General features: G+C 37.7%; 1 pseudogene; it reads right to left on the reverse strand.

The window, feature by feature from the left end:
• Positions 1 to 10230: 10230 nt before the first annotated feature.
• On the reverse strand, positions 10231 to 30755 carry LOC101616841 (annotated as a pseudogene).
• Positions 30756 to 72089: the final 41334 nt, after the last annotated feature.

Raw genomic sequence — 72089 nt, forward strand, 5'->3', positions numbered from 1 at the left:
ACTCAGGAGTAAACCACTAAGACATGTACCTCTGGTGGACGAATTACATCCCAAACACAATAAACTAAAAAAATGACAAAAAAGGGCTGAACTGAACTTCAATATTCCACATTTATATCATCACAAACCTCTTTCATGGGCTGGGATTAAAAACTTGAATTTAATGTTTAAAATTGGAAATTACCATCAGAATATTATAACATTAAAATGTTCATAGATTTGTTTTTATTATCTTTGATGATTGACAACCTTTAACTTCTCTCAAGTTCACTTTCTGGTATGTCATTCATTGCTTCATAGAGTCACAGAGCTAAAGGAGACCCAGAATCTATTATTTTTACTTAGGAGAACACAAAGGCCCAAATACATGCACAATTTTACCCTAGGAAAAATAAGTAATTATTGGAAAAATTTCAGTAGAATTCAGCCATTACCATTCCCATTCCCAGTCCCATTACCATGTTCTTTCTAATGTATCTTTAGCTGCAAGTTAGTCAGCAACATTTATTGAGAGTATATTCACTGAGGCGACACAAACTTACATCACCTTCCATAACTTTTGAGTCATTTTTAATTCAGTTAAAGAGAAATGAAGATACCAAATACTTAACAAAACATCATCAACCACAAGAGTGTTGACAAATTGTAGAGGAAAGAGAGCAAAGCAAGCTGTGGTGGTCACAGAGACAAAGGAGGGAAGCAATGCCTGAACTGAACATGCGTGTTGACAGAACTCTCACGGAAGAAGGCCGTGGGGACTATCATAGGGGACATGGGCCCTGAATTTCACAAATATGCTAGAGTGACTCAAACTCTTGTCTCCTCCTTCAGATAGGGCACAAATGACAGACCAAAGAACAACTATACCAAAACCATGTTTGGTGAACTATTGAGTTTATTGGTGTTACTTACAAAGGAGGGTGAGGGGGTGCTTATGACATAAAAAAATTAAAATTTCTACAACACTTAGAGGACCCCTAGATGACTCAAATATGGTCTCATCCCATCCTGGGTAGTGACCTCCCCATAGCTGCTTTGACTCAAAAGAAATCCCACCTCAGCACAGGGGAGGACTCACAGAAGCTGCATCTCTGGAGCACATGTCACCACTGGCAGGCAGCTTCACAGGAGAGTCTCTCTTCAAGCAGGTCAAGCCCATGTACGTAGCCTTAGCGTGGGATCTTGGCAGCCTTTTCCAGTCACATTGACTTCTGCCGTCTCACCCCCACACCAGGAAGGGATGTTTCAGTTTCTAGGGGGAGTGACTGTGTGTCCTTTGAAATTCAGGCCTCTCAGACTTAGTCCCTGAACCCCCAGAAACTTCTTTCTCTCTTCAATTGGGACGAATCTGCTACACAACACCCTCATACTGAAAGGTTTTGCTTCCTGGTGACAGAAGAGGGAAGAGCAAGGAGGCAAACACTTTGTATAGTCTAACTGGGTTGAGGGAGTAGAGGTCTTCCCAAAGATACAGTGACACATCAGTGCTGATGTACTTAGTCTCACCGATGTGTTGACTGTCTGTAGAAAAGCTTAGCCAACAATCTCTGATGTTGCAGAGTAGGTTCAAACTCAAATATTGCTAGTCTGGTACAGCTCCCTTGTTGACTGTCATGCATTAGTAAGAGGCGCATCTGGCTGGAGTCTGGGTGAATGTGAAAGAACCGTCAAAAGGCAGTAATCCAGGGACATGAGCTTGGATGTGAATGAACCCTTCAGAATGCAGTAATCCAAGGGGCGAGCTGTGGGACTTTTTATTGCTTTCCTCAAGGCCTGAATTAGAATGTATTTCAGACTTTCTTTTTCTCAAGTTTTCCTTTAGAGAAAGAAAAGTAGATAGAGCTGGGGGATACAGAAGATTATACAGATATTTTTTGGACACTGAGAGCCAAGGCTATGGCTTGGAAGGTAATTGTTTCTACATGGAAGAAAATGGAGAAATTAAGTTCATTAGAAACTTCTAGGGGCTGAGGACATTGCTCACTGGTTGAAAGCACTTGATTACAATGTCTTGATTACAATGTTCAATTCTCCAGGCACCTAAATTAAATGAGCATTTGTTTTCATCAAGAAGAGACACTGGCTCATCCATGCACATATATGCGTGCACATGCACACACACACACACACACACACACAAACAAACAAATAAATAGTAACAATGAAGCCTTCTCAATATATATGCTTATGACTTTTAATTCTTACTATGGGTTAGAGGTAGGGTCTTTTTTTCTGTGGTAGGGTCTCACTCACTCTAGTCCAGGCTAACCTGGAATTCAATATGTAGTTTAATGCTGGTCCAAAAATTACAGAGATCCTCCTACATCTGCCTCCTGAGTACTGGGGTTATACTCGTGTGCTGCCATGTCCAGCTGAGAAAGAGAGAGAGAATGGGCATACTAGGGCCTCTAGATGCTACAAACAAGTCCAGATGCATGCAGCACATTGTGCTTTACTTAAGTAATGGGGCATTGATCTGGGTTATTAGGCTTTGTAGGCAAGTACCTTAACCATTGAGCCATCTATTGAACCCTAGAGGACCTTCTTTTTAAGATGGCAGTGAATACTAATCAATTTGGGAAACAGAGGTAGGAGGATCAATGTGAGTTCAAGGTCAACCTGAGACTACATAGTTAATTCCAGGTCAGCCTGGACTAGAATGAGAACATAGGTCAAAAAAAAAAAAAAAAAAAGACTCATCAAGATGTCAAGGACAAAGCCCAGTGTTGAGGGCTGGACATGTCATCTGTATCTCCCCATCCAAAACTTAGGGAACATTACAGAAGAGGAGGTGGAAAAATTGTTAGAGCCACAGGGAGGGAAGTTGTACTTTGGGACATTGTTCTCTCAACATCAACCAACTGGTGAGTTCATGACCCCACAGTAGCTGCTGGTACCCATGAGACTTACACTGTTCTTGAGTCCATCAGTATTTTATATGGCGGACGGAGGGAGCAAAAAAGGAATGATGCAACAAAACAGAAGAGGGACTGCCTAGAAAGAGAGTGTTCTCAGTAGACTGGGCAGGGGAAGCGACAAAAAAGAGGTTAACAAGATAGGAACACAGTAGAGTATGTTTATATGTTAAAGTTTTCAATAAAATAAAAGTAAAAGTAAATATATGCAATTAAAATTAATGTAAGATAATGATAGTATGGTAATACATTAAAGGCATGGAAAGAGAGAAGAGGAGAGGAGAGGAAGAGGGGATGGGAGAGGAGGAAAGGTAAAAGGAGAGAGGAATAAAGGAAGAGGAGAGGATGGGAAAATAGCTTTGTGGCTAGATTTGAAAATGACTGAAATTAGATTTTTCAGTCTCAGAAGTAAGAAAATCATGGGGTTTTAAAGAAACCCTGCCTTCCACAGGGTCACATAATTCCTTTCACATCTAACACTGCATAGTCATGGATGCATAGTGCTGTGAAAACTTGGCATTGCATGGGTCATTATGCCAAATTCATCAAACTATAGCACAAATTCACTTCTGGTTATAAGTGCAAGTTTAAAAAATATATGTATTTATTTGAGAGAGAGAGAGAAAGAGGGAGAGAGATAATGGGCACACCAGGGCCTCTAGCCACTACAAACAAACTCTAGATGCATGTGCCCCCTTGTGAATCTGGCTTATGTGGGTCCTGGACAGTTGTACCAGGATCATTTGGCTTTGCAGGCAAGTGCCTTAACCACTAAGCCATCTCTCCAGCCCAAAAGCAAGTTTTATATTGCATGTAATATAAAATGTAGGCTTGCCACTAGGATGTGTGAAAACTGAATCACCCTTCAAAGGATGCTATGTAAACATGTGACAGAGGGGATTAGGGATCTTTATATACTCACTTAGGGGAGAGGAATTTGAAGAGAGAAAAATGACAAAACAGCTTTGTGGTTTGTGGCAGATAAGGGTGATTATGACACAAGATAACAGGGATGGTGAGAGTGAGGAGTGCATGGGAGAAAGACTTCTCAGGGTGCTGAAATGATGGCAATAGAATGGGAAACAACAGGATTATTGAATATTTGAATTCCATGAATGAAATTTAATTTTATTAGAATATCACAATGGACTTGAATCAGGCAAGAGATAATATAGTCCAGCAATATAACTATTTCATTAAAATCACAACTTTTAAAAAATATATATTTTTGTATTTATTTGACAGAGAGAAAGAAGGAGAAAAAGAGGGTAAGAGAGAGAGAGAGAGAGAGAGAGAGAGAGAGAGAGAGAGAGAGAGAGAATGGGCGTGTCAGGGCTCCAGGCACTGCAAACAAACTCCAGGCACATGTGCTCCCTTGAGCATCTGGCTTACATGGGTCCTGGGGAAACGAACCTTGGTCCTTAGGATTTTCAGACAAATGCCTTAACGGCTAAGCCATCCCTCCAGCCTGAAATCACAACTGAAAGACAGTGAAGTATTCTCCCATGGATTCATGTGTTCATTGTTTAAGATTTCTGTTTTCTGACTTTCAGCTTGTTAACTGTGAAAAAAAGGGAAAAATGTGGAAAAGAGAAAGAGAGTAATGATTATTTTCCTCCTCTCATGCAATTTTTTCTCACCTAACATTATATATAACCTATCAATTGCCAATTAGCTGGGAAGATGGAAAAGAGCTGAGAACACGGCCCTCAGCCACAAAAGAGAATGCAGCACGATACCGTTCAATCCTATGGTGAAAGAGAAAATTGAAAGCCTGATTCCTTGAAACATTGGGAGATGATTATTCCTGGCTCTTCATCTGAACCTTGAGGCCAGTATTTCTCACAATTTGTAGGAAACCAGTGTAATTGTCCATGGAGACAAATCATTATTGCACTTTCCATTTTCAACTTCTGACTCTTCCAATTCAGAGACTATCTATCAGGTTGTCTATGGTGACATGGTGTTGCTAGGCAACAGTGGTCACCCAAGCTACTACTGGGCATGAGGAGCTAGGGTTGAGCAAAAACATAACTATCCTCTACCCGCCACTCTCTCCATAGCAGGAATCATGCAGAACAAGCCTGTTATTTTTTTGATGGATGTTAGATTTTGATGTGAATTATTCTGAGACCTCACCTAAAGATTCTCAGGTCTCAAAGGGTTCCAATCCACAAAACAGGTCAAAAACCATGTGACTAGAGATAATAAAGTTATACGACTTCACAATGTAAATGTGGAAAGTCAGAGCAGCTATCAATAAGATGCCATGCATAAGTCCAATGCTGAGATGTGGCCAATCTGAAAACACCTCTGTGAAGGGGATTCTTATCTTCCTGCCTCAGAAAGCATATGCTAGGCTCACTGAAAGTCCTGCTTCCAGGTGCAGTCCTCGGTGGTTTCTTTCTCTGCTGGTGTCTACCCGGGACACCTGTCTGTTTCAAGCACCACTGGTAGTGTGCACCATCTCCGAACACTTCTCTATGTGACTGCTGTACCAGCTTCGACAATATTGCGTCATTATTTCTTATCCTACAAGAATTTTACCAGTCTCAATGAGATCTTTGAAATTTCCTTCTCTCTGATATCTTCATATTAAAAACATTGCAGTAATTCACAAAGTTACATGTATCATCTGTACAAATATTCGAAGTACATTTTATCATTTTCTATTTTTTTGCTGAAGTTCAGTTGCAAATAGTCAGTTTCAAGCAGTCCTCAACTGATGGTACAGTGTCATTATGGGCTGGTTCTATTTGAGGCCATCAAATTTTCCCACTTCTCTTTCTCATTTTAGCCTCATCACTCATGGGAACCCAGTCTAACGTTTAAGGCTTTGGTGTGCATATATTCTTGACATATATCAAGGATGTGTGTATTTCTTTATCAATGGGCAAGTTTGTTTTAGAAAAATTATAATGAATTATATTTATTGCTTTATTTATTACTATTTCAGTTATTATTTTTAATGAGTTATCTAGGATGTGTGACAAAATGTTGAAAAGGAATGAAATATTTGCCTGTCCTTAGTGAGTGAGGTAGCAACTAGGCTTTCACTATTAAGAATAGTGAGGTTTGGGTTTTTTAAATTTTTATTTTATATAAAATATAACAAGTTATCCTACTCCATATGCTTGCCCAGGCCCCTGCCACCCTGGGGGCCTCCCCTTGGTTCATGGTATCCAATGTGGGCCAGGAAAGCCTCAGTTAATCCCTGTGGGATAGTGGAGAACTGCGTATAAGGGTATTTCTACCTACTCAGTGGGTCTCACAATTTTTCTGCCCCCTCTTCTGCAATGTTCCCTGAGCCATGGTAAGATTGTTGGCAGTTTCTCTAGCCTCTGGATTTCAGTTTTGATAGGCTTTGATTGATCTCCATTTCAGTCACCATCACCCTGTAGCCGGTTTTCAGGCTAACAGTAAGAGCAGTGTTCATGGAGGCTCTTCCTCTGCAGTTTCTTCTGGTTCCTGGCAGATGTGGTAGAGGTGGGAAGTCTCACGGGGGAGGTCAGCAATCTTGTTTCATTCAACTTTTCTTCTTTTGCCTAAATCCATTAAGGTTAAACATTATAGTAAATGATTTTTATAAAGTCCACCAATCTTTCATACCTGGATTAATCTTCTTTAGTAGACTATATGATTCTTTATGTCCACTGTTTATGTTTCATTTGATAGTATTTTATTAAGAATATTTGCATCTATGTTCCAGAGAGACATTGTCTGTAGCTTTCTTTTCTTATATTGTTGTCTGGTATTGGACCTGACATAATGCTGGCCTCACTGAATGAGTGTTATGTAGCTCCTCTGTTGCTTAGTTCATGTTAGACTATGAAGTACTGCCTTTGTTTCATTGTTCTCCTGGGATGATTATGAAGTGCTTCCTCTGTTTCTTACTTCTTACTGGATGGGTGTGATGTACCTCCTCTGTTTCTGAAAAATTCTAGAGAGTTGCCATAATTTCTTAATTTCTTCCATAGATGTTTTGTAGAATCCAACCAAACCTTGTGTTTTCAGTCCTTGAAGACTATAGATATTGATCTCTTTTGGATAGTCTTTTCATTTTTGCATGAGTTTGAGAAACCATATATTTCATGAAATTGCTTTATCTCACTTAGATTATCAATTTTATGGATGTGGGATTTTAAAAATATCATTCCTTTATTACCTTGGTATTGATCATGATAGCCATAGCGATAGGTCCACTTCGTGTCTAATATTTTTGTGTCCCTTTTTTTTTCTTAGCCTAACAAGTGGCTTTTCAGTTTTATTAATCATTCCAAAGGATCGGTTTCACTGATTTTTGCTATTTTCTTTTGTGTGTATATGTGTGTGCATGTATGCTTACATATGTGCAAGTATCCATGTGTGTGCATGTGCATATATAGGCAAGGGAACAACCTTGGGGGATGCTCCTAAGAATACCAGCCATTGTTTTAGAGAATGGGTAACTCATCATCAATGAGCCCAACAATTAGAGTGGACTAGACGGTGAGACCCAGAAATCCTCCCGTCTCTGCCACACCACTGAGCTACAGGGACAAGTGAACCATATCATAATGGGTTTTTATTTATTTTCTTTTAATTTTTTTAAAGATTGCCTTCATTTATGTAATTTATTTAAGTGAGAGAGAGAGAGAGAGAGAGAGATGGAGACAGAGGAGAAGAAGGAGAAGAAAGAGAGAAAGAGAGAGATTGAGCATGCCAGGGCCTCCAGCCACTGCAAACGAACTCCAGATGCATGCACCACCTTGTGCATCTGGCTTACATGGGTCCTGGGGAACTGAACCTTGGTCCTTTGACTTTTTAGGCAAGTGCCTTAACCACTAAGCCATCTTTCTAGCCCAAGTTTTTATTTTTCACTTTTACATTGGTTCTAGGGATAGAACTCAAGTTCTGGCTCTTGCAAGACAAGAACATTATTTACCAACCTATCTCTCCAGCCTTTCTTTTTTTTGTTGTTTGTTTCTAATTAAACACTTCATATCATTCCATTTTCTCTTCTTTGTTTGCATAGGAATTATATTTTTAGCATTTGAAAAAGAGTTATGGTTACCCTAGATTCTGAAGTACCTAATTACACTAATCTTAATCTTTCAAATGCCATGGAACTCCTTCATGGGTAGTAGGAACACCTCATAATAATAATAATAATGAAATAATTCTAATTGCTCTCTTTCATCTCTTATATTATTTTTTCAGTTTTCATTTTTATTTATTTGCAAGCAGCAGCAGAGAGAAAGAGAGAGAGAGAGAGAGGGAGAGAGAGAAAGAGAGAAAATGGACAGATCAAGACCTCCAGCTGCTGCCAATGAACTCAGGATGCCTGTGCACTCAGTGCATCTTGCTTTATGTGGGTACTTGGAAATCCAATCCAGGAGTCTGGCTTTACAGGCAAATGTCTTACCTGCTAGGCCATTTCTCCAGCCCTCATCCCTTACACTATTTCTATGTATTTTATTATATATGAGCACACATAACTGAATACATCCCTGTTATTGCTGTTTTAACAAACTGCTGATATAGATTGGTGAAGAATATGAAAACATAAGTTTTTATTCCAACTCACTGCATTTTTAACACTTTTCCTTTCTATGTACAGCTATGTTTATGACCAATATCATCTTCCTTAATTACAGAGAATTTGGTTTGGTGTTTGTGGTTGTTGTTTTGTTTTATTTTCCAAGTAGGGTCTTGTCCTAGCCTGGATGACCTGGAATTCACTATTTAGTCTCAGGATGACCTTGAACTCATAGCAGTCCTCCTACTTTTGTCTCTGGAGTTCTGGGTTTAATGGCATGAGCCATTGGTTTTTTACATATCTTAAATACAGATTCACTGATAACAAATTCATTTTTCATTTTTTATCTGAGAAACTCTTCACTCCCATTAATTTTGAAGGGTATAGACTTCTAAGCTGATGCTTTATTCTTCTCAATATTTTAAATATTTCTTCTCATTCACTTAGTGCCTAATAGTTTCTGGAAAGTAGTGAGTGATTTATATCTTTGCTCCTCTACAGGTAGGGTTATTTTTACCTCTACTGTCCTCCTTCATTTTTTTCATAATATTTTTTATTATTTATTTCCTGGCAAATATATTAGAAAGAGAGAGAGATCATTTATTTTCTTGAGATGGATCCTTACTATGGTACCAAGGCAGGTCTTATACTCCTGAAATCAATCCAGGTAGGTGGGATTGCAGGTATATGCCACAATTCCCAATCTAATGCTGACCCTACCTTAATTTTACCTTTGTCACAAAAATTTAAAAAAAAAATTAGAAGAGTTTGATAGACACAAAACTGCTGTACATTATGTATTTTTCCAATATAATAGTAGGACAATATAGATGGGAATGATAACATAGCCTTATATTTATGTAATACTGTAGAAATTTGTATAATTTGTTATACTTCCTTCTTTCACTTTCACAACAAAATTCTGGCTTGAATGGAATTGTTACCATTTCCCAAATTCCTCACCAAGGGTCTGAGGCTTTGCTGTTACTCTTTCTTGACGTAGATCTCACAGACGAATAAAAGGAAGTGTCAGAATTGGAACTCTGGTCTCTCCTCCTTCAGTATGCTGTTCCAATGTCCTAAGATAGGCTTTCATCTCATTTCATAATTTTCACTGACACATATCATGGCAAGGTTGAGTATATCTGAATCTACTCTAGATTACAAAAGTACCAATACTTGTGGGTGAGGATGGTAACTATGCAACACATTTTAATGATTCATTTATAAAATAATATGTGTGACTATTTAGAATATTGAGTTGGGATAACCAGAGCATTAGTAATCTTTTTTGTCAATATTATTCTAATATTTCCAAGTATTCATTGCCTTTAAATCCTTTTTTTCTATGGTCTGGCTTATATTATTATAAGTTCTCTGGATTTTAACAGTGCCTGGCCAAGTTGGCACTTATAAAAGCTTTCCTTTGCAGACAAAGTTGGCAAGAAAATGTGGTGAAGCCGATGCCAGAGGCACTGTTTCATTTGTGAGCCTCAAGATTAGAAACATACGATCCCTGACAACAAGCAGACTAAAAGCAAAGTCTAGAAATATGTGCAACACGCCTTTGATGCTCCAACCTGTCATGTGGGAAGATTGGAAAGACTTGATTTGTCTTGACTTTATTTCAAAAAAATCTTCTTACCAAGATGAAATTGAAAGAATTTAGGAACACTTCAAAATATTTAAACTATTAAAGGATAAAGTAAGATGACAAACATCTATTTCTTTCTTTTTCTTTTCACAAACACACAGGTCTTCTTTGTTAGCTGTGTAGAAAACTCAACTGTATAAAACTTATAGACCAATGTGGCCGTTTTTGAAACTAGCTAGCCGGATCAGGGTAGCACTCAGGATGGTAACACACAGAGCCACCAACCACACTAAAGAGGAATGTGCAGTCAGCCCCACTGGAACCTACAGGGTCAGATTCTTAACTATTGGTTTGTTCTTCATGTTGTCCACTGGCAGACCTCCTTACTCTTCAAAGTACAAGCCACTTGTGACTGCGCCCAGCATTTCAAAATTGGGAACTCTTGGTCACAGCACATCAATAACTCTGGGTTGCTAACCACAATGAGGGTGTCGCCATCCTTCCTACGTGGCCGGGGAAAGTGATAGCGCACAGGCAAAAAGGCTTGGAAACAATCAATGCGCTGTGTGTCTTGTCTGGCATAAATAAGGACTTCAGATGCCTTGGACAAATAAATAGTTAGGGGCTTCTGCATTAAAACTTTCTAACACCATCACTGCCTTTAATCCCTGCACTCAGGAGGCAGAGGTAGGAGGGCCACTGTGAGTTTGAGGCCAGCCTGAGACTACAGTGTGAATTTACAGGTCAGCCTGGGCAAGGACGAGACTTCTGTTAAGTTTTTTCTCTTGTAATGAAATCAACTCATAAGGATCCACAAAATGTCCTTGTTGGGATGTAATATTGAATTAAGAGTTAGCAGGTCTGCTTCCAGCCACTGCAAACGAACTCCAGATGCGTGCGCCCCCTTGTGCATCTGGCTAACGTGGGACCTGGGGAACCGAGCCTCGAACTGGGGTCCTTAGGCTTCACAGGCAAGCGCTTAACCGCTAAGCCATCTCTCCAGCCCAAAATTTCCCCTTTTATTAAAAAGCCTCTATACATTTCTAGCCCTGAAACATGTATTTTTCAGCAATTACCTTCACATTTTTGTGAAAGAGATTTTTAAAATTGTGTGTGTGTGTGTGTGTGTGTGTGTGTGTGTGTGTGTGTGTTCCACATTGCTTGGACAAACATCCAATAAAATATAGTTTACGGTAGGAATAGCTTTATTTCAGGCTTACAGAGTCCAGGGAAATACCATCAGTGGCAGAAGAGTTACTCCCATTAATAGATCCAAGCAGGGAAACTCCACTCACAGGCTTTGGGCTAGAATCAAGGCCTGGCCCCAAACATACCTTAAGGCTGAACCCCAAGACCCCCACCCCCAGTGCCTTCTCCTCAAGCAGACTGCTAGACAGTTAAACAGGAAACTTCACCTTAATTATAAATATCTGAGGCTATCAGGGACATACATTCACTACCATCATAAGCGGACATTTGTCACAACATGCACGTGAAGGTCAGTGGACAACATTTGGGCCTGTCCTTGCCTGTACACTTCAGTTGAAGCAGGTTTCTTACTCTGGATTCTTGCTCTGCTATTTTTTGTTAACCTTGCCACAAGTTTTCAGGAAATTGACCTGTCTCCATTTCTACGTCACCACCAGCATTAGCATGCTAGAGTTACAGAAGCCCACTATGGGTTTCAACTTTTTAAAAATATTTTATTTAGTTAGTTATTTTTATTATTTATTTAACAGATGAAGAGGGATAAAGAGAGAGAATGGATGCACCAGGGCCTCCAGCCACTACAAACAAACTCCAGACGTGCATCTGGCTAACATGGGTTCTGGGGAATTGAACCTGGGTCCTTTGGCTTTGCAGGCAAATGCCTTAACCACTAAGCTATATCTCCAGCCCTGGTTTTCAACTTTTTACTTAGTGTTTGTGAATGGAACTTGGGTCCTACACTTTGAGTAATTTGTCCATTGAGTCATCTCCCTGGCTTGACAAAGAAATGTTTATATTGCTCAAAACATGCTATGCATCGTAGATGAGTAAAGCTTAAGTAGCTGGTCACTCGTGTGTGTGTGTGTGTGTGTGTGTGTGTGTGTGTGTGTGTGTGTGTGGTACATGCCTGTATATATGTTTGTGACATACTATAAATAAAGAGAACAAGGAATAAAGATGGATAACCAAAAATAATGACTGGTGAAACTTACGAAGACAGTCTTGTGGTTGTTTTTAGTTGTTTTTTTAGTTCGTTGCAGTGATCTTCATTGACCGCCACTGGCACAGAGTCATGATCAATAGTCTCAATGTTCTGCAAATCACCAGAAGCTGAAACTGCTGCTGCCTCTACATGATTTCTTTCTCCCCATTTATCTTCAGGTGACAAGTTTTCTCATTGTCTCCACTGCTAATACAGCTGCTCATTAATTGTTTCACATGAGCAATTCTATGTATGCCCTAATAAGATAACAAATCATATAGCCCACCAACACATCTTCCTGCTATACAAACACTTCCTTTCTCTTACATTGTGCATATAAATATTTTCACACGGAACAATTCCAATGAAGATATTTTCATCTCTAATTGACATTTGCAAGTCTATAAATAGATCAGAGAAACATTTATAGTCTCAGTGTTTTTACCATATTACTCGGCTTCTTTTTTTTTTATCATTGTGACTCAGTTACATATGCGACTTTTCATTGCTGAGCAATCTCCAATTAACATGAAAGTGGCATATACTTCTTTATTTGCTTTGTATCCAAGTCAAAATTAATTCAAATGCATTGTAGCCAAGATTTATTTGATTTTAGTTTTAATATATTTAAATATTTGACCTTGAAACATTATTGTTGCAGCAGTGAAAAAAAATAATCAGTAACTTACAAACATCCTAGTCTTTACATAATTATCACGCACAAATTTCAGCTACTAGGATTAAGTTAAGCAACATCAGTCTACCCCCCCCATATTGTTCAAATTTCAGTTACTACTCTATGTATCTGTAACTAATTTTATAAGATACCAATTTCACTGCCTGCTGGCATCATGCAGCTACCCCATGTAATAGCAGTTGTCTATCCACATCAAAGACCACTGATATCATCCATTTCAGAGTCTGCCAATGACTGTTGTATATTCAGCTCACTGAGTACGGAACAGTAGTTGGGACACTACCTCCTTGTTTCTGTGATAAAGGCAATAAAGGTGCAAGTGCACAGAACAAATGAAGTGATAGGGCTGCAAATGAAGTTTGAATTGCCACAAATGGTTAGCGAGGAATGTTGGTGATGGCTTTAAACCCAGCCAGTTGACTGAGACAGAAGGATCACCCTGAGTTCAAGGCCAGACACAGTATGAGACTATGTCTAACAACTAAAATGGAAATCTTCGTACGGTACCATTAACAACCTTCTTAACGTAGCCAGAGAAATGAAGGAAAGGAAAGTGTTTTAGCTCATTGACATTGATGAGGAAAGGAATTTCAACAGCAAGAATGCCATAGTCCCAGGGGACGTAATGCCAATGGAGGGAATCACAATAAATAAAACTCAGAGATCTCACAATACTAGAGGCAGAAAGGATAGTGTCAGAGCTTACAGATGGAACTATTTTTCAAGTCACTGGAATATCACAGCTCTGTGGCATGTGGTGTATCAAAAAGAATGAAAGAAAGAAAGCAATGTTCAAATTACCACTCCTGATGAAGCTTTGAAAAGAAATAAAATTGAAACATTTTCATGTTCAATGTTTCTAATGGCTTAAATGAATGTGTATTACATGAATATTGGTACTGTAGGGTTTTAAAAATAAATATCTAAAAACATGTTAAGACCTTTTAACATTTTTTACTAGTCCTAAAGATAATTTTCATGTTGATGGTTAAGATCATTTTGAAGTTTCACTTTGCAAGCAGAATCATTTGTAGAGCTCTGAACGTACTCATCAAGCCTAGGGCTACAGCAATATGTGTGTGTGTGTGTGTGTGTGTGTGTGTGTGTGTGTGTGTACGTGCGCACATATAAATATGTACTTATACATATATATACACATATATGAAAGCGTATATGCATGAGGATGTTAGTATTTGCAGGTCTTTGATGATATCTCTCCAGAGGGAAAAATATATAAGGACCTTTTCAACTAGAATTTATCTTAGATATTGATAGTCATTATTAAAAATTATTTAAGCTTGACTAAATTGACACCCAAATTATAGACTACTGAAATAAGAAATGTCATAAAAATATGAGATATTTAGCATAAAAGTTGTATAAACTTTCCTAAGTCCTCCCAGAAGTTAACTTCATATTTAAATCTTTTTCGGAAGACCCATAAAATGGCTATGCAGTCAAACCCTGAGTTTCACAGCTGGTTTACTTCCACCGCTCTGGCTAGCCCACTCAGCAAGGCAGTGTAGCAGTTCTTCTCTTCCTCTGATCCATCCTGCTGAAAGACTATTAACTGGTTTCTGTCAAGAGTACAATTCAGCCACTCAGCAGACAGACTTACATGTGACTCTGATAGCCTAGAAATGGGCAGTGCAGCACCTTTCACCTGCTCTAATTTTGGCCTTCCTTTTCATGGGTATATTTAAACCAAAAGCTCTGTACGCTAAAGCAAAACACGCCAGGAACAACAGAATGCCTATCACAGATAATACAACTAAAACATTGTTTCTCTTAAAAATGAAGCTTAATTTTTAATGTTTAATTTTTTAATATCTAATTTTTAATTCTTAATATTGAAGCAAAATTACATAGTTCTCACATTTGTTTCCAAGTTATTGCTTCTAAGCATTATTTACCTGCATGGCACTATCCCATCTTGATCAACAAAGCAGTAAATAACCCTCTCCTACTAGAAGAAATGCTGTGCTTATACCAATGAATATTATCTATTGATACACCAGGGAACGAATGTTCAAATTGCTTCAGTATTTTTAATGATACATTAAGTTTCACTGAACTAGGAATCAATCACACTGTAAAAGCATAGTATGTAGTGAATTAAAAATATTTAAATAATTTTTTCATGAAGAATAATGATTATATGCCTCAGGAATTATAATCTTTTAAATGAAGATTTGTTCATGAAAGGGGAAAATACCAGATTTTGCAGTGTACCATTCATAAATATCATTTTTCAATTCAAAAAGAGCTACTTGAAAAGAGGCATGTGGTTTATGACACACTGTCCACATGTTGAGAGAAGGCAAACATTGTCCAGCTTAGGTTCCAGTGCTCAGAGGTTTAAACTAATATCACCTCAGAAAGGTTACATATGCACTCCCTACTTCATTATCTATCCACTACGTCTTACTCAATTATAACTAAAGTTGAATTTCAGTCCGTGTTAACATCAGTCCATAAGAAAGTCCATAAGCCACTCATTTCTCTGGAAGCTGTATCTTCATCATGTCAAGCTAAATTCATCTATGAAACACCCAAAGGGAAAGCCATTGTAAAGACTTGGTAAAGGAACTGTGTGCTGTTTCCAAACTCTTTGGTCTTCAGAGACTGTATATATATTTGAGAGAGAGAAAGAGTCACATGGAGAGAAATAGGTGATCTAGGGCTTCTAGTTTCTACAAACGAATTCTAGACACATGTGCCATCTTGTGCACGTGGTTTATGTGGGTCCTGGGCAATTGAACCTGGGTTCTGTGGCTTTGTAGGCAATTGCCTTAACCACTAAGCAATCTCTTTAGCCCAATTAGGCACAATTTAAGAACCAGCTTGAAGAGTTTGAACATAAATTTTATTTTTTTAATCTTAATATACTCCAACAAGTGGATTAAGACAAGACTACCAGTTTTTTGTTTGTTTGTTTGTTTTTTGTTTTGTATGGTGTTGCACACACGTTTATGAGAGAGAGAGAGAGAGAGAGAGAGAGAGAGAGAGAGAGAGAGAAAGAGAGAGAGGAGAGAGGGAATAAATATTGGCATTCCAGGGCCTCTAACCACTTTAATAGAATTCCAGATGCATATGCTCCTTGTGTGCCTTTGTGACTTTGCACATGTATCACCTTGTGTTTGTGACCTACGTGGGGTCTGGGGGAGTAGAACATGGATTCTTAGGGCTTCACAAGCAAGCACCTTAACCGCTAAGCCATCTCTCCAGCCCCAAGACTAGCACTTTGGGATGACAATTGTGGGACACAGTGCAGGAGATACTGGAGCTGCTAAAAAGATCTTCCTCAACCAAGTTTAAGAGTCGAGGGAGAATGCAGATATATTATATTATGTTCTGAGTAGTGGTGAGAATGGTTTCAATCATCCTGAAAGATTAGCACTAAACTAGCACAAAGGGAACAGTCTTCAGCTAGCATTTCTATTTAACTAGAATAATTTATATGTCTGCATTATTTTTCTGTTTGTGTCTGTATGTCTGTTTGCATGTGTGAGTGTAGATGTGTGCATGTGAGAATGCACAAGTGAGCAGAAGATAACCTTACATGTCAGTCCTCACTTTCCACTTTGCTTTCAGATGGTGTCTCCTTTTGCCATTTGCCAGGGATTTTCCTGTCCATTTCCCATATTACCATAGGCATATCAGGGTTATAGATTTGCACAATCACACATGGCTCAACATGAGTTCTGGGGACCATAACTCACGTCTTCACATGTGCACAGCAAGTACATTTCACCTACTAAGTCATTCCTCCAGCCCCAGTTTCTTATCTTGTGGTACTAGAGGTTGAAACCATGCCTGTCAGGTGCTCTACCACTATGCTCCATTCCCATCCCTCTTTTTACTTTCTATTTTGATATAGGGTCTCAGTAAGTTGTCCTGGATAGTCTCAAGTTCAATTTAAACCAGGCAGGTCTTGAACTTTCCATTCTCTTGCCTCAGACTCCTGAGCAGCTAAGATTACAGGTCTTTGCCATAAGACCTGACGTATGTATTTGTTTTTAATTTTATGCTTCTAGAAACTTCTTGCCAGCTTAAAAGAAAGTAGTCATACATCTGCAGTAGTAAATCTTGGAATCATGTGATGTTTTATGCACTAGTATCAGAAAATGAAAAGGAGATAGGCAAGGTAACTCGTGAGTCACATCAAAGCCCTGTAAGCATGTCACAGACCCTTGCTGCAAGTGTGCTCAGGGAGGCTCTTGACAACAACTCTATGCATTTTCCTTTGAGGTCATAAGGGGCTGCAGTGTGACACCAGTCCTCAATGGATAGTCCCCTTCCTATGTGTCGGGGCCTTGCAAACCTCTGGTCTCTAAGGCCGCTGGGCGTCCTGCCAAGCTCCTCAAATGCAGCTATTACACAGTTACTCTTACCTGGTACCTGGAGGTGAACTTAGATGAAGGTTTCCATTCACAGCCCTCAGGCTGGTCTGGTTCCAAGGGAAGAGATGAACCTGGCTTTAGTTAGCGTACACTAATGCAGGCCGCATTTGCTCTGACTACACTCGAAGATCAAGCAGAGAAAGGCTTCCTGCACCTTTCCTTCCCTCTGCTGATTTTTTTTTTTTCTGCGTGCTATTTTGAAGTCTTCTATCTCAAAGTCACAGCCTTTGTTCAAAGCTGTGTGTCATTATCTTTAGGTTTCTTTCAGAATCACTAGCAGTATGGCATTCATGTGGAGTATTTGGGATGCTGTATTTAAATGGTGTGATTATTTTCACTCAACAGCCAAAACTTGCCAAATGTTGTCCTCAGATGAATGAAGAATTTGTTCATGCAATTGTAGTCAACAGAGTACTTTGCAAATTGATTACTCAGAAACTTGAGTTTCAAGAGGAGAAATCACAAGAGGTGAGCTGACGCACCCTGTCCTGTTCTTCTATGAGGAAGTTCCAGTTTCAGTTCATGAACCTAGGATGTCCACTTGGGGTTTGTTTCCAAGGGAACCTAGGAAATAGATGCATGGTGTTTTAGACTGGAATCTTGTTAAACCAACTCTAGTTTATATAAAATTCAGCTATGTCTGTTGGTTCAAAGAGACAAAAAAAAAAAAAAACAGAAAAAAAAAAAAAACAGCAGTAACTCTTCAATATTGATCCCTTTACCAGATCACAGAGCAGTAATCTGCTTGATAATTGGCTGAGGTTAGACAATTTTATTCTCTGTAAATTGGACCTCAAATTTTTATATCCAATAAAAGATTTCATTAAACTCCATGTCTCATGAATTCCATCCCATATCTACTTCTTACTTCCTGCCAACCGTGGCAACCTTAATCTCTCCATTATTAAATTGCGCTTTGTATAGTAACTCACAAAGAAGGACAGATTTTAAACTTGGTCAAACAGCTTTCTTCTCTTTTTCACAGTCACATCATTGGCTAGTTAAAAAAAAAAAAAAAACATGGATTTTGTTTGAGTTATATTCCCAGTGTGAGGCCCCAAGACAAGGAAACCTCTAATGTTTCTGAAGCAAAAGCTACTGGCCTTCTGAATCTTATGTAGACAAGGTGGAAAGTGACTTCCAGATCCTATGGATACTTCATTTCCAACCAATGTAGCCTCAGATGCCAGACATACACAACGTGAATGCAGTGGTAATAAGAGCCAGAGAGTATTGTACGAGTGGAAGTCTCCAAGCTTTAATGAAAAACGATAGCAATCAAAAAAGAGAAAATAAAATGTTCGGCATTTGCTGGGCATGTAGAAAGATAAGGCTCACAAAAGCCAACCCCATGGGAAAGTCATGGGCCATAGGACAGAGTGAAGAGAGTTTCCAGAGCCCCTGAGTGCTTGAGAGTTACATCAGGCATCCGAATTGGAGTTCTTCTCTAAAAAGCAATGAATCCAAAAAGATTTCATTGTTGTTTGCTGCTATGTCAAGATCTAGCATAGTGTGTGACATAATAGTAAGTACCCTGAATGAGCTATAAAATATAAGCCTGTATATCAACGAAATCATCAATAGTCAAAATGAACATTGCCAAGTTTTCTTCTAATAAAGATGTGTTTTTTCCCCCAACCAGAATCAGCTTTAGCCATTCATTACAGAATTCATGTCAACATTTCCCCTAATGATTGTCAGTCATTCATTGATGATGATGACGTCCAGAAATGATACTGAAACACTATTTTCATGATATTTCCTCTGTGTGTGTGTGTGTGTGTGTGTGTGTGTGCACATAAGTGTCTTTGTGCTCCTGCAGGTGAGTCATGTGGAGGCCAGAGGGTAATATCAAGTGTTCTCCAAATTGCTCTTTTGAGACATGCTCTCTCACTGAGCTTAGAGCTCATGGATTTGGTGGAACTAGCTTACACGGTGAGCTCTACAAAGCCGCCTGGCCCTGCTTGCTCTTCTCTGGGATTACAGGTGTACGCCATCACAATAAGCATTTTCATGAGTGCTGGACATCCAAACTCAGGTCCCCTGCTTCCATGGCCAGCACATTACCGATAGAACCATCTTCTGGCCCTGCCCCTTTTCTTATCAGCTCTTATGACTCACTCTTGGCTACCACTCTAGATTTTATACTTTTTAAACACAATTGTCTTCTATATATGCATGCAGATAAATATTACAAGATAGAATGCACGTGGGCTGGAGGGATGGCTTAGCAGTTAAGGTTTTTGCCTGAAAAGCCAAACAACCCAGGTTCGATTCCCCAGGACCCACGTTAGCCAGATGCACAAGAGGGCACACACGTCTGGAGTTCATTAGCAGTGGCTGGAGGCCCTGGCATGCCCATTCTCTGTCTCCCTCTTTCTCTGTCAAATAAATAAATAATTTAAAAAAAGAATGCACACATATGAGACAATGGTGTTTGAAGCTTTCTGAATTTGGATAATACCCCTCAATATAATTTTTTTCAGATCTATCCATTTTCATGCAAAGTTTATAATTTCATTTTCTTTACTTTGTAGTAAATTCCCATTGTGTATATGTTCATCTTCATGGTGGATAGCCAGGCTGATTCTAGCTCTTAACTATTGTGAATAAAGCAGCAATAATCATGGGTATTCAAGTATCTCTGTAGTAGGAGCCAGCTATACCAGCCCTGACATATACCCAAAGGACTCCATATCTCACCATGATGTTTTTCACTTTAAACTTCAGTCTGGGTTCTGCCTAATGTCAAATGTCTGCTATGAAGCCAATGCTTTCTCCTTGCTTTTATTCCCTACTGCCATTGTCCACATGCTAGTGTATGAATGCATGTTTAAAATGTCTGTTAGGCTAGTCTGAAGTCCTTTCAAACACAAAAGCCTTCAACTCTGGTAATTAGAGTATCCTTTGGGCCTGGAATGACACTTTGCTGGCTGTTTCAAATTACCGTTAGACTTTACTATTACTTCATTTTTATTGATTGTGTGTATGTGTGTGTGTTATGCACATGTATGTGCCCACGTGCTCACCTGCCGAGGGTCGCGCTTGCCTGTGGTGGCCAGGAAGGAATATTGGGTGCCCCCCTCCATTGCTTCTCCACTCATTCTTTTTTTTTTTTATAATTTTTTTATTTATTTATTTGAGAGCAACAGACACAGAGAGAAAGACAAATAGAGGGAGAGAGAGAGAATGGGCGCGCCAGGGCTTCCAGCCTCTGCAAACGAACTCCAGACACGTGCGCCCCCTTGTGCATCTGGCTAACGTGGGACCTGGGGAACCGAGCCTCGAACCGGGGTCCTTAGGCTTCACAGGCAAGCGCTTAACGGCTGAGCCATCTCTCCAGCCCTCTCCACTCATTCTTATTTGAGCCACCATCTTACTGATTCTTGTATTTGCTATTTTGTCAGGAGTTTCAGCAATTCCTGGGTCTCTGCTCCTCTACAGAAAATGGAGTTACAGGCACATATAACCAGGCATAGCTGTTTATGTGGATTCTGCAGATTTGAACAAGAGCTATTTCAGGGCTCCCCTCAAACCCTCATGCTTGCTTAGGAAGCATACTTACCACGTACCCATCTCTCCAGCCCTTCACTATTATTTTTAAATGGTGAGGTCCTCCTTCTTAAAGTTTTTGTTTTACAAGTATTAAAATGTTATAATTGGGCTGGAGAGATGGCTTAGCGGTTAAGCGCTTGCCTGTGAAGCCTAAGGACCCCGGTTCGAGGCTCGGTTCCCCAGGTCCCACGTTAGCCAGATGCACAAGGGGGCGCACGTGTCTGGAGTTCGTTTGCAGAGGCTGGAAGCCCTGGCGCGCCCATTCTCTCTCTCTCCCTCTATGTGCCTTTCTCTCTGTGTCTGTAGCTCTCAAATAAATAAATAAAAAAGGAACAAAAAATTTTAAAATGTTATAATTAATAACAGTACATATATTAATTAAAAACTAAGTAAGAATTTTATTTATTTAATATTATGTGTAGCTGTGATTTCAGTTTTGATGTGGCATCTGGGTAGTGCCTGGAGCTTATAAATACTAAATTATTCTTAGTGAACCATGTTTGTTATGACTGACAGGAACTATTCTGATGTGATCATTCCCAGAAATAATGCTTAGTGAAGGACACAGATCTGCAAGATATTTTAGTTTCCTGGTTTATTACTGTATGCTGTTTTTTTTTTTTTTATTAAAAATGCTGCTTTCGAGTGAACTTATAAAGAAAGTAAAATTGTGAATGGTATTTTATTAAAGAACCCAGAACAGAAGAAAAAAAAAATAAGGTGCACTTTGGAAGGAATAAACCTATTGCCGAGCCCATGGGCTCCTCCAGAGACGGGATCAGATGCCTCCAATTAGTCACAGCGGATGAAGGGAAATAAAAAGGAATGGCCAGACCACCTGGTAAAATAAACCCCATACAGTGCCTGAGAGGAGAGCTGATTCAGGCCCATTCCTAAAGACATGGAGGTTGTCCTTGTGAGAAAATCCATCTGAGAGAAGGTATATTCCTTTTTTAATCAAAATATTTTATTTTATTTCCAGAGAGAGAGAGAGAGAGAGAGAGAGAGAGAGAGAGAGAGAGAGAGACCAGGGTCTGTTACCACTGCAACAAAGAATAAAAAAGAAAAAAAAAAAAAACATCTCCAGACACATACGCCACTTTATATATCTAGCTTGACATGGTTACTGGGGAATTCAACACAGGATGTCAGACTTTGCAAGCAAGTGCCTTAAACCACTATTCTGTCTCTGCATCCCTGGGATGGTGCATTTCTGACAGGAGAAAGGATAATATATAGAGAGAAATATAATTGGGTTTGTGAGCAATTGACAAAACAATCCAACCAAAGAAAGAGGAGGGGGAGAAATGAGAGAGACCAGTAAGAAGAGAGAAGAGGAGAAACAGCATTTTTTATAATTAGGTCTGATTAGGAAATTTGAACATTGCTGCTTTAAGAAAATGTCACAATTTAAACCCTATACTTATTTTCCTTTTATTATGATCACCACACTAACTAGTTCCTTTAATATTGTTTTTTTTTCCTGTGCTTGACAATTTACTTGGTAAAATATCTGAAAATAACTATAAATATGACATAATTATAATTTTCCATATCAGTATGTGATATTAATCTCAGTTCTTATTTGGAGTAATTTTTTTAAAAGGTGAATTTCACATGTCTATGAAAGCATGTGCTGTTATTTTACTATGAAATGCTTAATATTTTTTAAATAAAATGGGACATTTAAAGTGAATAAATTAATCTTAGATGAATTTTTATTCTATTTACTAACTTCCTAATAGCTGATGGTTTGATTTCAATGTTAAAATCAAATTTGTTTCTGTTCTCAAATAGAAATAACTTGAGCTTTATGCACAATCTTAAAAGATTCAGTAGTAAAACAATAGTGTGAATCTAACTGGCTGGTGAACTGAGCGAAAATATTATAGGCAAAGATTGCACAAGTCAATTTAAAAAATTTCAGTGATATGAATCACCATGGCCAATGTTCTGCTTCCAGTCAGCAAATGAAAAACTTTGATTAGAATTTACAGACTCTTATTATAGAAAATGCCCTGGAATAACAATTATTCCATAATTTATCATTAATACATTGTCTTTCTATTTAAGTGAAACTTCAATGCTTTAAACAATGTACAATAGCGTCCATCACTTGAAAAGCCCTGGCAGCTGTGTTCTGTGGACTAAGTGATCTATTGTTTTATAGACTGCTACGTCTGGAGCAACGAACTATGCTGAGAAGAACCAGACAGCCAGTGAGCAGCTCATCCATTACCCTTGCAGATCAGTGTGTTGATGACTCAGTACTCTTTCAGTGCCCTGAATTGAAAACCTCATTCATATTTCCCCCAGTTGATAGATGTTTCTGCCTTCAGAATCAGAATTTGCCAAAAACTCTTAAGCTTCAAGATAAGTGCACTTTTTTTTTTATCAGACAAGCATGTTGGAAGTTTCAGACTCTTTTTGTTTTAAACAAGTCTTTTAAATCCTCATGAAAAGGAGTCTATATAAATCATGTGATAGTTTCTTCTTTTAAAGTTCTCCCAAAAGATCTTGAATCACAATGGTGGCTGCATCTATTTGTATCAATCCAAAATTGTCAAAGACATTCGAATCTCAAATTGACATATATTATGGACAGATTCCAAATAAACTGGAATTCAAAGATAGTGCTTTATATTGTCAATTTTCAATCAGAACCAAAAACAAAATGAAAATTTTTCTGGAAAAAAATTATCCCAAATTCAAAGATGTCCATGATTGTGGTTGCTACCTTTAGGGATTAAAAGTAGCACTTTAAAGGCTGGGGAGGTTAGTCAGCAGTTAAAAGCTCTTACTTGCAAAGCCAAATGACCCACATTCAATTCCCCAGGATCCACATAAAGCCAGACTCAGAGTGGCATGTGTCTGGAGTTCATTTGTAGCAGCAGGAGGCCCTGACATGCCAATTCATTCTCATTCTCTCTCTCTCATAAATAAAAGAATAAATAAATGTCATTGTTGCTATAAAAAGTGGTAGTTTTATTATACATAGAAGGTCAAACCCACAATATAGCCACTGCTGTTGTTGTTCTTGAAATTATAGTCATATGTAAATTAGTGATAAATAATTCTATTTAATGTACATGATTGCCACTGTTCCAGAGGTTTTGAAGATTTACAGCAATAATAACTTAGACTTTACAAGTAACAAATGCAGGTGTGGGACAAGCTCTGTGAACCAGCACTTTGCAGTCTGGCTGGAAGTGGTTAATAGTTCAACCCTGATAATTTAGATACAGGAAGTAGGATATAACCAAAGCTTTCACCTAGAGCTGAATGAATTTAGCCTTTTGATTTGGAGAGTTCAAAAATAAATTGTGCTTTTACATTTGTGGCTGCTATGTTACATTTTCTAGTTTTGATAGACTCAAAATAAAATCATCTGCACACATAGAAGTTAAACCCAAATAAGGCAATTATCTAGCACCAGAAATTTAGAATCAAGAATTATTTAGCATGAGGCTAGAGAGATGACCTAACAGTTAAGGTACTTGCATGCAAAGCCTAAGGACCCAAGTTTGATTTGTAAGCCAGACATACAAGGTGGTGCATGTGTCTGGAGTTCATTTGCTGTGACTAGAAGCCATGGTGTTCCCATTCTCTCTTTCTCTCTATCTGTCTTTTCCTCTCTATACCTCTCCCTCACTCTCTCAAATAACTGAATTAAATATTTTTCTAATTATTTAGCAAGTCTCACTGATACATGAGGGCCTTTTATTGTGTTTAGGTAAGATTTGTCATTCATTAATTGCTGCAAAAAAAAAAAAGAAAATTGAAACATCAGAAGTAAACATTGCAAACATGTGATGTTGCTAATTTTTAAATTAACTTGACTTTTGGAGAGTGCACATTAGAAAACACATTAATTAGTTAATCTTTTCTCATCCCATCTATTCAGATACACCTCCCTTCTTTTATTTTCTTTCTTTTAATATTGGAGTGTGTGTGTGTGTGTGTGTGTGTGTTGTGTTGTGGTATATGCAAGTGTGTGTACCCATGAAGTGCCCAGTGTGGAGCACTGGGGTCTGGTTTTAGCACTCTTCTACCAGTTACTGTTTGAACCAGAGTCTCCTAATGATTCTGGAGCTTGTCATTTGTTTTGCAAGCTCCCGAGTCCTGAGTCTCTGTTCCCCTACTGGACTGGGGTTACAGGTATGCATGACTGTTGCCCCTGACCAGTAGCAGCTTATGGGAGGAAAGGGTTTATGTCAGGCTTATAGATCATGGCAGAAGAAGCTAGCTCACTTTCATAGATCCATAGTAGAGAGACACCACCAATCACCAGCAAGTATAAAGGGCCCACGACCTGCTGTTTATACACCTTAGGCCTGGAGAAAAGGACCAACTCCCAGTGACACCTCCTTCATCAGGTAGCTGGAGACTGAAGTAGGAAGCTTAACCTTAATAAAAAAAAAATCCATGAGGTTATAGGGGACACACATTCACCTTCAAATCCCCACCCTGGCCCTTGAGGTCCTCATGCTTGTGCAGGAAGCTCATTTAACTGCACAGCCATCTCTCCATCCTAAAGTACACATCACTGTGTGTTCTTATGTTATTTTAAATTTTATTGATAAAAATTTCATGGTATTGTCCAAGCAGTAGCATAAACATTTTTTAGGGTTCTCCAATGTAAAAATACAATATTTGCTATGATGAAAATTTTTGTGAGATTAAAAGCCACTAACAAACATACAAGAAACATCAAAATTATTTTCAGTTTCCCAAGATGGAACGCTGCATGTTGATACATGCAAATAAAATTATGAATATAAAACAAACATGTCATAAAAATAAAACCTGAAATAACCTGAGAGAAGTTACAAATAAATGTCCACAAAGGGAAATTAATATAATTGCTTAAGCTGAAAGTAGTATATTTAGATACTATAAAGCTACAAACAGGTATGTCTGTATATAAACAGTATACAGTCATGCATCATATGTAGCATCTAGCTACCAAAGTCCCTAATTATTTTCGTCTGAACATTTAATCAGTTTGTAATTTCCTACATTTAATATTTATGACAGAATATATACCAATTAATTAAAAACAATGTTTTTCTACCCCTTCCCTACTCTAAACCTGTTTCTCAGAAAAAATAACAAATCTCTTAGTTCTATCTTTCAGAAAATAATATTCTTCTAGCCTGTCATTGCCACCTATCATGTTAGTCATTGACTGTCACATCACATGAGCATTCATCTTCATTTTGCCAGATAGCTACACCCTAATCCCATATTGGAGATAGATATATTTTCTCATTGTAGTTCCTTTTTTAAAAACAAAATCCTTCCATAGCTGTAGGTAAAACATTAATTTGTTATTCCATATTTCCTCCAGCACAGATGGTCTCTTTGGTGTTTCCTTTTATCAAATAAGGGTATGTTCTCTTTCCCACTGTTTTATTGAAAATTGTGTACTTTTTGCATTAAAAATTATAGTCACTATAATTTCTTTGGGCCACTTTTGTTTTTCCTGAGACTTACAATAGCCATTTTAACATGCTGTTTAGATCAAGTATACCCTCCATTACTTCTACAAATCGCTGTGTCCCATCAACTCCTCTGTCGTTTTGGAGATGATCCCATGGAACTCAGTACTTTGCTTTGACCTGAACTGGCAGCTCTGTATGTGACACTTCTTTCTCTGTCCAAGATTGTATGTCATCTGCTATACATTGATTATCCTTGACTTCCTCCTTCTATTTTTTTTTAAAATTTGGCTTGCTACTAGGCATTGGGATAGTTAAGGAGTATCCAGAGGTCCTTCATGTCTTGGGGATATCACTGTCCTTGTTCAGTGATTCACTTTGAGCAGCCAAGACTCAGACCAATGCTTTCCCCAGAAACAATGTGCAACCCAGCTGAAGAAATCATCTTGAACTTCCTGACACTACATAAAAAGTTAAATAAAACAGGTGAAATTAACTTTAGTAATATATTTTCCCTAACAAATATATCCAAACTTGTAGCACTTCAATATATAATCTGTATTTTTAAATTATTCAAAAAATATTTATTTCTTTTCAATATTAAGTGTTTTCAATCTGGCACATATTTTAAGCCTCACAGAACATTTTGACATAGACTCCATGTGTCAATATGTCTCTGCATTGGACAGCCCTACAGTATCTTATACCCATGCTCCAGGATATTTGTACAGAAATTTTCACAGTGACACTGATCAAAACAGTGGGAAAATCCCAGCTTATCAATACGGACATCATATTACAGCAATTGCAGTACAGGACAGCAAATGAACCAACTGTGATGTATAAGTTATATTACTGTTTAGCATTTAAACTACATCTTCATTCAAAAAAATAGGGTAAATTTACAAGAATAAATTGGAGTGCAGAAGGTGAATATCATAATTATACCATTGAGAGCTCAAAAATTAAGCAATACATCAGATCACACACATACACAAACACATATATACACACACAGGACTGCATGAATAAAACTTTTAAAAGCACCTATAGGGAGAAATAAACTCAAAGCCATCACTGGCACCTTAGTGTTCAATGGAGGTAGCATGGAAGTCACTGAGAGTTACTGATAACACTCTCCTTCAGCAGACAGTGGAGAAAGATGTATCTATTGTCATTATCCCTGACACTTCAGGAACTCTCCTAGATGAGGTTCCTCCGGGATAACAGAGCAGGAGACAATGATTGAAATGCAGGTGTTTTCAGGAAAAGGGGTTAGGAGTTTGAGGATAGAGAACCAAGGATGAAGGAGGGGGGTGCAAACAACAGCTGTAGGACAGACGGAGCTCAAACCTGCCAGGACCTTTAAAGAAGCCAAGCAGAAGACACCTCAGAATATTGTCTCTCAAAGAAAGAGATTACTTTCCCTCACCTCCTTGCCTCTAGTCGAGTTGGTAGATGAGTCATTCACCCTCTCCCCAACCAGGCAAGGTAGGATCTGTTCCTCCAGGTGGTGGATTCAGGGAATCCTCCATCCCAAAGAAAGAGCTCCTGACTCAGTCACAGCAGGATGGCTGCAACAGGAGGGGCTGTAGGAAAACAAAATTCTAGGTTATTAGAACACAATGCCATGTACTTCAAAGCCTGTTTCAAAATCTTTATCTATGTACTAAACACATTGTAAAATAGAAGAAAAAGAAGAAAGTCATATAAAGACTTAGTCCTCCATGCCAGCAAGTTGCACATTTACAGATGCAGTCAGATTCAAAATATTAAGATAAATTTAGCCTGTGTTGAATGCATACAGACTTTTTTCTAATATTATACAGCCATTTACATAAAATTTACATTGTACTAAGTGCTGTTGGTATACGGCAGCATATATTGGAGGATTTGCATAAGCTATTTGCAATTTTTTACCTATGTTATATAAAATGCTTGAACATACATAAATTGTGGGTTCCATATGAAGTCTAGAAACGAATGCCACATCATTCCAAGGGACAACCTTATGTTTATTTTTCCCCTGGATAACATCATTTTAAAGGAATTTAACAGTTAATGGAGAACATGGTGACTATAACAAAGCCTAAGGACCTTATGTCCCGGACTTGATGGGCTCACTGACATTATTTTCATCATTCTTCAGGGTGTATGTAGCAAGGTTGAACCCTCTTGGTGTCCTCAGAGGTAAGTTTTGCAGGGCTGGCAAAACCCTGACTAAAAGCAGTAGGCACACAGAATCACCTCAGGTCCTACCCTGCATCCTGTGCCTTCTGCCAGAGTGCTCTGCCCATGGCTCACTCGTCACTCAGCTTGTGGCCTTGCACTGTCCGTGAGTCCTAGGTTACTCTGCCTCCCAGCTGCACATGCATCCCCACCCTCGCCTAGTCACTCTCTGGCCCCTTGAGCTATTTTCTAGTGTGACGTTTACCAATACTGACGTTACATTACACAAATTAGTTTTTGTTGTCTGTCTTTTGTTCTGCAAAAGTTCCACCACAGCAGACAAGCTACTTTTACTCTAAGGACCTAAAGTAGTGTATAATATCCAGGAGGTGCTCAATGGATATATTTTAAAATATTTTATTTATTTATTTGAGAAACACACACAGAAAGCAGCAAGAGGGAGAGAAAGAGAGAGAGACAGAGAGAGAGAGAGAGAGAGAATGGGTGTGTCGGGGCCTCTAACCACTCCAAACAAACTCCATATACATGTGCCACCTTAGGCATCTGGCTTACCTGGGGACTGGGGAATCAAATGTGAGTTCTCTGGCTTCGCAGGTAAGTGCCTTAACCACCAAGCAATCTCTCCAACCTTGATTTTTTTTTTTTTTTTTGAGGCAAACCCAACAGAGTATCTTTCTTTCTTTTTTGTTGTGACAGTGAGAAACTGAGAGGTACAGAGACTGCAAGTGAGAGAGAGAGAGATAACTGGCATTCTAGGGCCTCGGCCACTGAAATCAAACTCCAGACACTTGCACCACCTAGTGAGCATGTGCCACCTTGCACTGCCTCACCTTTGTGCATCTGGCTTACGTGGGATCTGGAGAGTCCAATATGAGTCATTAGGCTTGGCAGGCAAGTGCCTTAACCGCTAAGCTGAGCCCTGGATATTTTTTAATGTCCTCTAATTTTCACCATTTAAAAGCTTGCCTGTCTCTCTTTTTATTCAGAGTTGTGTAGAGTGAAGGACTTCAGTTGCTTCATTTAAAGCTTTTCAAGTCTGTATCTGAATTGCACTTGCCAGAATTGATTGAAAGGTAACAAAATATCTCTTGCATTCTTTACCAAGGATTTCCCACTTCATAAGTAGCTATGATTTTTATAAAACCTAAGCTGACATTTACATTTCAGTGGGACACCAATTTCAACACAGTCACATGGCTGCAGGCCTGGGTCTACATGGTGACTTCCGGAGCTGTGAGCAGCCATCACTGTCACTGACGAGGATGCATAACAACCCTGGGGAGGACACCAGACTACATAAAATCACAGTGGGGTGTTATGAGATTGCTGAATTGCCAACTTATGTCTTTATGAATCTAAACTGGATGAAAAATAAAACAATTTCACAGTTTAAATAACTTTAATATGATGTGAACATTTGGTGATATTTAATTCAGCCCTAGTCCTTTAATATTATATTTTGTTTTTCATAAAGCATGTTGGGTATTATTTAGAGTTGTGTTTATTTATTTATTTATATACTCATTTTTTTGGTTTGCTGACAACAGCACATTTAAAGCCATCTAAATTATTTTCCATATAGAAAATGCTTCCTACACATAAACACATATATACATACATATATATGGTCTTGCTCAAGAGGCATGTGGGAATCACAGACCTGGCCAAGGAATGTGTGTGTTGGGGGAGGAGCTATGGACACAACATGCAGCAGGAAATTGGAACTCAACAAAACAGGAGACTAATGAAGCCTGATTGTTACCACGTGGCCATGACCCAGGTCCCCTTTGGACTGAGTTGTGGTCTATGGATCACATTATTGACCTCGGCTGTACAACATGAGTATCCAAGGAGCATCCGTACACACACATGGCTGGCAAAACTCTGAGTAAGGGCAATAATCACACTGTATGCTGGTGTGGAGCCCTACACAGGATTACCTAATAAGAACCTGTTCACTGAGGTAATCGCCCAATACTAATGACCAATTACTAAAAGAAGGTTGATACAGAGGTGCTCCCCAGTATCTTGCATAACAATTTTCTAGCACTGTGAGGGCCATCCAGCAGGGAGTCCGCTTGCATCTCAGTTCCGGCATGATCTCTCAGTGTCCTATAACTGCAGCCAGTGGTGACTTCAGAAACAGAGACTTACCATTGAGTTCTTGTGAGGAGCCAAGTGCTTTCACAATGGCCTGCATTGTTTCGGGGACCTCATGGGCCTCCATGACCAACTGTTGTGGATGACCCATTGTTGACACAGGGCTTTACCAGCGACTGCCTATGCCTTTAGGGTCAAAGTTTCTCCACTTCTGCAGTTGCTTTTGCCCAAAGCTGCAGTTGCTTTTGCCCAAAGCATCTCTCTCGATCTCCCTGTCCCTATCCTCTTCAGAGAGTTATACCTTTCAACTAGCTAACTAAGAGCTGGGTTTCTATGATACTGACTCATGCCATCATTAGTTTTGTGTATCTCCCCCTTCTCCCCCCTTGCCCTGTCCACCTATATTCTGTTCTTCTGCTTGCCTGTGTACTATCCCCTCTTTGGATCTCTCTCTGCTTCTCCTATCTCCAAGCCTCATTCTGACTTCCTTAACCATACTATATATGCTTACTACAACTTATAAGCAAATATTTACAGTTAGGATTCACATATGAAGGAGAACATTCAGTGTTTGTCTTTCTGACCCTGAGTAGCCTCACTTACTTTAAATAATCTTGACTTTCTCATTAAGAATTGCCAATTCTTTTAAAATTTGTATTTATACAAATGTAAGAGAAAAGAAAGTTGCCTGTTAACATAACTCTTTTCAAAGATGATAAGCTAGAGCAGGAAAGTATTAGTCAAATTCTAAATTTTTATGTGTCTTGGCTGCATCTGTGGACATACAACCTGCACATTCTTTGCTATCTCATGCCCAGTACTTTGGCTGTGCAGTCCTCAAATATTAATTTGGAAATCATGTCTGTCACCAGGTCCTTATCCCATGTATTGGAACTACTCCATCATAAATTTGTAGCAAACTACAGGCAGCCTCCGAGATCGATTGTGCTGACTGTGTAGTAGAGATGCTGGAAAATATAGAGAAATAAGAAGCTTTCTTGAAGCCAAGACTCTACATCCCATACAGTGAAAGTAAGAAGATCTTCAGATTTCAGTCAAATGCTTTCCATCAGTTTTTTAGAGAGATATATGCTTTTCAATATAAAAAGATTTTCAAGAAAAGATTCCCACTTTTAATGAGTTCTTATCACTGTCACAAATAACTCAGGCAAAAAAAAAAAAAAAAGACTCCAAGTAGTGAGGATTTTTTTTTTTTTTTTTTTTTTTTTTTTTTTTTTTTTTTAGCTCAGGGTGTCAAAGGTTTCAGCTCATGGTGACTGAGTCCATTGCTTTTGGGCCTGTGGTTAGGTTGCAATTATTGGAGAGCAGCTATGACCCCATATTGAACATGGAGAGGAGACAGAAGTATGAAGGGCCAGAGATTCTTCAAAGGCAAGCCCTCAGATTCCATTTCCAACACCAATAAAAAAAAAGCCTTCATATTTGGATTAATCATGATCCAATGACTGGATCAGCGTATTTAGTACATGAGTCACTTCCATCTCATTTCATATCCAACTTTAACTGCCACAAAATCTCATGTGGTTAGGCCACCAACCTCAAGTGCTAAGTGTCTCCTGACCAATGACCCACAGTCAAGGTAAAATATATAGATCATACTTTGGAAACCTACATTTTATGATGATTACAATGTTTTAATTTTTTTACTGTCTCATTTACCAAATACATGAAATAAATTCCAAATCAATCAGAACAAATACTTTCTGAGTAGACATCAAACAAAGTGTGAATGTTAATTGTTCAGTAAACCAAGGTAACAACTCTAATAATCATATATTATCAGCTTTCAGCACGTTTACAACAACGTCTCCCATGCCCTTGTGAAATTATAAAAATTATATTGCCTTCAGATGCATATTTATCATGGAGTGTGATAATAAATAGTATAATAAATCTTATTAATGGTATGAAGTTTTATATTCACATATAAAGACTATCTTTTAATGAAATCCTTGTGAAGGTTAGTTTTGGAAATGTCAAGTGGATTAACAAAAACAACTCTTCATTAAGCTATGGATGTTCTGTGTGATTGAAAAGCGTAGAAGATGGCCTGTGTGCATCTGCATATATTAAAGCTTTCCAAAATGTAAGTTCTCCAGAAATCTGCTCAGAAATGAATTTCTAGTTCAGACCTCAGGGCTAGAAACCCTTTCAGCTGGCTTAGATTCTCACTTGCCACACTATTTTGAACTAGTCTTTTAACATCTTTGAACTTCAGACTCCTCATCTATGAACTCTAAACTTCAGCAAAACAAAACAAAAATGTAATTACAGCCCTATTAGCAATCGTGACCACAATTCCACACTAAAGTCAGATTCAATAACCTCCACTTCTTACTCCATACAGACACAAGATTTCCAAATGAATTTCATGTGTGGTGATTATTGTTATCCTTTTAGTATAATTTTATGTATAAAGTTAACAATTATTTTTCTTTGTATAAGTGTGTACAATGTCCTAAACATTATGTTCTGAAAAGAGTGGGCATAAAGCTCAATCAGTAAAGATGTGTGTCATTCTAGCACTCAAGAGGGGGACAGGAGTACCAGAAGTCATACTGAGATTGAGACTAACCTGTTATATGAGAGACATTATCTCAAAAACATGGTTAGATATTTACTTTTAATGTTTTAAGACATGAGGACAAAATTGCATAGTACACATGAAAATAACTTTAAATCTCAACATGAATTTCAGTGCTTAGGTGTTTTTTTTTTCCCCATTTGCATGAGCTCCCCAAATTCTGGGATTCTATGTCATATTGTTCATTTCTAGTATCCAGTATCTGCGAACTGAAGCTCAGATGCAAACCCTAAGGGAATATTGATTCAGCATTTACATCAAGTGTTGAACTAACTGCTTTGTGCATGATTTATTTAGGAAACATTGTTTTTCAGAAAACTGTTATTGTCACCCATTTATTACTGTTATTATTATTATTATTATTATTATTTTATTTTTGAGAAAGAGACAGAGAGTGAGAGGGAGAGGGAGAGAGAGAGAGAATGGGCCTGCCAGGGCCTTTCAGACTCTGTGAACTAACTCCATACACGCGCATCCCGTTGTGCACATATGCAACATTGCATGCTGTGTCACTGCATCTGGCTATGTGGGACCTGGAAATTTGAACTTGCATCCTTAGGCTTCGCAGGCAAGTGAAGTACATTGTGCTAAATGATACAAGATACTTACTACAGAACAAACCCAACATGTGATTCTACGTACATGACATGAGATATATAGAAGAGTCAAATGCATAGAAAAAAATAAGGATGGTCATTTTCAGGAGGGAGAAATGGGTAGCATTTAATAGGCACAGGGGTTCTTTTTGGGAAGACGAGAACATGTTGGAGAAGTATTTTGAGAATAAAACATACTGTGAATCTATGCTGTAAGCCATGCCACTGTACTGAGTGCTTAGAATATGCAGATGGACGGTTTTATGTTATATTGACTTCACCATAACTAAAAACGAGGGAAAATAATGAAAGAGAACATACATGTTTGGCTGCTGTTTACCATTTGCAGATCTTGCTGTTACTGTTTTTGAAGGAATTATTTCAGAAATATATCCTGAAGTATTACGTGAGGATTCAGTTCATGGACTCTTGAAGCAACTTGTCCTGGCTGATCCTGGTGATAAAAAGTGGAGGGGGGTTACAGTGAGGCAGGACAGAGTTGTTTCAGGGCATTAATCTGACTATAGGGCTGGTCTCGCAGTCAGGAATCAAGAAACCATGGAGGTTCTGATATGACATAGTAAATTAAAGTTTGCATCAGGCTAGGATCAATGTGTGAAGAATCGACCTAATACGTAGGGAATGGCCAGAGTTGGAGACTAGCAGACTCTGTTCAAATTAAGTTCTACTTCATGTTCTTCTCAGAGCTCTAGGAACTGGTAACAAAGAAAGCCAGTCCCCACGCAGGAGCATACATTGACCAGATCCCAAACACGAAGACCACTTCCTCATTTATTAATTAGTGCATTGGTACTTGTTAATGTTTAAGCTTTAGATCAGTGTTTTTGTTTTTTTTTGTTTTTTTTTTTTTGTTGCTTTTTTTTTTTTTAATGAAAGCAAGAGAGAAAAAAAATTGGCATGCCAGGGCCTCCAGCCACTTCCATCAAACCTCAGAAACATGTCCCACCTTGGGCATCTGGTTTACGTGGGACCTAGAGAGTAGAACATGGGTCCTCAGGTTTTGCAGGCAAGTGCCTTAGTCACTAAGTCATCTCTCCAGGCTAAGCTCAGTATTTTTTTTAATAACTCAGTCCACACCTGGAAGACATTTTCTTAAGCCGAAAGAAGTGAAAACAGAATCTGCATTCAGGTTAAGCAAATAATCTTTTCCTCTAGGTGTTTAAAAATTATTGGACATTAATGCTTGGTAAATACTGCACAGAAAGGCAATATTAACTAGTTGAAAAAGTCTTGAAAACACAGATTTTTGTGGCTAACAATAGCATCAATGCCCTAGAAGTATAAATCCTTAAAGCCATCTTCCATGGTAAAATTCTAACTTAGAACTCATTAGTGTAGTTATAAATAAATAGAAAATTGTTAGCACATTTCTTATTGCAACTAAGTGCAGCAAACCCTCAAGTACAATCAATAGAAATGAAATTATTAAGCTACATATATACTTAAATACCATATTTAATATTAAATATAAATAAGTGAAATTTTAATTTAAGCACATAATATTTAAATTAGTTTTAAATAATGATACCCTGACCTTAAGCAATAATTTAGATACCATATATAGGAAATTTTTAGATTACTATTCTTCAATATAAAGTATAAAAATAGTAATTTCTTAGGTAAAATAAAAACTTTGGATAAATACATTAAAGTGATTTCACATTCTCAATTCCCTTTAGTGGAAAACTGTAAGACTATATTTTCCAAAGACTGCTAAATATTGAGTCCCTTCAGGTAACATAAAGTAACTTATTTTGCCTCAAAGAGCTGATGCTTCAGGAGAAGTGAGCGCTTCTAACGGGTCGTGGAAGAAGAGGCTAATCCCCGTGTATGGGCCGTGGTCTGTGAGGATGGCATCGTTTTCATGATGGAGGGGTCTCTTGGGAAATCAGTGCAGACTAAAGAACAGCACGAGAAACACACACAGCAGCTAAAAAGTGTCCACCTCCTTTGGGGGAAGGCGAGCATTCCTGAACTATAACACTTAAAGGACGTAACAATGGAAAATGGGGCACAATGTATCATCAGGGAACAAAGAAGGTTTTATATGTGCCTGAGGGGGCCTGGGTTTTGTCTTGCTGAAAACAGAAAAAGAAGATATAAAAAGAATAATAGTGCTATAAATAGATGGCATGTCACTATTGTCAGGAAGACACTGGCAGTGACACGATGCATGTCTTCTGCCAGCCTAGATGGGACCTGCCTAGAAAATTATTTCTCCTCATGGACATCAGTTTTGTCTACTTAGCTTTGTATTTGTTTTACTAGATGATATTTGGTAGTGATTTCCATCCAATCCCGTCAATCTTAAGTATTACATAGCATAAAAGTTTCACATATTTAAGACTTAAAAACCTTGTGTGAAGCAGATAGAAAACTATGGTGATGTCACATCTATAAAAAAAATTATCAAATCAGAAGAGTTACAAGTTCTACCTGTTCTTATGTCTTTTTTTTTCTATTTTCCTAAAATACTTTTCAATTCTGAATCAACATGACACGTTTTATCACTTTATACACCTAATTATATGTTGCCTTCTCATTTAATGTGAGACAAGTCACACCACTTCCAGAAACATCAGCTTTAGTGACATAGTGATAATGAAAATGTATTGATCAGATAACACCAAACTCTGCAGAAGTTTGAAAGGCTTTCAAAAACTACTTCTAGAGACCTCAGGAAATGTCTACTATGCTGTAGATACTAACAACCCAAATAATAATGAAGAGTAACAGTTATGCTTGAGAGAGGGAAATCATGACATTTAAGTTACAAGTCACAACTTGTTTTTCTGGTTTTTTTAAATCTTTTAAATATTCAAACTGAGCTATTTATACTTGCTTGTTAATGTACTCCTGATAATTAATATGTGGCTGTCAACTTGACAGGATTTGGAATCATCATGGAAACAAATATCATGCCATGTCCGTTTGGGATTTTCTACGCTAGATTAGTTGAGGTGAAGAAGACCACTCTAACTGCGGGTAGCACCATCCGATGGCTGAGCATCAGCACCCATCACTTTGCTTTCTCGTCGTGGGCATTATGGGATCAGCTGCTTCACACCCCTGCCAGCACGTCTTCCTCACCATAATGGGCGATAACTTGAAACTGTCAGCTGAAATAAAACCTTCCTTCCTTAAACTAATTTATGTCTGGCATTTGAAGTGAGAAATGAGAAGGTTAACTAATACAGCTTGTCATCACTTTTATTTATTTTATCTTATTTATTTGCAAGGAAAGAGAGAGAGACCGAGCATCCCAGGGCCTGTAGCTGATACATGAACACCAGGTGCGTGTGCCACTTTTGTGCATCTGGCTTTACATAGGTACCAAGGAATTAAACCTGGGTCATTAGACTTTGCAGGCAAGCACCTTATCTGATGAGCCATATCTCCAGTCTCAGTTTCATTTATTTTAATTAAAGTGTTTCATACCCCAATATGACTACAACCAAAAACAAAAATTTTCCTTCCAATCTCTCTCTCTCTCTCTCTTTCTCTCTCTGGGTCTCCATAGCTCTCACATTCCCTCAAGTTTTCAAGATTTTTTCATTCAAAATTCTTTAACAACCAAGATAGATGCCTAGGTGATTTTATTTATTATGATTTCTGAAAGTCGAACTTGTCTGGGAATGGGAGTGGAGTTGCGTCCAGTAGAAGAGGACTGGGACTGGCGCATCCTGCTCATGCCGGGGAACATCATGGCATTTACTAGGGAAAGTGGTGCATGTACATTTTTTTTCTCAATTTTTATTGACATTTTCCATGATTATAAAAAGTATCCCATGGTAATACCCTCCCTCCCCCCACCACTTTCCCTTTTGATTAAAAAAAAAAAACAAAAAACAAGTTGTGACTTCTAATTTAAATGTCATGATTTCCCTCTCTCAAGCATAACTGTTACTCTTCATTATTATTTGGGTTGTTAGCATGTACAGCATAGTAGACATTTCCTTAGGTCTCCAGAAGTAATTTTCTCCATCATATCCCCTCCCCATCTCCATCAGTCTCTCTTTTATTTATTTATTTATTTTTAAAAATATTTTTGTTTATTTTTATTTTATTTATTTGACAGAGACAGACACAGAGAGAGAAAGAGACAGGGGGTGGGGGAACGGGCGCACCAGAGCTTCCAGACACTGCAAAGGAACTCCAGATGTGTGTGGCCCCCTTGTGCATCTGGCTAACACGAGTCCTGGGGAATCGAGCTTCAAACTGGGGTCCTTAGGCTTCGCAGGCAAGTGCTTAACCACTAAGCCATCTCTCCAGCCCTCTCTTTTATTTTGATGTCATGGTCTTTTCCTTCTCTTATGATGGTCTTGTGTAGGTAGTGTCAGGCACTATGAGGTCATGGATATCCAGGCCATTAGTAATAAAAGATTTAATAATAAGTTTATAGGACCTAGAGATGTAGATCAGTGGCAAAGACATTGCCTGGAATATACAAGATTCTGGGTTGCGAACTAGCACTGCAAACAATATCACAATTTATTAAGTATGTTTGAATAGTGTCATACAGTGAATTAACTTTATGTGTTTATATGTAGGTTGCATTTATGTGTGTTTATGTGTACACATGTAGTTTTAAATTTAAATACCTTCCTAATGCATTCAACAAACCAAAAAAAATTGTTAATTTCAAAGGCAAAAGCAAAAAAATAAAAACTTCATGCAATATATTTCATACATTTAAAGTGCAAAATTAAATGTGAATTTAACCTTCCATGTTAAGAGTAAGCTGTGTCAGTCTAGAATTTCACTAGCAGTCCTAATCCTGTTGATATTGATGAATACACTTTTTGCATTTTTATTATTTACTTATTTTTGCAAAACAGTGCAAAAGTAGCAACCTAGATGCTAGAGCATATGTTGTCATCATAACTATAAATCTCTAAAAAGAAAAATAACTTCTGTTTATTGTCTAAAACCTTCCAACAATCATCCCTTTTAGTGGCCTCATTCTGAGCCCAGTTCCAGAGGTGTGTCTCCAGTCTATGTGATATTAGTATTCTGTACACCCATCAGTCAGTACACTTTTTTTGTTCATATGTGTGAATTTGTAGACTGCCACTCTTTTAACAAGGACTAGGCCTAGTCATCTGAGCTGGCTAGTACTTATCACAGCACCTGAGACAGGTGAGTTAAACCAAATGGGTCACAGGAAAAGTCATAAGCACTTTCCAGGCCTCAGGCCTTTTTGCACACTTTCTTCTGTGTAAAAAGGTGATGAGATAATCACTGCCATGATGCTTCAAGCTACATTCAGGTGTTTTGAAGGAAAAAAAAATAGGACACAGAATGCATTGATTACAGTAATAGTGTATTTATGTTTTCACACCATGTACTGCCCCCCACCCCCAAGAATCTATTCCAGTATACACCTTTCCCTTTCCTACTTAGCTGGTATATTTTCTCATAAACACATTTTCTAGGAGAAAAAAAAAATCTTCATTCTGGAAGATTTAACTTGACAGACAGCTTATGTGTACTTGATCAGTTGACTCACCCAAGAAGCTTTATTGATGAAACTACAAGGTCATTTATTTAGTACTTTAGGCAGATACTTTTTGGAGAGACTAAAATTCCTGGCAACAAACAAGTCTTCTGGTGATGGGCTGAGATAAAATTATACCTAACAAAAATAATTTGGAATCTAAAAACTTTCACCACCTAAAGATAAAAGTTCTATAATAAATTAATGAAAGAAAAAATGTTAGCTGAAGACTGAGACCTCTCCATATATAGAGAATCTGACAAGAATTTCTCTGCATACAATAGTATTGAGTGAGTTTCCTAGTCATCAAAGTTGTATTTGTTTGTATTTGCCAAGGTAAAGACTAATATGTTGTTATTTTGGAAGAGTTTCTCTTTCAGAAACATATGGTATAAGCTATATGTGTGTGTGTGTGTGTGTGTGTGTGTGTGTGTGTGTGTGTGTGTGTGTGTGTGTGTCTTAAAGTGCTTGCAGATGTTCAGGTGTAATATATAAAATGTTAACATTCTACATGAAAGAGGAAATCACAAAGCTGACAAATAGACATAGAAAGACAGTTTCTATTTATTTCAACTTTGGCTCCTTATTTTCCAAATTAATGTTTCTTCATGCCTACTGAGGAATCTTAAGCCTATCACTTGCTCAAATTCCTTCATTTCCACAGCACTTAGACTGGGGCTGCTATAGTTTGAAACAGGATCTTGAGGAGTCTTGTTTTTACCTTAGCTGTAAATAGAACTCTGAGACACCCAGATAATACTGTCCTTTCATTACTTAATGGTCAAACTGAAAGATGAAAGTATGAGAACTATTGTGCCTGGTGTGAAAACCTGCACTTACAGTCCCTTTCCAGGGCATCCCATGGGGATGATGAAGTGCATTAATCATTCTGCCAGCAAGTGAGATCATATGCTAGTTTTTATAAGGGCGATATGAGAGGCAGGACAGTTTACATTTCAAAACATCATATTTAATTTAAAATGTTTAACAATTTGGTTTCCTTCTTCAGAAGAAGAATTTAAAATATTTAAAAATGTGTTCTGCATTCCTTCAACTTAGAATAGTTAGGGTAATGTGCATAAAACTATAGCTCCTTTATAAAGTTTAAATATTATGTTATTAGATTAATGGATTATATTATATATATTATATAACATATAATATATTAGAATATTAGATTATTTTATATATAATATTAGAAAAATCAATTGGAATCACTTCCTCAATGAAAATATTTGTTACCACTTACAATTGTAGAGCTCAATGATGAATCATTGTTATAGCTATTAATATAATTATTTTGCTTATTAATTATTGAGTCTGATATTTCACTTTAGATACAATTATAAATTCTTCAGTACACAGTTAATTACTATGCATAAAAAACTCTTGAAATGAGCATATAGTTTGCCACTAAACACAGGATTCAGAGGTACATGTTCCTATGACATATTTAGAATATGTAAACCCTTTGTATACTTATTTATATGCTGTTTGTTTTAAAAATATAATATGGCTGATTGAAATTCTAATAACTTTAAAAATATTAAGAATGGAGAGATGGCTTAGCGGTTAAGGTGCTTCCTTGTGAAGCCTAAAGAAGGCACATGTTGTACTCTCCAGATCCTACATCAGCCAGATGCACAAAGGTGAGGCAAACGCATGGGTGTGCATGCCCACCAGGTAGCACACATATCTGGAGTTCAGTTGTAGTGGCAGAGGCCCTGGTGAAAAAAAATTAAATAAATTTCCAATAGCAAATACAATACACATGGACGACTAATATATTCATGTCACATGCATGCCAGACATTATGAACTATGAGTCATCATTTATATTTATTGTATTTTCTTGTTATTATCTGGCATGAAAAACTCATCTCATAGGAAACCATCTGAGGTAGTCCTTGGGGAAATGGCATTAGGGCTAATAAATCTGAATTTGTAAAGCTGGGTGGAAGCGAGGGAGATAGTTTGCTGCTCTGAATAATATCAGCATCACAAAACGTGGGTGGGGGAAACAGAAGATCCATTAGGCTGGCTGTGCCAGTCACTGTACCAGAAAGTTGTATGTAGAAAAGTCACTTTGACTGGAATGTTGCACCTGCTTCGTCGCTAGGTCTTGGCTGGATATAATGCTCTGTGTTTTAAGGTAAAGAGGCAGGGTTGGAATCTTAGATTGGACTCATTTGTGTCCCTGGGTCTTTGATATCCATGAATGGTTTACGTACCAAGTCCATCAACCAACAGGCCCAGTAAAATAAATTGTATTCAATTAGTCAGATGTACATCATACCTCCATCCAGAGATGGCTGCCAAAAGTTAATAGACCTGCCTGTTATCTTATCTTCCAGTGCATAGCCTGGGAATTTGATGAAGCAGTCACCAGCCAAATCTGCCATTCCCTTCTTTGTCTAGATGCATGCCGTCACTCCCACTCAGCTCAACATAGAGTTTTAGTTTTCACTATGGGGCCCTGAAGTGTTGCATCTGTGATGGCCTGGGAGAGGTAAAATAGATGACTACTTTTCACTGTGGTTCAGAAGTTAATCTAGCCAGGTGTGGTGGTGCACGCTTTTAAAGGATATATTTTTTTAATATTTTATTTATTTATTTGAGAGCGACAGAGACAGAGAGAAAGCTAGATAGAGGGAGAGAGAGAGAGAATGGGCGCGCCAGGGCTTCCAGCCTCTGCAAACGAACTCCAGACGCGTGCGCCCCCTTGTGCATCTGGCTAACGTGGGACCTGGGTAACCGAGCCTCGAACCGGGGTCCTTAGGCTTCACAGGCAAGCGCTTAACCGCTAAGCCATCTCTCCAGCCCTGGTGCACGCTTTTAATCCCAGCACTCTGGAGGCAGAGGTCAAAGGATCTCCATGAGTTAGAGGCCATCCTGAGACTACATAGTGAATTCTAGGTCAGCCTGGGCTACAGTGAGACCCTGCCTCAAGACAACAACAAAAAAGTTAATGTGTGTGACCAAGTCCTACTTATACTACTAACTTGTTAGGAAATTTTTGAGTCACATGATATTTTTAAAACTCAAATTTAATTTACTCTCAATTTAAGATGTAAAAATATCATTTTATTTGTTTAAAATCATAAATAAAGCCTAGCTGTATGTCTGATACCTTGCAAGGAATGAAGAAATGACAGTTGCCTTCATTTTCTCTTAGTCTTCAAGAAGTATCTTTGTTTTCCCAACATTCAGGCAAATATGGATTTTCCATGATCACAAGGAGTTTGTGCAGAGATGCCTACACTGAGAGCATGGAAACCACATCAAGATAAAGGTTGATAAACCAAAAACCACATTTCAAAAGCCCATGATTACATCTTCATCGCCTCCTCTTCCTCACTCTCTGCACTGTCCTCCACATCCCTCCCAGTCTGAGGCCTGACCCTTCATCGTGGGACTCTCCACCCTGTTCCTTTCTTGTTCTCACCAGTTCTCCGTCTTGTGGATTTCTTTGCTTAGATGCAACTGAAATGTATTCATCATAAAATCATAACTGGTGCCACAGGGAAGAACTCCCATTTTGCCTCAAGAATACAATACACACACTTCTTTAAGTTAACATTTCTGATAAGTATCTTTTGATTCCTATGTGACTTTAATCAAACATCAGTCAACACTGCTTTATGATTTAATTCTTAGTATATAAATACCTTTGTCTGAACAAAGGCGAACCAACATTAATACCACAGAGTCTCAGTGGCATACTTAAAAAGTACATATTTTAAATGTTGAATATATTTTCATGTTATTGTTTAATGGAAATTATTTGCTGCACTACCCTACCCCCTTATTCACTGGAAAGTAATGTCACTGCTTCTTTTCTTATGGTTTCATTAGTTAAGATAGCTTTTCTATTTGTCCTTCTGAGTTTGGGCAGTAATACATGCACATAATGGGTTGGTGGTGATAGTGTTTATAAAATAAATAAGGAAATAAATGATATTTCAACCTGCTAAGGACTAATGACAAATTCTCCTGTAATTATATCTTGTGTACAATGAGGACCTCCAAGTGTTTAAATAACTGTTTCATTCTTTAAATGTTGCCTATACATTCTTTCAGTCCATGGCATTGTACTGAGCACAATGTTGAGTGCATCTATAAGGGATACATCAGAAAAATAATATTGTTCTTAAACCTACTAATAGATCAGTTGGATGAAACATAACTTTTAAGACCAGTGCTCCTTCCATATGTCTAGTTTTCTTTATTACAGTTTTCTCTTCTCTAGTCAATATGATAGCATTATAAGTGACCTGATTTCATGAAACCTGCACAAAGAATTCAACTTTGCACCAATTTAAAAAAGTACTGTTCAAAGCATATAACATAGGAGTTTGTGGTGCGTAACAAAAATTCATGCTTATAATTCTTAGAAAATCCAGAATAACCTGCTTGGAGACCAGGTACAAGTTCTCATAATCAACACAACCAATGCGGGGAGATGGATATGTGGAAATGGTGATCAGCTTGAAGAATGGCCACCAGGGTTCAGTGACCAGTGGACAGCATTTAGCAATGTTTCTGTAATAGGGAGGACAGTTTGATATGAAACACTATAAAATTAAGTCCATTAATCTATTAGGCATAGGGTCTAATGATCTGTTTGGAGGACTCACGTAATTCCTATAAATCTATGTGAGTGATTTACATACACACTGAGTTTAGATGCACTAAAACACATTGGTTAGAATCATTCTTTCACTTGAACAAGTTCACACAAGATGAAAAATGGCAGCTCTCTGCATCTGACACAAGAGGAAGACAAGTCAAGGAATGGGGTGGCATGGGACTCACCTGGGGAGGATTCAGGATTCTGCTAGTGCCCATGTCATCGGCACATGATGGCTCTGTGACCTGATGCAAAGTAAGGGCCACATATGTTCTCCCTGCATATGATCCAATAAGGCGACAAGTGTAGAAATCATAAAGTCTGAAAGAAGCGATATCTATATATAGTTCATTGTGCTTTATGTTAAGGCATTTCACTCGCTCCCAAGACTCCACAAATTGTGTCTTAAGAGGAAAGATGGAGGAAAGCACTCCCACTTCACAGACAGGGAATTTGAAAGATCAGGAGGGTCAGACAATGCATCACTGAAGATGTGCCCTCCTTTCCTTCACGGTCAGTTCCTACTCAGGGCATCTTGTCACCACTGTGTCTTCAGGTCCTACTCAGGGCATCTTGTCCCCACTGTGTCTTCTAATAAAGACTCTGCTTAGCATGTCCTTGCATTTGCTAGGTCACTGGACAGCCACTGCTAGCATATGACAAGGCAAGGCAAGCAGCATGTTTGTCGGCTCACAGTGGGAGCACTAGCCCCATCAGCCGTGCACCTAAGGCTGCTTGCATCGAGGCAGTTTACTCATTCACACATTAACATTAGCCACCTGCCACATGCCTGTGCCAAAAATACACCGCTCCTTTGTATTTTTAAGAATCAAGTTTATTTATAGGAAATGTCAAGAAGATTAAAAGTTCTACTGTATCTCCTAGGGAGTTTTGAGTACTAGAGGCAAAGGACATAATTTTCTATCTGTTCTCACAGATAGCATTGTGTAACCCTACATACTAATGCAGCATAGATCATGGACTGTCTTAACACACACACAGAGAGAGAGAGAGAGAGAGAGAGAGAGAGAGAGAGAGAGAGAGAGACCTTCAATATCAAGAAACTGCCCAATAGGGGGCTGGAGAGATGGCTTAGCAGTTAAGACATTTGCCTGCAAAGCCAAAGGTCTTTTGTTCAATTCCCCAGAACTCACGTAAACCAGAGGCACTAGATGGCACATGCGTCAGGAGTTTGTTTGTAGTGACGAGAGGTCCTGTTGTGCCTATTCTGTCTCTCTCTCTCTCTCTCTCTCTCTCTCTCTCTCTCTCTCTCTCTCCCTCTCTTTCTCTCTCTGTCTATCTCTCTCCAATAAATAAATAAACACTGGGAAAAAAAGAAAAAGAAACTACCCAGTAGGTAAATTTAAAAAATATTTTTGAAGATATTATATAAATTCTGGTACATCTGTTCTAGACAGTTAAGTAGGGTTTCCAAATTAGCAAGAGGTTTAATATGCCCAACACATGACCTTCATAAGTTTTTATTTTTCATATTAGTGAATTGAAATATGAAAATTATTACTTCTCCCTATAAATTAACACAAAATATCTGAACAGAAGCTAAACTAGAAATATCTTTTAAAATTACATGTAAAGGGCTGGAGAGATGGCTTAGTGGTTAAGGTGTTTACCTACAAATCCAAAGGATCCTACTTGGATTCTCCAGGACCCATGTAAGCCAGATGCACAAGGGGGCGTATTCATCTGGAGTTTGTTTGCAGTGGCTAGAGGCCCTGGTGTTCCACATACTATACACACAGAGAAGTGAACCATTTCCAGAATCCAATGCATTTAAGTAAGACATAACGACAGAAACAAATTTACTACATGAAAACAAACAGAATTAAAGACAATTAAGAATTTGCCAGTGCTCTAAAAGTGAGTTTAGTAATACAAATCTGTGTGAATTCAGAAGTTAAATGTTTGGCAGACTTTGTTCAAAGAATATATTTTTTTCACTATAGTGTAAGTTTTATATGATAAGCAGTCCATTATGAATGATCCTTTCATTTTACTCAAAAATGAAATGGTAGCTTCTCTAATACTGAACCTAAACGATCTTTCCAGAAGACTGCTGTCTCAGGAAATCGCATGAAATAAGTGACATTAATTAAAAGTGGTTTTCATGCTGTCCAGTAGTTTCGGGTTTTATTTTATTTTATTTTTGTCCTGGAATTTCTCAAATTGACTTTCTCTAGTATTATTTTCTCTTTATTTAGGCTACTGAACATTTGCTGGAATATGTGTCCTAGCCCAGTTCTCTTCTGCTTTTCTTGCAAATCATAATAGCAAAGCAGACCTAACTTGGCCTCTTAAAACAGTGACATACACTAGTTTCGCTAAGCGACTTATTTCACGCAGTCACATGTCCCAGATACCTGACGTTAGGTATATTAAAGATTCAATTCAGTTGAATGAAGAATTAGCTTCTCATCTTGATAGACTTAACTGGCACCAGTTAAGATTTATTGCATCATATTCTAATGTGAAAATGTTTTTGTGTTCTTAAGGATGTTTTGTGAGTTTGTAATAAATGAGGATATATCCTTTCAATTAAATAATTAATTTTAGTCAATATTTATTGAATACCTACTTGTGAATTACAATGTTGTGGGCAAAACAAAGATGAATCAGACTCTTCATGAAGAGAGACAAATGTGTGTCTCAAAGCCCTATTATGGAATAGACAAAGACTCATTTCATAAGAGAGACCCAGTTAAAAGGCTATGAAAGAATCTTTGCTCCCAAGTAGGATTTTTTTTTTCTCACTTGTACAATCCCCACGTGGCTGAGGCCTGTGCCTCCTGTACTACTGAAGTATTCTCTTCACAATGTCCCTTAAGCAATAAAAAATTTGTTGAGTTGGCTGTGTTCCAACTTCTTCCTCAAAGGCATTAGCAACAGGAATAGGAGAATTTAAAACTCTAGCAAATTTCAGCCAATGATCTTTGTCCTCGAACACCAGGGCAATGTCTAGCCCAGAGCTGATTGCTCCCCTTAGTCATCTACCTTATTCATGGGAAGAAATGCTATTATTCATAGTCAAATAAAAGCTCCTATCTGAAATGTTCTTGAACCACTATAGCCCTGATGGAGAGTCATACCAGCAACTGAATATAAAATAGATATGAGTTTGACTGTCTGTCTTGTTGTTACCTGTTTTGCAATTAGAATATCATCTAGGGCAAAGATTTCAGCACCAGTAATATGCAGAGGATTATTACTTTCACGGCCAGAGCTAGGAGGAGGCAAGAGCAGAACATGAACACAAAATTCTAAGAAGCTGTCAAAGAATCACTCATCCTAATAAACAATGCATTGTGCAATATTTATACAAATTAAAATAGCTTAGAGAATCTGTAATAAACAAAACATCATCATTTCAGATAAAGATAGCCGGATGTAGCTGACTTTTTTTTTTTTCTTTTGCTTCAAACTACAGCTCAGTGTACTGCTGATGTGTTCTTTAAAACACTAATGATATTGCTCAACATTGACTTGGGTCTTGTTGACAGACAGACCTGTAGTGATTCAGTTAAACAAGCAAACTTTGTTTTCTTTGCCACAAATCTAGTTTGTCTTAAACTGGAAAATCATTTTAATGACATTTAGAAAGTATTATCTCTTTCAGTCTTTTTCATGTTTCAAATTCTCTGTTGGTTTTGTTCTTCTTATGATCTGCCCAAATAAAATTTAGCTTGCCTTGTAGGAGACTTTTTCATTATACTTTGTAACATAGTTTTATTGTTTTTCTGATAGAACTTTAGTAACTTATTTCCTCTCTAGAACTCTGTAAAATTACATCAGAGGAATGAGAACTGATAAATCAAAAAATTAAAACCCGGATTATATACCTAAATTAAAAATTTTACTAAAAGTGATTTGCTATCATTTTGAAATTTAATGTTTTATCATAATGTACACTAAGTAGTGCATTAGTATTTTCTTTAAAAAATAGAATGTTACTTAATTATAAGAGAAAAATATTCCTAATAGTGTGGACTCAGTAACATTATAATGCTCAACAACTTGGTTTCCTTTGCTCCCCTTTGAAATGAAAATTGAGCCAAACTTAGAAATAAGCATCAGATACCAAACACTTCAGGGTGAGAGAGAGAACCTTCCTTATTCTCCTGGAATAATATCTCCCTTACTTCCTCTTGCCTCTTGGTCTCTTGTTTCATAATTTACTTTTATATGTGAAATAAATGCAAAATGAATTTTTACTATTTTCACATTATATTTTATTTTACAGAAACAAAAGGTAGTAAAAATATATGTCATGATTATCTTCTTTTAATCATTTTCCAGAGATTTCATCTTTGCATGTGCTTCATTTCTCTCTGTTATTATTACTTCTTCCTAAAGAGCTTAGTTTTTTTATTGATAACAACTGTTTCTTGTTTGTTTATCTGCTGAAATTATGACAATATATTTTCTGGTTGTAGAGTTCCAAGTTTGCATAGCTTTTTGTCTTCTTTCAGCACTGTAAAGATGTCACTTCATTGACATCTGGCTAGTATAGCTTCCAGTAAAAAGTCTGTTGTGACTTTAAGTTTTTTTTTTTTAATACTTTATTTTTATTTATTTATTTCTGAGAGAGACATGCACCAGGGCCTTGAGCCATTGTAAATGAACTCCAGACATGTGTGCCACCTTGTGCATTTGACTTACATGGGTCCTGGGGAATTGAACCTGGGTCCTTCGATTTTGTAGACAAGTACCTTAACTGCTAAGCCACCTCTCCATGCTGTGATTTCTGTTAGTCCTGCAAGTAATGCTGCACCACAGTAAGAGAACCTCAAGTCCACCCTGTTTCTCTCATTGTTAACTCACAGTCCTTAGGGTGCCAACATAGCATTTACTTCATTCCCAGATAAATAAATAGAAAATAAATAGAAAAATGACATTAAATATGGGGCATGCATAACTTTTGTCAAAAATAAAGAAAAGGAACTGGAGAGATGGTTTAGTGGTTAAGCACTTGCCTGTGAAGACTAAGGACCCTGGTTCAAGGCTCAATTCCCTAGGACCCACATTAGCCAGATGCACAAGGGGACACGGGTGTCTGGAGTTTGTTTGCAGTGGCTGGAGGCCCTGGCATGCCCATTCTCTCTATATATATCTGCCTCTTTCTCTCTCTCTGTCTGTCACTCTCAAATAAATAAATGAAAAGGAACAAAACAAAATTTAAAAAATAAAGAAAAGGAAAATACACAATATATATTAAAGATAGATAAGGAAACAAGATTTTTTAATAACATTTCAGGACGAAGAAGAAAATTTGGAAAACAACATCTTGGAACTTTCAGATAAATTAAAGACAATAGAGATAACATGTAATACAGAAATGAGGCACATTTCTCCTCTTAAATATTATCTTTTGGGCTGGAGAGATGGCTTATTGGTTAAGCGCTTGCCTGTGAAGCCTAAGGACCCCAGTTTGAGGCTCAATTCCCCAGGACCCACATTAGCCAGATGCACAAGGAGGTGCACACATCTGGAGTTCGTTTGCTGTGGCGGGAAGCCTTGACATACCCATTCTCTCTATCTATCTGCCTCTTTCTCCTCTCTCTGTCTTTCTGTCACTCTCAAATAAATAAATAAAATTTAAAAAAATAAAATAAATAAATACTATCAAGAAAGGGAATTTGGGTGTAGCAATCACAGCCTCAAATGCATAACAAAGGTATTACACATGTATTACAGTGTATTACAAATGTGTTTATCCTTCAACATATCAAATTAGGAAAAATTTGGAGGTCTAGAAATAAATTCATGTCATTAGAACTAATTTATTTTTTAATTATTTTTGTTTTTATTTATTTGAGAGATAGAGAATTGGGGCACCAGGGCTTTCACATGCACATGCTACTGTGTGCATCTGGCTTCTGTGGGTCCTGAGAACTGAACCTGATTCTGTTTGCAGGCAAGTGCCTTAACTACTAAGCCATCTCTCCAGCCCTCAATTTATTTTTGATAATGATGGCAACTCTACAATAGTGATATTAAGAAAATTCGATATTTACATGCAGGGTGACATTAGAACCATATCTCTTAAAATGTTTCTTTTTGTTTCTCTCTCTCTCTCTCTCTCTCTCTCTGTGTGTGTGTGTGGGGGGGGGTGTGCATATGTTTACATCTGCATTCAGGGGTCATGGTCTCTTGCTGCTGGAAACAAATACCTATCCAGCTTTACAACCTAGATCCTTTAACACCCAAGCTATCTGCCTAACCCCTAGACCCATAGTTATTATCAGATTAAAAAAAATCAAAATTTATTAATGCCTTAAAAACCACGAGAAATTTTCAAGAGAAAACTCCATGACATTGGTATGGACAACAAATATTTGGATATGATCTCAACAACACAAATTTAAAAAGGGAAAATAGAAGAATAGGGTTATATCAAAACAAAAGCTTCTACAGAACAAGGAATATATTGTTAGAGATTAATACACACAGTATATTAGGAACTCATTGGTAGCAAAATATTCTACCTTTTAAGCCCAAATTATGAATAAGGAGATTATCTAAATAAACACTTGTCCAAAGAATATGTAAAATTAATAAGTGTATGAACAACTTTGCAACTTCACCAACTCCAGGAAAATGCAAATTAAAGCCACAATGTACTATGACCGCACATCTGTTTGGATGGTTACTATGGTTACCATTAGGATAGTTACTACTACATTGATGGGCAACATCCGAAAGGTAAGTAACAAAGATTATGAAAATTTGGGAAGAGGCATTTTGTACATTACTGGTGAATATAAATTAATGCAGTCATTATAGAAAATAATATGAAGTAAATTACAGGATATATATCCAAGAGAAATGAAATGATTCAATCAATGTTATATCTTCACTCAAAGTCATTGAATATTTATTCACATTAGTCAAGATATTTTTGATTTTTATTATTTATAAATTAATTTAAGGAAATCCAGCATACATTTTTAAACGTTTCAACACATAAAAGTGCTTTTTGATTTCCTATTTTGTTTTTATAACTTGGAATTTTTTCCACATCATATGCTACAAAAATCTTCATCCATTTTCTTGCATATATACTTTATATCTTGAGTAAATAAATGAGATACCCATAAGAATTTATTCTATGTAATGAATTTGTAATGTAAACTGTTGGGATATGACTCCATTTATCTTAAAGACTTCTTATTTCCAGGTGAGTAGCTTATTGTACCAACCATTCATTTCATTCATCAATTATTTGAAGACCATTTTTACAGTATACCAAATCCTGTATTTTTCTATATCACTCTTACAATAATAGCATTTTTCTTAAGAAATGCAATTGTATTGAATATCACAGCTCATTTTAAATAATTATAAATTAATAGATGTAAAAGATAATGCAGAAATATTTCACATAGATTTTACACAGTTTTCCCCACAAAATGCAATTGTCAACTTTAGATAGTTGTTATAATTAGTAATAGTAATATATACATTCCACAAATCTTATTAGAGTTCCTCAATTTTTTGTACTCATAGGTATGCCTGTATGTTGAATTCATTTCACAAATTTTGTTGCATGTATGGGTTTTCAATAAACATAGCAGAATTACCAAAATATAGAATCCTTTTACAGGCAGAAAGGCTTCTTATGTCACACTTTTAATTCCCACACTCATTTCCCAAACATCCTCCTATCTCAAACCACTTTTGATTACTGTTCTGCCCACCATTTCTTAAATGCTTACTCACTCACTGTGGCAGAAGCTCAGAAGAGTATAGACAAGACAAGGCAGTTATCATCTGACCTATCCAGTTGTGCCTCTGAGCATTTATTCCAGAGAAGTAGAAAGGTATTAATAAAACCAATACAAATATTCATAGAGTTTTTCATTTACAATATCCTGATCAGGAAAAAGGAGTTATTGATACAAACAGCAGTCTGAATAGCTCTGAGGGAAATTTGCCGATTGAAAAAAGCCAGTCCCAAAAGATCACCTATAGTACATTTATGTAAAGGTAAATATAAAATTTTAGAAATATAATGCAGTTTAGTGTATGCTTTTGAATGTCATTATATCCTTCTATAACACTTTCTATATTCACATTTTTATTCTAGTAATATCCTAGTTATATATTTTATCATTTTTTCAAAATTGAATTATTGCATAAAATCAGGAATTCAGTCTTAATATATTTGTCATGAACATTACTGTAGGAACATATTGCACATTAGTCATATTACAATTGGGTTATACTCTAATATCCCCTCTCCTCTACCCTTATTCCACAGAGGGCCCTGTTCATTGGGGTTGTTAGTAATCACTGTGGGGTTGTAAATGCACCAGTCAGTCTCTGTGCCAGGAAGGTGGGGAAAAATTCTTGAGAATTCTTCTTCCTACCCTGTGGAACTTATAATCTTTATGGCCTCCCATTTCTGCAATATTTCCTGAGCCTTACCAGGCATGTTTTAAGTCCCCTTAGTGAAAGCTATCCTTATACTCTGATAAGGGATTCGGTGGAGGGGCAATTCATGAGAGGGTAAAAGAAGGATGGTGGGAGAGGATTATGATCATATTATATCATCTGTATCTATGGGAATTGTCAAAAAATTTTAAGTATTATTTAAATTTATTTTTATTAGATATGTGCCTACTTAGTATACAAACAACACATGTTGGTACCATCCTTTCCCTCATCTCTGCCCTTTTTCTGAAGAGGCCTTCCTCCTTGGAGATGCACATCAACCCCATATTGTGGATCATGCATTATGGGGACAGCAGTCAGTTAGAAGAGGAAATGTCTCTGTGAAAAATGTCCCAACTTGTGGCTCTAACAATCTTTCCACCCACTCTTTAGCAAAATTCCCTGAGCCATGCTGGAAGCATTTTAAGTCTAATTCAGCAATGGGAAATTTAGAACCCTCTAGACCTATGGTTTGGTAGATGTGGAGGGTCCTCAGTGTCTATCTCCTTCACCCTTATGCTGATAACATATTTACAGAGAAAACAGCACTCTTGCTCATTTCCCAAATTCCTCTGTGGTTTCAGCTGGGTTTGGGGTGGAATGTGATGGGTCATTTACCTCCTCAGGTCCAGCTCACATCTGAAAAGGAGAAACAGATTCTCCAATGGAGAATGAAATTAGCACTAGTTAAATGGGATAACCATTACTAATTTAGAGAGAATTTAAAGGGTGTAGACCCACTTATAGCCCAAGATTAGTGGGAGCTTTACAATGGAAAGCAGAATCATCATCTGGATATGATTCTGACTTGTTTCCAAGTTCCAGATATGGTTTCTTGCCCATGGAGCATATCTGTTAGCCACTCCAAGAGCAATTGGTTACCCAACATTGCTGTGTGCCACCATTGCACTGTGTGAGCATCACATTAGGTTGTTTGCTTCTGAGTCTCCTAGACTTTGAATTGCTTGGACAGATGTTGACCACTTTCCACAGTTAGCTCAAGTAGCAACTTCAGCACTAGATGGGCTGACTGCAGACTAGCTCTCTTCTGCATTCCAACCATGTCTCTCCATGGTCCCTGCCAACCGCATTTGGTATCCTCAGCAGTAGGGTCTTACCATTAACCTCTGGTGGGTAATCAAGTGCTCTGACAAAAGTCTGTCTTTTTTATTTTGGGAGATCTAGTAGGTCTCTCTGATCAATAGCTCATTGTGGATGTAAACCCCATCCTGGTACAGGGAGTTACAGGCCAATGCCAAGGGAAAAGAAAAAGATAAGAAAGAAAGAAAATTGGGAAAAAATTAATGTTAGGCTTCCTCTCCAGGGACCTTCATTTCAGGTGCTCCCCTAAGTTCCTCTTGAGGGTTCCACCTTTTAGTCTAACTTCTAGAATATGGGATTATATGGTACCAGTTCAAATTGGGTTCAGTTTTGAGACCCCCTTTCCCCTTCCCCTACCCCCTACCTTCCCTATTGTCAAAGCCTTGAAATTCCATTCAGGTATGTCATCAACTCAAGCTGATTCAGGTTAGGAACTGCAGATGAGTGAGACCATGAGACAATTATCTTTCTGTTATTGTGTTAGGAGTTGGCTTAGAATGATCTGTTCCAAGTTCAGCAATTTCTCTACAAATTTCATTGTGTTATTTTTTAATACTGCTGAGTAGAATTCCACATGTAGATATACCAAATCTTGGTTATCCATTCTTCCAATGATGGGCACTTGGGTTGATTCCAGTCTTTAGCTATTATGAATTGAGCAGCTATAAATATGGTTGAGCAAGTATCTCTGAACTGGGATGTAGAGCTTTTAGGGTAAATGCCCAGTAAGAGAATAACAGGGTCTGTTGGTAACTCTAAATTCATCCTTTTCAAGACTCTCCATATTTATTTCCACAGTGGTTGTACCAGCTTACATGCCTACCAACAGTGAATGTGTGTTCTTATTTCTCCACATCCTCACCAGCATTCATTTTCATTTGACTTTTTAATGTTTGCTATCCTTTCTAAGGTAAGGATTTCCTTAATGGTTCGGGATGTTGAACTTTTTTTTTTTTTTTTTAGTGTGTGTTAGTCATTTGTAATTCTTCCTCTGAGAACTTCTACTCAGTTAACTGCCTCAATTTTGGAATGGGTTGTTTGACTTTTTATTGTTTAATTTCTTTGAGTTCTTTGTAGATTCCAGATATTAGGCTTCTGTCAGTGGTATGCCTGGTGAAGATTTTCTCCCACTTAGTGGGAAATCTCTTGGGTCTGCTTATGGTATGTTTGTCTGTGAAAAATCTTTTTAGCTTCATGAGATCCCACTGGTTGAGACCTTGTTTAATTTCCTGGGCTACTGGGGTTTTGTTCAGGAAGTCTTTTCCCAGTCCTATATCATGGAGAGTGACTCCTATTTTTTCTTCCAGTGTTTGAAGAGTTTTTGGCCTCACATTGAAGTCTTTCATCCATTTGGACTTGATTTTGTGTTTGGCAAAATGAGTGTCTAGTTTAATTTTTCAACATATGGTCATCTAATTTGTCTAACACCATCTGTTGAAGATGCTGTCTTTTCTCCATTCTATGTTATTGACCCTGTGTCAAAGACCAAGCAGCTGTAATTACTTGACCTAAGGTCTGGGTTTTCAACTCTGTTCCATTGGTCTCTGTTTCTGTTTTTATTCTTGTACCATGCTGTGTTTTTTCTCTGAATATTATTTTTATTAGTTATGTACACAATGTACACAGTCATGTTGATACCATTGCTAGCCTCCTCCATGCCCTGCCCCATCCACAGGGACCCTCCTTGCTAGGGAATATGGGTTGTGCATTGTGGGGTTACCATCAGTTATGGGTATGAGGCAATGTCTCTGTACATAATGACCCAATGTGTAACTCTAAGATTCTTTCCACCCCCTCTTCTGCAAATTTCCCTGAGGCATGTTGGGTTCATTTTAGTTCTTCCTTCAGTGATGAGGTCTTGGGAGCCTCTGTGTCTCTGTATATCTGGTTTGGTAGGAGTTGAGTATTCTCTGTGTCTATCTCCTTCACCCTTGTGCAGGTACCAGGTTTGCCAAGAAAGAAGCACTGTAGCTTATTTCCCCAATTACTCTTAGTTTCAGCCGAGGCCCTTTTGAGATATGATGGGCTGGTTCTGTCCTTAGGATCTGTGTCTGTCTGAAAAAGAGAAGAAAATTCTCCAATGCAGAGTGAAGTTAGCACCAGATAAATGGGATTGCCATTCTTTTTTTAAGAGAAAATTTAATAGATGTAGGTCCTCTTGTAGCCCACAATTGGTGGGATCTTGATAATGGAGAGTGGGCTCATTTTTGGATGTGGTTCTGACTTGTTTCCCAGCTCAAGCTATAGATTTCATTCCACTAAGCAGATCAGTTAGCCAAATAAAGAGCAGTTAGTTTCCCACCATATCTGTGTGCCACTATTGCACTTGTGTGAGTATCACATGAGGTGTTGCTGCTGAGTAGCTTAGACCACGAGTTGCTTGGACAGATGTTGCACATTTTCCCCCAGTCACTCACGTAGCCCCTTCTGGCACTAGACGAGCTAAATGTCTGGGGACTAGATCTTCCAGGTTCCATCCAGGTCACTCCATGTTCCGTACCATCAGAATATAGTGTCTTCAGCAGTAAGGTCTTACCACTAACCTTGGGTGGGTCATCAAGTATTCTGACAGAAATTTGTCTTCTTTTGGGAAAGCTTGTAGGTTTCTCTGATCAACACCTCATTTCATGGATGATAGCCACTTGCTGGTACTAAGAGTTGCAGGTCAACACTAAAGAAAAGAAGGAACTAAAAGATAGGTAAGATGGAAGAAATAGAGAGAAGAAGGAGAAAGAGAGAGAGAGAAATGGGAGAGAAGGTTAAGGTCAGTCTTCATCATACCCTTTACAAGACCTTGTGATTCAGGTGTCCCCTCTAAGGACCTGATGAAGGTTCAACCACTTAGTCTGCCTTTTAGGATATAGAATTTTATGGCACCATTGCCATTTGGGTGTGGTTTTGTGTCCCCCACTCCCACCTCTCCCCTCCCCTCCCACCCCATCCACCCACCCTATTATCTGGTCCTTGAGATGCACACGAGGTATGTCAGCATCTCAGATAGATTCAGGTTAGGAGCTGTAGATGAGTGAGACTATGCAACAATTATCTTTCTGTGATTGGGTGAGTTTACTGAGAATGTTCCAGGTTCAACCGTTTTTCTTCAAATTTCATTATGTCATTTTTCCTTACTGCTGTTTAGAATTACATCTTATGAATATGTCACATGTTGGTTATCCATTCATCTAATGATGGTTAACTAGGTTGTTTCCAGCCCTTAGCTATTATGAGTTGAACAGCTATAAACATGGTTGAGCAAATCTCTCTGAACTGAGGCATGGTGGTTTTAGGATAAATGCCCAGTAATGAAATAACTGGGTCTGTTGGTACCTCTATTTATTTGAAAGCAACAGACAGAGAGAGAAAGACGCCAGGGATTCCAGCCACTGCAAACAAACTCCAGACGTGTGTGCCCCCTTGTGCATCTGGCTAACGTGAGTCCAGGGGAATCTACCCTTGAATCTGGATCCTTAGGCTTCACAGGCAAGCGTTTAACTGCTAAGCCATCTCTCCAGCCCATCACTCACATCACCTCTATAGTCAGCCTTTTTAGGAGTCTCCATATTGCTTTCCAAAGTGGTTGTACCATTTACATTCCCACCAATAGTGGAGAGGGTTCCTATTTCTCCACATCCTCACCAGTATTTATTTTCATTTGATTTTTTGATGTTTACTATCCTTACTGGGGTAAGGTAAATCTCATAGCTGTTTAAATTTTCATTTCCTTGATGATTAGGGATGATGAACAATTTTGTGTGTTTGTCATATATATATACATATATACATACATATACATACATATATATATATGTATGTATGTATGTATGTGTATATATATATGTATGTATTTATGTGTATATATATATATATATATATATATATATATATATATATATACAGTGTGTGTGTGTATGTGTGTACATACAATGTTTATTTAATATGCAATAACATTCCATTCTCCATCATATTACCTCCCCATCTCAATCATTGTACTTACATATATGCAATACCAACCTATTAAGTTAAAAATATTTTTGTTGGTGTTTATTTGCATCATGTGTTATTTTGTAAATATTCTTAAAAGATTAGACAAAATATATCTCAATTAATGAGATTTTCATGGTTCCTTGAAGTTTACACCCATGGCAAGTGTCAACTTTGCCTCACCCTTGTTTCAGCCCTGACCACCATCACGGATTTCGTGATGGATCTTCTTGGGCACTCCCATATCATTGCACATTCATCCTTTTCCTTTTCCCCCAGCCCCTCTTTGCTCACTAAGTGGCACCACCATACACTCAAAAGAGAAACAACAGATACACTTTAAATTGATCTATCTTCCTCATGTCTTGCATGTAATTCACATGTTATCATGATATAATATCATTTGTTCTCCAAAATTTATGCTGTATAACCAAATCATACTATTTTATAGATATGTAGATAGGTGATTTTGGAAGTATCATTTCACCCCAAAGGAAACTCTATGTCTATAAAGTACAGTCATTGAATCATAATTATGCCTCCATCCCTTGGCCTATGTTTAATATGGTAATAAAAGTGCATTAGCTATAGTTATAGTTTTATTTATTTATTTACTTATTTATTTATTTGACAGAGAAAGTGGGAGAGAGAGAGAGAAAGCAAATGAATGGGCATGCCAGGGCCTCCAGCCGCTGCAAACGAATTCCAGATGTGTGTGCCCCCTTATACATCTGGCTAACATGGGTCCTGGGGAATCAAACCTGGGTCCTTTGGGTTTTCAGGCAAATGCCTTAACCACTAAACCACCACTCTAGCCCAATTATAGTTTGTTTTTTTTTTAAAAAAAAGGTCCCTAATGTCATCTCAGTCAGTTCCACCTCAGTTCATAGTTCATATGTCTTTGTAAGACATAATGATACAACCATCACTTTAAATCTATACCCAATGTAGCCACTGGGCTTATAGATGAGAGATTGACTTAAAATGTAATTAAGTTTTCTGACTGAATCATTGAGCCCTCTCTTATGTATATATGAGGTTATTATGGAATTCTGAGCTGCTAATCTTATTTCCTCACTTGAGTGAATCCCACCCTTTGGATCCTTGTTGCCTTCTTTGTCTTGTTTTCCATGGCTCACCACAGCACCCTGGTTCAGTCTCTGAAACATTTCTTCCATTCAAAATCTTCCTGTTTCTCTACCACTTCAGTCATGACCTATTTGTTACATTCTTTCACCATTGAAATAAAAGTTCAAAAATTTTACCTAAGTGAGAAAATCAAAACTAATTTCAATTACATTTTTCCTGGGTTTCAACATTCATAATCACTGTGTGCTTTTCTTATAAGAATAGGATCAAGCTATGGTATCATTAATAAGGGAGATGTGGTATATAGTCAGAGCATTTCAGACTCCTGATGTCCCTGTTGCCACAAAGGACACTATTTTGTTGTTTGTGTAAGGTAGGGTTTTACTCTAGTCCAGCCCATACTGAACTTTATTCTTTTTCTTTTTCTTTCTTTTTTATTATTTTGGTTTTCCAAAGTAGTGTTTCACTCTAGTCCAGGCTGACCTACAATTCACTATGTATTCTCAGTGTGGCCTCAAACTCATGGTGATTCTCCTACGTCTGCCTCCCTAGTGCTAGGCTTACAGGCGTGTGCCTCCACACCCAGTTGAACTGTATTCTTGATATAATGAGGAGGCCAATACTTGTTCCTGCTTCTCTTCCCTCCTTCCTTCCTTTTCCACTTTTTTCCCTCCTTCACTATTTTTATTTATATTTTCCTTCATAGAATTACATTATTTACAACCTTCTCTTTTTTATTTACCTCTAACTTCACATCCCAGATCAAATCCCAGAGGAAGCTTTTTACAACTAATATTTGTCTCATGAAATTTAAGGTGATATTTTTGCTTACTTTTCATGTAAATCAGTCATAATGTTACAGTGCAAAAGCTTTTAAATGCTAAAATTGTGATTTCTGTTAAAATAAATAGCCTAGGAACTAGAAAATGATACATGTCAGTGGACTCTAAAAAAAGACTTAGGACTGTGCGGGCAGGTGCAGCCTGGTGTAGTGAGTAGGCCAGACCCCTGTCTCCCAGCTCCTCCCAGTTTCTCCCAGTCCCCTGGTGCCCCCTAGGTCTTGCCTTGCTTAGGGAGCCCTGTTCCCTGAGTGAGCTAGGAAATCAGGCCTGTTGCTCTGGTATTCTGGCTGCCCACTGGGTACCAACATTCCTGTTCACCTGAGTCAGAGGATACACAAGGCAAAATAAGAAAAAAAAAAAAAGGGACTAGCAAACATTAAAAAATATCAAATGAAGGGCTGGAGAGGTTGCTTAGTGGTTAAGCACTTGCCTGTGAAGCCTAAGGACCCCAGTTCGAGGCTTGATTCCCCAGGACCCACATTAGCCAGATGCACAAGGGGGTGCACGTGTCTGCAGTTTGTTTGCAGTGGCTGGAAGGCCTGGCACATCCATTCTCTCTCTTTTACTCTCTGCCTCTTTCTCTCTCTGTCTCTCACTCTTAAAGAAATAAGAATAAACAAAAAAAATTAAAAATCAAATGAAACCAAATGTTAATGAGGATATAGAGAAATAGGAACACTCATTCACTGTTGGTAGGAATGTAAACTGGCACAACCACTATAGAAATCAATATGAAGACTCCTGAAAAGGATGAATTTAGAATTACCTACAGACCCTGTTATTTCCTGGCCATTTACCCTAAAAGCTCCACATCTCAGTTCAGAGATATTTGCTCAACCATGTTTACAGCTGCTCAATTCATAATAGCTAAGAACTGGAATCAACCCAGGTGTCTATAATTGGACAAATGGATAACTAAGATGTCTACATGATGGAATTCTACTCAGCAGTAAGAAAAAAAATGACACCGTGAAATATGTAGAGAAATGAGCAAACCTGGAACAGATCATTCTAAGCAAACTCCTCACACAATCACAGAAAGACAATTGTTGCATTGTCTTGCCTATCTGCAGTTCCTAACCTGGATCAACCTGAGTTGCTGACATACCTGAATGGCATCTCGAGGCTTGGACAATAGGGAGGGTAGGACTTGGGGGAAGAGGATAGGTGAGAGGGGCACAAAACTGAACCCAAATTGAACTAGTACCATATAATCCTATATGCTGTAAGTTAAAATAAAAGGTGGAACCTTCAAGAGGAACATAGCGGAGCACCTGAATCAAAGGGCCTTGGAGTGAGTGATAGGAAGCCTATCCTTAAATTTGTCCCATTTATCTTTCTTATCTTTTTATTTTCCCTTGGAGCTGGCCTTTACTTCCCTGCACCAAGGTATGGTTTACATCCATAATGAGCAGTTTATCAGAGAAAGCTACTAGATCTCCCAAAACGAACAAGACAGACTTCTGTCAGAGCACATGATTACTCACAAGAGGTTAGTGGTAAGACCCTACTGCTGAAGACACCATACACTGTTGGCATGGATCATGGAGAGACCAGGTTGCATCCCAGAAAAGTGCCGATCCCCAGAAAATTAGCCAATCTGTGCTGAAATGCATTAAATGAGCTACTGGGAGAATGTGGCCAACATCTGTCCAAGCAACTCAAAGTTTAAGCCACTCAGAATCAAACAACTTCAAGTGATGCTCACACAAGTGAAATAGTGCCACACACCATGATGGGTCATCACCTGCTCTTGGATGGGCTCATAGATCTGCTCAGTGGAAAGGAAACCGTATCTGGAACTGGGAAACAAGTCAGAATCATATGCAGATAATGATTCTGCTTTCCATTGTAATGTTTCCACTAATCTTAGGCTATAAGAGGGTCTACACACTTTAAATTCTCTCTAAATTAATAATTGTTATCCATTTAACTGGTGCTGACTTCATTCTCCTTTGGAGAATCTGCTTCTCTACTTTAGATGGGAGCTGGACCTGAGGAAATATCCACCTCGGCTCCTGATGAAACCACAGAGGAACTGGGGAAATGACCAAGATTACTGCTTTCTTAATGAATCTGATATCAGCATTGGGATAAAAGAGATAGACACTGGGGACACTCAACACCTACCAAACCAGAGATCCAGAGGCTCCTGAAGTAGACTTAAAATGCACCCAACATGGCTCAGGGAATTTTGCAGAAGAGGGGGCAGAAATATTATTACAGCCACAAGTTGGGACATTTTACACAGAGATATGGCCTCTCCCCCCATAAATGCTGCCCCCATGATGCATGACACACAATCCCCATGGGGTTGGGGTTGGGGTTGACGTGTATCCCCAAGGAGGAAGGCCTCTCCAGAAAAGGAGCAGGGATGAGGGAAAGGATGTACCAACATTTGTTTTTTGCATACTATGTATGTCCATATCTAATAAAAATAAGTTTAAAAAAATATTTAGAATTTGCTGTTATAGAAACTTGTACAGAAGAGTAAAGTGATTAAGAATTTCTTTTTAAAATTTGTTTGTTTATTTATTTTTATTTATTTATTTGAGAGTGACAGACAGAGAGAAGGAGGCAGAGAGAGAGAGAGAATGGGCATGCTAGGGCTTCCAGCCACTGCAAACGAACTCCAGATGTGTGCACCCCCTTGTGCATCTGGCTAACGTGGGTCCTGGGGAATGGAGCCTCAAACCGGAGTACTTAGGCTTCACAGACAAGCACTTAACTGCCAAGCCATCTCTCCAGCCCAAGAATTTCTTAATGAAGCTACAAAGAGGAAACACAGAACCACCACATTTGATTTGAGACTGGACTACAAGGAATGTGGTGAAGACAAACGTACCTTCGAGATAAAATAAAATAGACACAAACCTCCCATTATCTCATATGAATGTAGTAATAGATTTTACTTTGTGGAATCTTATACTTAATAGACTTTTTAGGTTTTAAAATTCTTTTCAGAGACAGGTAAATTCTTTAGAGCTATATAAAACTTTGTAATGGTTTTGGTTAATTTTGTACTCAAAACCATTTCTGAAATTCACTAGGGGTGGGCAGCAGAGCTTAATGCCTTTGTTCTCCCACTTCAGCCTGCAATGTTGATTCTGACGAATGCAGAGAACTCTAAAAATTTTCTGTACATATGAACCATAGTTTATCATAGATTTCATATAGGTCAGTTTCATATTACTAGAATCATAACTCTTCTTAGAAGTAGGTTATTTTTGTGCAATGCACACAGTTCGCCTAAGGGTTTACTTTAGTAACTAGACTTCAATTTATGATGTAAAACATATTACATAGAATCTAGGGCATATTATGATAAAAATAATTTCATACAATAGGTCATCTCCCAAAATATGTAGATTACTTATCATGTAAGTAGCATCCACTCTAAAAGTGTTTCCATTAAGTTTTTGTCTTAGCTATACACTCATTACTTTAGTTAAGAAATTCGCTACTATTGGGCTGGAGAGATGGCTTAATGTTTAAGGCACTTAAAGGTTAAGCTAAAGGACCCAGGTTCAATTCCCCAGTACCCACATAAGCCAGATGCACAGTGGGCACATGCATCTGGAGTTTGTCTGCAGCAGCTAGAGGCCCTGGTATACCCATTCTCTCTGTGTCTGTCTCCTCTGTCTCTCTCTCTCCTTGCAAATAAATAAAGAAAAGAAAAAGAAAAATTTAAAAAAGAAATATCGCTATTACAGTGAAGTACATTTGTTCAAAGATATATATTTTATTTTATTGTGGTAAGCATATTTAACATGCGATCTATTTTCTTAACAATTTTTCTTTATTAATATTTAATTGATATGTGAAATCATAAACCAATTCATATTAATGGAATGCTATGTAATATCTTGATATGCACATATTTTGTGTAATAAATCAGTCAAAATAAATGATCTATTAAAATATTTATAATTTATATGGGGAGAAATTTCAAAATCCTAACTTAACCTCACTTCCTCACTTTAAAGTATGTAGTATATTCTTGCTAACTACAGTTACACTAGTGTGCAATCACACACATCTGACTGTGCCTTAGTACACATTGATCACTTCCCCCCCATCACCCTCTTTATCTATTATTATCCACCATCTGGAGTGGAGTATTGTTTTTCTTCACATATGAAGTGAACTTTTAATTTAAAAATTGTGCATGTGAATACATAAGTTTTAAATCTTGAAAAATTTAAATAATTCCATGATATTTATCAATTCATGAATGAAGAGCATTAACAGCTACTTTTTGACTCTTGACAATGCATACCTAAATTGCTTGAATTTTTTTGATCAAGGAAATTCATGATATTTTAAATAAAAACAAAATTTTAAATTGATCTTTAGAAAAATGATATTTCTTGTCTCAAGCAAATTCAAGAATAAGAGTTAGAAAATCTACTCATAGCATTAGTTTATCATGTTCCTATGAAAGTTGAGGAAATAATAATCAGGTTGAGAGAATGGTCATGGAGCGAAGTGTCTGCCCTTCAACTGTGAGGGCCTGAAATCAGATCCTCAGAAATCAGGCAAAGCCACATGCAGTAAGGTGCCTCACTTCAATCCCAGAGCTCCTATAGTCATATGGAAGGTGGAGAAAGAATTCCTGGAAGCTCCTGGGGCAGCCAGTCTGGGGCATGCAGCGGTGCAAAAACACAAAGAGGAATTGTCTCAAAACAAGATCAAAGGTGAGATCTGGCACTCAAGGTTGTTTTCTGGCCCTCACACACATGCCATGGCACACACATACCATAGCACGCGAGCGCGCACGCGCGCGCACACACACACACACACACACACACACTCACACACACAAAATTAAAAAAAAAAAAACACAATAAAGATAAGTTTACATTTAAAGGCAATACTCCTGAAACATAATTTGTAGGAAACTTCAAAGTGCTAGTAGATAATGCTACCATGTTTTTTATTACAACTATGTGAGCCACAAACATACCTTGAATTTCCTCTTAGTTAAGTAAAAACCACAAATATACATGCAAACTTAAAGTGTAAAATGAATTTTATTTACCTTTATACATTGAAAATATTATCATTTTAGCATGTAAAATTACTCACAATGAATCTTACAGCATTTTCTTTGTACTAAATCTTAGACATTAAGTGTATATTTCCCACTTGAGAAGGATCTTAATCCAAATTATCTGGTTCCCTTTTAGAACATAGACAAACGAGACAGGAAATTCAATAACAATTACTTTCAGACTCTCCACAGAAATTCTTAGGATAAGTATTTATCTTTTTTGATTCTTTGTTTATTTGGCACAGGGTATCATTCTGTAATCCCATATATCCTGAAATTCACTGTAAAGACCAAGCTGGCCTTGAACTTACAGTAGTCTTCCTGACTCAGCCTCTGAAGTATGGAAGCTACCACACCCAGTTTGTGGTGGTGTTTAACTAAAATATTGAGTCCTTATTTTTTTTCAGTTTGATTTTTTTTTTTTTGCAGTAGAATGTTGTAAAATTATAACATAAAAGTTGTATTTTAACTAGCATTTATACTTGCTGGAAACAAAAAAAATTGCAAGGAGAGCTGTTTCCAAAATGTTCTGAATTAGATAACCTGAGAAAATGTTTGTGATAATATAAGCATGCTACATACACAAAACTTATCTTATTGTACCATGGTGAAGATAAAATCATCAAAGCAAGAGCAAAGTTGACCTCATAGACATCCTGAGGACAAATGGCACTTGGCCTAGGAAAATCAAATATGCTTAGATCCATTTCAGATTGTGAAGTGTAATACTGAGACATTCTTGAGCCCAGATCATCAAAATTCATCAATGCAGCCTCAGTTCATTAATGATCCTTGGCTCACCTTGAAAGTGAGCACAGATTTTTCTCTGTGCAAAAAGCATTTTCCATTTAGATTCTCAAGCTACATGGAAATTAATGTCAGTCAAAAATATTCATAGTATGAAATAAATCAAAAAGTAAGGTAAACAAATTCCATGTTTGCACAACAGCAAGAAAAATAAATAATCAATTTTAACCACAAAGACTTCATATATTACAATTATTATATGCTTAATATGACACTGATGGAGAAAATAGTGGATGTATCTAAAATAAGTAATTACATGATGCCAAAATATGGTAGAAGAAAATAACCATATAAAGTGTTACACAAACATTATTATAATTAAAAGTTCAATAAAATTTTCAAACAACAAATCAAATCATTGAATAGAAAGAAATTTGTGGAGAAAGTATGCTCTGGGTAATAGAGAAACCAGACAATGGAAATTATGAAAAGGTTGAGTATTTTTACAAGTCAATCCAGTATGCATTCAGAATTCTTATATATATAGAATTCTTATATTATATATACATATATATATATATATTCTTATATATATAGAATTGCAGTTATTAGAGGAAATATTATTTGAAAATCTAGCATGAATGACATTTGATATGTCGCAGGCATAGTAAAAGCCAGTTTATAGCCAAGAAGAATAAACAGAAATCTACTCCTAGAAACAGTGAAACTGCAAGTTAGAGTATTAAATCACCAGAGAGAAAGAGATTACCTGCAAAGAAATAGCAACTTTGAGTAACATCTGTTGTCCCACCAGAAACTACAGAAATCAAAAACCATTAAAATACCATCATAAAAGAAACTCTTAGTAATAACTTTCAACAAGAATTGTATACTCAGGAAAATGATCTTTCAAGATCAATAGTGATATAAAATCACATTAGATCAAAGAGACATTGCGAGGTTTCCATCAACACATTTCTGCTAAACCACTCTAGAAAGAAAGAACTGATCCAATGGTGAGAGACTGTTATCCAAGCAGCAACTATGGGAACAGAAACTAAAGACCATAAAGTTAAATAAACATTGCCTGTAAAAATATTACTGATAGATACCATATAGGTTCATGAACATATATAATTAAAATAATGGATTACAATGAATGTATTTGAAATAGATGACAGGTAGAAAGATAGAGTTAGACACTGAAAATTTTACATACGATACACCAAGCACAATGTACATCTATTTCTTTAATTTTAACTGTATCTATCTTCATATTTTCTTTTTAAATATTTTATTAATTTATTTGCTAGGAGAGAAAGAAAGAAAGAAAGAAAGAAAGAAAGAAAGAAAGAAAGAAAGAAAGAAAGAAAGAAAGAGAGGGAGAAAGAAAGAGGGAGGGAAGGAAGGAAGAAAAAAAGAAAGAAAAAAGAAAGAAAGAAAGGGAAAAGCAAAGAGGGAGGGAGGCAGGGAGGGAGAGAGGAAGAATGGGTGCACCAGAGCCTCTAGCCACTGAAAATGAATTCAAGATACATATGCCACTTTGTGCATACGCCTTTACGTGGGTAATAGGGAATTGAAATCAGGTCATTAGGTATTTCAGGCAAGTACTGTAACAGCTGAGCCATTTCACCAGCAACCTATATTTATATTTTCTAAGTCAGACCATTTCTATAAATGAAGAGAATCATGTAATAAAAGTGCCCAGATTATGGTTTCTATATGTCATTCTATGTACAATGACCGGGATTAAAAATGTCTGAACCCAGACTGGATTCAATCCAAGACCCATTGAGTTATTTCCAGTCCTTCCTGAAGCATCATGGCTCTTCTTCCAGTTAGTCACTTTCCTTCATAGATAAACGTTGTCTTCCAAATTCCCTTATGTCTCCTTGCCCCTGGAACTCCTACCCAGTCACCTTTCTTAATCACTGCCATGATCCTGTTGGACTGTACTTGTTACTTGCACAATTCTTCTATCTTGTCAATCAGAAATTCTTTTAGGGAAAGTCTCACCTTGCCATTCTGTGCCTCCCATGCTATTTATAGCATTGTGCCATCTACAAATGTTCTCATTTTAAAATGAATTGTTAGTGTGTCTTTGGTATTATACCAACACATGGTAGAATCTTATGAAATATAGTTACAAAGTAAAACCAATAATTTTATATTAATACATATAGGTGATTCAATTTTAACATTTGAAACACTCTTTTCCTAACCAACCATAAAAATTGCATATTTTATAAGAATCATATTATCAGCCATATGGATTTTCTTCTACGATATTTAAGAACTATATACTTAAAAATATGTGATTCACTGAAACATCTCCCTATACAGTAGAAAATGCCACCACCATTTACAAATGCAAATGAACCATTTGTACATTTGCAAAAGTATTAGAACTAAGGAAAGTTTTCATGTTCAAAACACTGGAAACAATGTGCACAAAGTCTCTCACTTTAATAACTTTCAGCTCTTATCATTTTTAAATACAACCAGAAAGTGGAAATGAAACACCCCACCATAAGAGATTTAAAACTCTGCTTTTCAAAGCAAATGACAGGGCTGGAGTGATGGCTTAGTGGTTAAGGCACTTGCCTACAAAGCCATAGGACCCATGTTCAGTTCCATAGTACCCATGTAAGCCACTTGCACAAGGTGGTGCATGTGTCTGCAGTTTGTTGGCAGTGGCTGGAGGCCCTGGCATGCCCGTTCTCATATACTGTCTTGTCAATCTCTGTCTCCCTCTTTCTCTCTCAAATATGTCAATAGAAATAAAATATTTTTTAACAAAAGCAAATGACAGAATCTGACTGTGTGGTGTAAATGTGGCTATCTCAACATTTACAATTGGACTTTCTCAACATTGACAACTTAGTATTGGAAGAAAGAAAATATGAGATATTAAGTCCAGATCATTCTTTCTGCTACCTCTTCCACTTTGGACCTTGATCCTTGAAAGTTGTGAGAGGTCTCAGTGCTGAACCCTCCACTATCACATCTTCTTAAAACTATGGTGAATTTTAAATCTTCTCAAGGTCACTGCCATTTGAAAAGAGAAGCTTCTCTAACCAAAAGTGAGAGTAGCATTAATATATGGCATAAACATTAAGAAAAGTGCTTGCAGGGCAGTTTGGAGAACCTTTGTAATAAGAGGAAGAGATGATGACATTAAAATAAAAGAGAGACTAATTGAGAAGGGGAAAGGATATGATGGAGGGTAGATTTGTGAAGGGAAAATGGGAGTAGGGAAGGAATTATCATGGCTTATTGTCTATAATTTTGGTAGCTATCAATAAAAAGTTTAAAAAAATGAATAAATCACCAAAAGACCTGATCATAATGTTTTGTGTGTGAGTGACATTTTTGCTTGAAAGGATTGTACTATAAAAGCCAAACCTTGCATCATTCTTCTGCCTCTGTGTTCCTCTGTGTTTTACTATTATTCTATTGTGACTGTTTTTTTTTTGTTTTGTTTTGTTTTTGCAGTCAGGTTTGCACTACTGGTAGAAATCACCTGGCCAAGAGCAGCTTGTGGGAAATAAAAGATGTTTATTTTGGTTTACAGGCTCAAGGGGGAAGCTTCATAATGGCAGGGAAAACAAAGGCATGAGCATAGGGTGGACATCACCCCCTGGCCAACATAAGGTAGACCATAGCAATAGGAGAGTGGGCCAAACACGAGCAAGGGGGAGCTGGCTATAATACCCATAAGCCTGCCCCCAACAATACACCGCCTCTGGTAGACATAAATTCCCAATTGCCATCAGCTGAAGAGACTAGCATTCAGAATACCTAAGTTTATGGGGGACACCTGAATCAAACCACCACACTGTTCAAACAATTGGATTTTGTAAGATGAAGTAAAATTTCTTCAGCATTGTGCATTGCAGACATAAGTAATTATGCCATATTTTTGAGAGACCTGATGTTCACTTGGTTTACTAAAACCCTGGGTAGAGCTAGAATTAAGCACTCTTGGGAAAGCCTAGAAAGGGAGGAATGTGCTGTACATAACATGAGCTTCTGGGGGCAAAAGTATTCAGCACTAGAGTTTAGTTCGTGCTTTGGAGTAAGCAAAGAGCACAATAAAGTGACTTGGTGGTATACCAGAAGGCTGGTCACTGGCCCTTGTGGGGAGGATTAGCACAGCAGGTTGTGTCCACTGTCTGCCAAGATCAGGCATCCAACTGCGCTCATGTGACCTAGCATGGAAATGTTGGTGATAAAATGGTTATTGAAGGGTTAGCTTTTAGCTTATATGGTGCTGTGAACTGTGGGAGCCCACCAACCATACAGAGAGAAAAGCCTGTGTTCTCTTTCCAAAGGAAGAGAGAGGGACCTATGGACTGTGGAGATTCATGTGACACTAAATTTTGTTATGTCTCCAAGGGCAGTTCCACAGTACGAGAGAGCATCAGACCAGAAAGAGAGTGAAGTCTAAACAGTGCAAGTGTGGGGAGTACTGTGTGGATTTATTCCTTTGTGGAGCAAAGGAGCTACCCTTATGGACTGCTTCAAATACACTGTTTCACAGCTCATCACATGAACACTAAAGCCCGCTTCTTTGACCTGATGGGAGTGGAAGAATTTGCCCTTGCAAAAGCTAAAGGCATAAATTTTTCAAACAGTATTTCATGATTTCCATTACCTAAAACATTAGCCTGAATATGTTGCATTATTATTTAAATCAAAAACAGAGGCTGGAGATATGGCTTAGTGGTTAAGGCACTTGTCTGTAAAGCTAAAGGACTCAGGTTAAATTCCCCAGTACCTATGTAAAGCCAGAGGCACACAGTGGCTCACATATGGGGTTCATTTGCAGTGGCAAGAGTCCCTGGTATGCCCATTCTCTCCATCTGACTCTTTGACTCTCTTACTCTCTAAAGTAAATAAATACATATAAAAAATAGGCTGTCTGGGGCTGGATAGATGGCTTCATGATTATGGCATTTGTCTTCAAAGCCAAAGGACCTCAGCTTGATTCCCCAGGACCCATGTAAGCCAGATGCACAAGGGGGTGCATGCATCTGGAGTATGTTTGCAGTGGTTGTAGGCCCTGGTATGCCCATTCTCTCTCTCCCTCTCTCTGCCTCTTTCTCTCTCTCTCTTTCTCAAATAAATAAATAAATAATAAGGTTTTTTAAAAATAAGATGTCTGAGGGCTGGAGAGATGGCTTAGCGGTTAAGCGCTTGCCTGTGAAGCCTAAGGACCCCGGTTCGAGGCTCGGTTCCCCAGGTCCCATGTTAGCTAGATGCACAAGGGGGCACACGCGTCTGGAGTTCGTTTGCAGAGGCTGGAAGCCCTGGCTTGCCCATTCTCTCTCTCTCCCTCTATCTGTCTTTCTCTCTGTGTCTGTCGCTCTCAAATAAATAAATAAAAATTTTTTAAAAAATTAAAAAAATAAAAAATAAATAGGATGTCTGGGTAATTTGGTTATACTGTTGATTTGGGTACATGAGGATAAATTGCATTTCTCAGAATATAGCAACTATATCCAGAAAAGCTGTTGCCCTCATGCTGTTGAATTTTCTCTTACTGCAAGATTATGGCGCTCATGGCCATTTTCTACTTGTATTTTTAACTTTTTTTTTCTTTGTTGTATATGTATGTGTGTGTGCTGTACATGTATGTGTGCATGAGTGTTCACATATGTGTGAGTCCACATACCTGTGGACACAGGTGTTCATGTACGTGCATGAGACCAGAGGTTGACATATGTATCTTCCTCTCTTGCTTTCCTTTTGATTAAGGCAAGGTCTGTCACGTGAGCCCAGAGCTCTGAGTTCCAGCCCATCTAGCTATCCAGCTGGCTGCAGGGCTCCCCTTGCTCCCCTGCTGGAATTACAGGTGCTACCACACCTGTCTAGCATCTGTGTGGATGCTGGGAATCCAAACTCCAATCCTCATGCTTGCACAGCAAGTACCCTGTCGGCTGAGCTGCTTCTCCAGACCCCAGTGATCGTTTTGAAGGTTTGAATTTAGTGTTGTCTCCCAAGAGTAAGGCCTACTTACACAGCATGAACCTATCAACATTCCCAGGGTAACTAGAGCTAAAGGCAAGGAATCAAAGTGCAGTTCAACCTTGAAATCATGAGAAGATTTCACTCTTGTTCTTATTTCTGACCAACACTCCAACTTCCACTCCAGGCAAAGTTCAGCAGTTTTACCAAGAAAAAAAAAACTTCCTGTAATTCAAAAGGTTCTGCTGAAAGGGAAATGAAAAAGCAAAGAATAATTTGTGTTTTATATGTTTTCATTCAATTTCGCTTATAAAATGTCTTGCCACAATAACCATTTGACATTTCCATTTTTTTTATAGAGATGTTTGATCAAATGTTCATTCAGTAAGTTTATTCTTGACTGATCTACCTAAACTTTCAGAACTGAAAATTTCCCTTCCTTTGTTTTCCATCAGTACTTCTTTTAATTTGATGTGCATTTACTTACACACTAAAACACTTTGTATATAAAGTCCATATATTTATAATCACATATATATTTATCATCACCCATCTATATTATCTAGCTGCATTTCTCTAGACAAAAGTCAGATTTGGAAAGTCTTTTATTATCTTAAAGATAAATCTGGATTTTTGAAATTTTAGTTTCTCCTGTATCATGACAAAAAGTTGGAAATTTCTACCTGCATTGTTCATGTTTCTACCATTCGTTCCTAAAGTCACTGGACCTTAATTGCCACTTAAGTATTTGTTAAATGAATGCACAAACAAAAGAACCCTTAGACAAATGGCTAAAGATCATCCATAATGTGGTAAGCATATATTGTAAAAGAAAACATACTTAACAATTTTTATAATAATTGAAGAAAGCAGATTTTCACAGGTCATTTTCGGGGGCACTGGTTT

The sequence above is a fragment of the Jaculus jaculus genome, chromosome 7 (assembly GCF_020740685.1).
Source record: "Jaculus jaculus isolate mJacJac1 chromosome 7, mJacJac1.mat.Y.cur, whole genome shotgun sequence".
Classification (NCBI taxonomy): domain Eukaryota; kingdom Metazoa; phylum Chordata; class Mammalia; order Rodentia; family Dipodidae; genus Jaculus; species Jaculus jaculus.